Genomic DNA, 56,713 nt, shown 5'->3' with positions numbered 1-56,713 from the left:
ACAAGGGAGGAGGAATGGCGACGAGCCATCTGTGCAGGCGAACCCTTCTCTCCTCCCACCATCTACCACCAGCGTAGCCGCAGTGGTTCTCAACCTTCTGGCCCTTTAATACAGTTCCTCATGTTGTGACCCGACCATAAAATTATTTTCGTTGCTACTTCATCACTGTAATGTTGCTGCTGTTATGAATCGTCATGTAAATATCTGATATGCAGGACGGTCTTAGGCTAACCCTGTGAAAGGGTCATTCGACCGCCAAAGGGGTCGAGACCCACAGGTTGAGAACCGCTGGTAGAGCTTTCTGCTCTGGCCCCTTTCGGGGCGTGGTCCTCTCCTGAGGGTCCCTGGACCTGAGATGAGTAAGCTCCGCTGTGGACCTGTCCCCTGTCCCCATAGTCCTGAGACCCAAACGGGACGGGGGCGGGGGAGGAGGGGAGAGGGGGACAGAGGGGTTGCTGCCTGCAGTGCGCAATCGCTCCCTTCCCGGGTGCGCTCCATGCTGCCGGGTCCCAGCGCAAACCCGGGTCCCTCTCGAGTTCACGCCGCGGGGTGCGTGCCCCTCCGTCCTCTGCCCCCGAGGGGTTCGCGCCGGCCATTGGGATTCGCAACTCACTCGCAAACCACACGACAAGCCGGCGCGGCCCGCGGGGAAGGCCCGGAGCGCACCCGCCCGCAGCCGCTGCACCAGGATCCGGGGGGAACGCCGGTGGGACCCTCGCCGCGGGAACGGGCGGTGACAGCTACTTCCGGTCCGGTCGGGGCACTTCTTCCAGGGAAACCGGAATGGCCAGCTTCCCGCCCGGAGGCCACCGGCGGCGGGGCGGGCCCGCAGGTGCGGCTGGTGGGCGGCGGCCGCCCCGCCCTGAGCGCTGCCTGCCGGCGGTCACGGACGCAGCCGGCCGTGGGCGGGGCCTGAGCGCGGGGCGGGCCCACTTCCGGGGCGGGGCGCCGCGCATGCGTAGTCGGCGGCCTGGCTCCCTGGACCGGCCTGGGAAGGCGGAAGCGCGGAAGGCGGGCTTCCGGCTGCGGGTGGCGGTGCCATGGAGGGGCGCGCGGCGGCGGGAGGCGGCCAGAACGGGCTCCGGGAGCGGCGAGGGCCGGGCGACGCGGCGCCGCCGCAGCAGAACCACCAGGGGCGGCCTCCGGCGGCGGCGGAGCGGCAGCCCCGGCACTCGTACTGGCTGGACCTCTGGCTGTTCGTGCTGGTGGACCTGGTGCTGTTCCTGGTCGTGTACCTGTGGCCGTGGTGAGCGCGGGGAAAGGGGGGCGGGCGCCTGGGCCGCGTGTCTGTGGGATGTTCTGCCAGGAAGCCGCGGGGTGCGCGCCCTCGCCCCGAAGGCACGGAGGTGACTTCGCCCCTCGGAGCTCGCGGCATTCGCGCGGGGACCCGAGCGGCCGGAGGGCCGAGCTTCCTGCAGGCGGGGTGTCTGCGTGGCCCCCAGGCCCCGCACTGCCCGGCAGCCGGACCCGGAGCCCGCCGCGCCGGGGTCTCGGGCCCCAGGGCTGCCTTTTCGGCAATGTCAGCTTTCCATCCGGGACCCGCCGGACCCCTCTGCACACACCCCCATCCCGGACACCCGTGGGCAGTTCACGGAGCTCGGTGGGTTCCGCCTGCAAGCCCATTTTCCCAGCCGCGCCCTCGGAAGACAGTCCAGGCAGCGGGGAGGGAAGGAAGGGGAAGGAGAGGGGAGGGGAGGGAAGGGGAGGGACGCAGGGCTGAAACGGGGATGGGGGGTGAGGGGGCAGGTGGAGCGGAGGAGAAGGGAGAGGAGGAGGCGCCTATGGGAGAAAGGATCCACCTATATGGGAGAAGGGACCCACCTATATGGGAGAAGGGACCCACCTATATGGGAGAAGGGATCATCCACCTATGGGAGAAGGGATCCACCTATATGGGAGAAGGGATCCACCTATATGGGAGAAGGGATCATCCACCTATGGGAGAAGGGACCCACCTATATGGGAGAAGGGACCCACCTATATGGGAGAAGGGATCATCCACCTATGGGAGAAGGGATCCACCTATATGGGAGAAGGGATCCACCTATGGGAGAAGGGATCCACCTATATGGGAGAAGGGATCCACCTATATGGGAGAAAGGATCCACCTATGGGAGAAAGGATCCACTAATATGGGAGAAGGGATCCACCTATGGGAGAAGGGACCCACCTATATGGGAGAAGGGATCATCCACCTATGGGAGAAGGGATCCACCTATGGGAGAAAGGATCCACCTATATGGGAGAAGGGACCCACCTATATGGGAGAAGGGACCCACCTATATGGGAGAAGGGATCATCCACCTATATGGGAGAAGGGATCATCCACCTATGGGAGAAGGGATCCACCTATGGGAGAAGGGATCATCCACCTATGGGAGAAGGGATCATCCACCTATGGGAGAAGGGATCCACCTATGGGAGAAGGGATCCACCTATGGGAAGGGATCCACCTATGGGAGAAGGGATCCACCTATGGGAGAAGGGACCCACCTATGGGAGAAGAGATCCACCTATGGGGGAAGGGATCCACCTATGGGAGAAGGGATCCACCTATGGGAAGGGATCCACCTATGGGAGAAGGGATCCACCTATGGGAGAAGGGATCCACCTATGGGAAGGGATCCACCTATGGGAGAAGGGATCCACCTATGGGAGAAGGGATCCACCTATGGGAGAAGGGACCCACCTATGGGAAGGGATCCACCTATGGGAGAAGGGATCCACCTATGGGAAGGGATCCACCTATGGGAGAAGGGACCCACCTATGGGAAGGGATCCACCTATGGGAAGGGATCCACCTATATGGGAGAAGGGACCCAAGGCTCCTGGACTTCGGAGTTCTCTATGCACGGTGAGTTCACGGCCCTAGGTCCTCACGCTGGCAAGTGAGAGCTCTTGATGGCAGTTGACCGAGTTTTGGCAAAGATTTGAGCCTAAGTTCGTAGCTGAGGCCCCTCTGTCTCCGGTTTCTGGGCTCTGGCAGGTGGGCAGGGACAAGGGCAAGTGGGGGGACGGGAGACTTGGGTGTTTCTATAAGATCCTCTGTGGGGCCATTTGTACAGGGGACGTTTCCTCTCTCCTGCACCTCCCCCTTTTGGGTAGAGATGTACCTCAAGTATAGTCATTTTCTTTTTTTTAAGGACCTGAATTTTCAGCTCTGGATAGAAACAGAAGCCTTTGATCAATGGTTCGGGCTATTTTCTGCTCTTGTCAATGTCGTTCACCTGGAATAGGCAAGTCCCCGAGACAGTCAGTTTCACAAGTGGGCACAAAGTACTATGGGAAGAGAAAGGAAACGCTGTTGATGAGTACTCGGTTTTTACAGATGGATTGCCCGCTATCTACATCCAGAAGTTGACTCCTGGACTGAATTCTGAACACGACTTACAGCTTCTTGAACAAAGACAGGATTGTGCAACAGGAGAACTTCAGACTCTTAAGGGGCCTTCTTTCCTTTTCCACATTCCTTACTCTTTGGGGGACTAGATTAAATGGGTAGTGACCTCACCCATTCATAGCTGAGTCCTTAAAACTGGACTCTTTGATTCCTGTTTCAAAACTGTCTTCAAATAGCTGATGGCTTTATAGGAGCTGAATTAAAATATTTGTACAGAATGGTTTAGTGTACCCATTAAGAACTACAGCAGTGACTTTCCCTTAACGTTTCAAGGGTTGACCAGGGTTTAGTATGATGCAATGTTATATATGGTGAATTATTAAGGTGAAGTATCTAAAATTAAATTCCTAGAAAGCAAGGGGAGAATTTTAGAAAAGGAATTAAAAGCTACACAGAGAGTGCAGGTCTACAAGTTATTGGCTGTAAGAATCCAGCTTAAGTTCTAGATGCAATGGGCCTCTGTTTGGCTGCCAGGTTGACATGACTTTAGAGAAAGTACATAATATCCAGTGGAAGGCTAGCAGCAGCTCCTCCTGCCCAGTGCTCCCCTTCTTCTTTAAGCTCCTGAACTCCCAAGAGGACAGCGTGTTTCAATCCTATTATTTATTATTGTGGTTACATTAAGAATGGTGGCCAAAACACGTTTGTTTTTATAATTACTGTAACTTAACTATTCAGCAAAATCAGCATATTTATTCACTCAACAAATATTTGAGCACTTGTATCGGCCGGGTACAGCAGCGAACAAAACGGAAATCACTGCCTTCGTGGGGCTCAGCACCTTAGTTTTTCTCTGAATAAACAAGAATTTACATCCTAGGAGTGCGCAGCTGGCATCTGAGGAGCAGGGCCGCACTCAGTAGCTACGATACACCCTTCAGACGTACAGGACAGACACTCCTTTACATACAATGTTCGGAACAGCCTCTTGTCGAAATGGGGGACATTGGATGGATGTGAATCGCCTACGTATTTTGGGAAGACGCCCCTTCTTTCAAATCAGGGCAAGGATCTGGTGAATGCTGCGTCCTCTGCCTTTCAGAATGGCACTTGGGTTACAGTGGAATCTGGGACTGATTTGGGAGGGCTTTATCTGTCAACTACAAGGTTAACAATGACGCCTCCAGGGTACCGTTGATCTCTGTGAAGAAAACCTTTCGGGCAAAGGTGGGAGCATCTAGAGCAGTGATGGCGAACCTATGAACTCATTTTTTTGGTTGATTTTTCTTTGTTAAATGGCATTTAAATATATAATATAAATATCAAAAATATAAGTCTTTGTTTTACTATGGTTGCAAATATCAAAAAAATTTCTATGTGTGACACAGCACCAGAGTTAAGTTAGGGTTTTTCAAAATGCTGACACGCCGAGCTCAAAATGTTTGCCGTCACTGATCTAGAGAAACACAGAACTGGGATTTCCTTCCGTTTCCAAACATTGTATGAACTGTTTCTGTGCTGCTGGCTGGTAATTTTGCCCAATAAATGTTTATTGTGCAGCTAACTTGGTCTGATGTGCACTCGAGGTTGTGACAGGATGACAGTTCTCATGTAGCTTACTCACTGCTGAGTCACACACGGGCTTGCACTGCGCACTACCTTTCCCAGCCTAAATCAGCCCACACACAGCGATGGCACATGCTGAGCATTTCTGCACGGGTGACACGGAGACTCTGAGCTGGGCCTGGCTGTGACGCCACCCGGAAGTGGTGGCAGGTGAGGCGGAACCTGTCCTCCAGGTGCTGAGTAAGAGATGGCACTACCACTGAGCTGCGGCCTCAAGCAGTGACGGCTCACGTGCCCACAGTGACGGCTTCTAAGCCTCCACCCTGGTAAATGGGACACCAAGGACGTTGGCACACTTGCTATGGCGAGAACAAAGACACCAAAAGAACAGCGATATGACTTTGGTAAATTTCACAAGCTTAGAAGTAAAACGGCTGTTTTCACAGCCATTTGAAATGAACTGGCTGATTAGCAGCCGTGCGGAAGGCTGTTAGCCTGAAAGTGTTAGAAAGTGAAGTGCTGCCCGTTCCCACCCCTCACTGCACGGACTCACTCGGAGCCCACAGGGTGTTGAGGGCCAGGAGGCATCCAATGTGGATAATGCTCCAGGACAAGGGTCATGAAGCTGGCCAGTGGCCCACGGCTGGCCACTCACCGCCTCTTTCTAAGGCCCGTGAGCTGAGAGCGTGGCGGGAGAGAAGGGGTTATTTCCTGACATGTAAGAATTGTGTGGCATCTCAGGTGTCCACGTCCACACTTCCCTGGCACACGCCTGCTTCCCCGGCCCTGGCGGAGCTGAGCCGTGAGCTGCGGACCCGTGTCCACAGGCCTTGAGTGCCGCCTGGCCCCTCACCGAGTCCGCCCGCTCCTGTGGGGGCTGCTCAGGCTTCACTGCCGTTTCCCTCAGGAGCCTCCTGTGACAACACTTGGTGGTCAGTGACATGCCAAGTCCCCCTGAACTTGAAATTGACGTGTTTCACATAAAGTATATAATCCACGTGGGGGGAGAAGAAGCCACAGTTCATGAATGCAAAGAAAGGTCCAACCACATCAACTTAAAGATCCGTTTATCTAAAAAAAAAAAAAAAAATTTGAACTGGAAAAACTCATTTCACATGAAAATAGAACATTTGGAAGACAAGTATTTTGAACATTACAATTGGTTGCACTATTTCAAAATTATAGTTTATAAGCAGAAAACACCTATAAAAATAAATAGGCACCCTAAAAATAAAGATTTTAGATGTGGATTATTAGTTACTAAATAAGCACTCAAACTGCATGTGGAGTGTCGGCTCACATGAGGACGAACGGTCACTTCCAGCCTGTTCAAGCTGTTACATGATTCGGGATGTTTTGGCCGGACAGCACTCTGACAGGAGTCCAAGGGGGCATTCCTGGTTTGAACTCAACTGTGAGTGTAAATTAAAATCTGTGAGATGGCCGTTAAATATCAGAAATCAGTTTAGCTATTTCAAATAATACATCTCAACTGAACATCTTGACCAGTAGAATAAAAACCTACACAAAAGGTTTTTGAAAGCTATTAAAAATACATGAAGCTCATTTTCTAGTATGTTACAATGTTATAAAAGCAATGTTTATATACACTGACATTTCAAAGTTTACAAAGTTTACAATATTTACAAATGCTCCATACTCAAAGTCATGTTAAAAATACGCTTTCTTAGAAGATAAAATGTAATTTAGTTGATATTCAAGTATTTCTAAATGAAGAGAAGGTAACAATCACTATTGTAGTTAGAAAAGGCTATTAAAAAGCCTTCTTGGTGGAAGACAACTCTAAGATTTGATAACTGGGTAAAGTTAGATTTTTGTCAGCAATTACTTTCTATTTGTCTAGAAGTATTTTAAATCATTTACATTTTGGACTATTTTAATTTATGGAATTGGTCAAAGTATTAAATTTAGTAATCAGTTTATAAATGATCAAGTTCTACCTATAAACTTTACCCATTGGCAAAGGCAAGAAAAGCTTTCAGTGTGTCCTTCTTCATTCGCGGGAGTGGACAATGTGAAACTCAGTTGAGCCACAATTAGGTTCCTCAGTTAGTACAGATTGACAACTAATAAAGTCGTAAGACAAAGTAACTCACACACTTGTGAGTTCATTGTAATAATGGGAGATTCCTTTATTTTATTTAAAAATAGAGCCCACTCCATGAGTGTAGTTAGGGTAAAACGACATTTCATTCAAATTAAACCCTCTAAATCAAAGGCAACAATTTTATCTGGAAACCCAGAAGGATTTTCAGATACAAGAATCAGAAAATCAACAAAATGGGTTGCCAACCTGCAGACAGAAGAGGTGAAGCAGGGAAAAGCCAAGTGGTCACTGAGGTTCCCAGGAGGCACTAGGTCACCTCCCAACACTGGTCACTAGCAGCCCACAGTGACCACACCAAAATAAAGGCCATTCACATTTCATACAAACGTTTAAAAAAGTAACAAGATAAATAAATATACTAAAGCTAAGTATTTTATTATTTTTAGCTTGCCTGGCTGAAGTATTGTTTATTGATACAACAGTCAAAGGCCAAAATGATGTTAACTAAGCATTCTGAATATGAAAGTTCTAGGAGCAAAATAAGTTTCTCCTGTTTTGACCTTGAGTATTGAATTTATAATTTTCTTTATTGCCCAGCAGTGTGGCTCAGTGGTTGAGCGCCGACCTATGAACCAGGAGGTCATGGTTCGATTCCCAGTCAGGGCACAGGCCTGGGTTGCGGGCTCGATCCCCAGTGTGGGGCGTGCAGGAGGCAGCTGATCAATGATTCTCTCTCATCATGATGTTTGTATTTCTATTTACCTCTCTCTTCCTCTCTGAAATCAATAAAAAATATAATATTTTAAAAATGTCTTTATCATTAAGGCTTTTCCCCCAAATGCTATCAATTTCACGGTTTGGTATTGTCTAAGAAGTCGGAACCCACGGGCTGGCCAAGTGTCCTTTGGCCCTACGAGAAAGTGCCTGTTCAGAAAGCCCAGCCGGCTTTGCCTACCGCTACACATCCCCTGGCACGTTTCAGTGAGCACAGGGTAGCCATCTCCACACACGAGTTCTGGGTACTCTCACAGTCGGGGTTCTACCAACCACAAAATAAAGGGACAGACTCCATTTTTATTCAACCACAGCATACAATAAGTGACTTTCTGCACGCCCCTATTTTTCGAGGCAAGCCAAGACTCAACGGGATTTCTAAAATACCCAGTAAGTTGATTGTGTCGAGGTAAAAGTACACAGAGGAAGCTAAAGCGACGAATGACAAACACTACGGTTTTCATTTCATTGCTCACTAGGTTCGGTCCGTCCACTCCTTCCTGCTGTGATGGCCTCTGAGTGGGAGCTGCGGGGTCCTGGTTCATCTATCACAGTGGACACTGGGTTTGTGTCTTTGCTCAGGAGGGCAGCTTGCCCCGAGGCTGTCCAGCAGCGTAGGTCCCAGGCCTCCTGCGCCCAGAGGGGCCGGGTTCTCGCTCCCGCAGCCGGAGCGCTCGGGGAGGCAGAGCTTGGGCCTCTGGTGGTACTTTAGCCTGTACGTGTCGGTCATGCAGCTGTCGACGGAGAAGTAGGTGGTGAGGCAGATGGTCTCCCCAGGACAGGCCGGACTCCAGTCTGCTGGTTGGCATGAGGCAGCCACACCTGCCCCCAGGCCCGCCTGGGCACCGCTGGCTGAGCTGGCCGGGGGGTTCCGGGCGGCGCCCATGCGCTCTCTTGCATGGACCGTCTGCTTGAGCCTTTCGTCCCGGGAAGGGGCGCTCACTGCTGAGCCCGGTTCTGCTGTCCCCGTGCTGAGCGGCGGGGGACCAGCCGAGTGAGAGCTGGGCGCCTCTGGGAGCCTGGCCGCGGGTGCAAGGCCGTTTTTCCCTGGCTGTGGCACACGGGTCACAGCATACCTTTTTGGTGGCAAAGGGGGTGGTGGATTCTGGCAAATGAGTTTTGGCACCTGACCACCGTTGGCTCTGCGAGAGGACGGAGCCCCACGCCCCCTGGGTGGGGAGGTCTCCAGGGAGCACGGGTCCGTGGCCGTGCACTGCCGGGCGAGGGGGGCAGCGCCGGGCGGGAGCCCCGCAGCTCTCCCCGGCACCGAGGCTGGTGCGAAGTCATCGCTGTTCGTTCTCATTCCAGAAGCAGGACTAGCATCGGTGTGAGAGACCGCACCTGTCCCCTCGGAGCTGCCTCCATCTGGCCGTGCGGGAAACTGGCACTTGCTGGCATGTTCAGGCTTCTGCTCCCCCGACAGGGTGAGCTCACCAGCTGGGAGGCCCCGGAGGACGTGTGGCCCCGACGCAGGGAGCAGCTTCCCGCTGGGGTCGCGTCCACGGGACCTGGAGTAGAAAAGCAAAGCGAAGCTGCAGGCCCACATGCGAGCAGGCAGCGCGGGGGAACTGTCCGGTCACCTCCCCTCCCAGCAGCACGTTAGGCGGCTTTTGTGACATCACAGAAACGGAAGGGATCTGAAGCATTAACGTCTTACACTCTGACTCTCAACCATACAGGAGTGCTTACCAGAAACACCGGCCAAGTTTCTAAGCGTTAGAAGTGTGATTTAAAAAATGAAATCAAGTTTCTAAGCATTAGAAGTGTGATTTCAAAAGCTGTGAATTTCAGACTTAAGGAAGATATTCCCAGCAAACTCTTTAATCCCCTAAGACACTTCCCAACCAACACTGCAGAGTTTACAGTAATGGAGGTACTTTAATCTTGACACGTAAGGATAGGAGACTAATTTAAAATAATCTAGTTAACCAAGATTACATCTATTTAGGTAGTGATTAACCTCTAAGGTGAAGATAAAAGGTAGCACATTGCAGACAGTTTTGCTCACCTGGTCATTTCTATCGTGGGCATTACAGAAGGATGGAGAGCTGAGGCTTTGCTAGGTAGACAAGAGCTACGGTCAGGTCTCAGCTCCAATACTTCGGACAAATTGCTTCATCTAAGTCCCGAATTTTCTCTTTTGCAAAATACCATCTACTTTGTAAGGATCTACGAGGACTGAAGCAATTGTGTTGTGCCTGTGGCCCTCTCTCCTTAGGTCTACATCCTTCTAACTGCCCCCCAATAAGACGGGTATCAGCATGCCGCAGGCCACGGCTGCGGGTAGTAACGGGCACTGTGCCTCTCTGTAAGTGAAGCGTTCCTCTAATACACCCACTTATGAAAAAGACATTAATATTCCCAACTGTCCCTCCTTACCTTTTCATTACAGGGTTTTTTATTTGTGGATGTGATTCTGGGTCATGAGACTTAAAGCCTACTTCCAAGTTCTTGAATTCTTTTCTGCAGCCTGAGGAGGGACAAAAGTGGGAGCATTTAAAATCTTCCAGTTAACAAACAAAACAAATTCCTCGACTCAGCTCAAATAGCACCTCTTTTCTGGCCCTTTCTACAGAATGAGTGGCTCTTCCCTCAGTCTGTCACCTGAAAGTGTCAGCAATGCCAGAAAAATGCTCTTCCCACGGGTTGGGCTGGACCAGGGCCTGTGTCCCGGGTGCCTGTGTCCCGGGTGCCTGTGTCCCGGGTGCCTGTGTCCCAAGTGCCTGTGTCCCGGGTGCCTGTGTCCCAGGTGCCTGTGTCCCGGGTGCCTGTGTCCCAAGTACCTGTGTCCCGGGTATATGAGTCCCAGGTGCCTGTGTCCCAGGTGCCTGTGTGCCAGGTGCCTGTGTCCCGGGTGCCTGTGTCCCGGGTGCCTGTGTCCCAAGTACCTGTGTCCCGGGTGTATGAGTCCCAGGTGCCTGTGTCCCGGGTGCCTGTGTCCCAGGTGCCTGTGTGCCGGGTGCCTGTGTCCCAGGTGCCTGTGTCCTGGGTGTACGAGTCCCACTGCTGAGGAGGTACGGGACCCTCGCTTGAGGACGGAGGGCTCGGTGGGAGCCTAGAGTCACGGCTGACCGGGTGGTGACCAAGCCAGCCCCTCAGCCCTGACAATGGCGCTTCCTCAGTAACGAGACCACAGAAATGATTCACCTGCCTCACAGGAGTAGGAGCCCCACTGGGTCACAGCGCACACCACGTTACACCCCCCCACTGCCACTAATAACCCTAACCCTAACCACACCCCACTGCCACTGATGAACCCTAACCTTAACCGCCCAAGTGGGTTGTGAGAAGTGGATAATAATTATTTACTCTTACAACTGAACACCATTTTTACTGGAAAAGATGACAAGTGTGGGTATCAGACTTGGTTATTTGGCAGAAATTTTCTTGAACATTAAAGAAGTGAATACTTGACTTCAAGAAAACCAACTGGCAGTGTTTACTGCCAGTGATGGAATTCAAGCTTTTAGATCAAAGTAAGACTATCGAAAAACTTACTACCTACCTCTGTGAATTTTTTAGCTTCCCAATTATTATAGACTTTCTGCTAAAGTCTGTAGGGATATTAACAAATAGGGTTTAAAAAAAGATATATAAAGATAGTATCAAAATAAGACCCGAAGCAGGGAGGCATGAAACAGATGAACATACCTCGATGTGGGGCTGGGGGGACAAGAAGAGATAAACCAAAGAACTTATATACTTATATGCAGAGCCATGGGCACGGGCCATAGGGTGGGGAAGACCTGGGGGGCGGGGGGTAAGGCCTGGGAGGAGGGGGGAAGAAGGGGGATGGGGTGGGAGACATCTATAATACTATCAACAATAAAACATATATATTAAAAGAATTAAAAATGAACTCTTCTTTAAAAAAAAAAAAAGATCAAGGACTGGAAGACTTACATAATTTAGCAAACCAGTATTTCCCAAATAAAGATGCGTGGATGTTATAAAACCATGCGTGAGTCTGGTTATTTAAAGTATTTAAAATGTTTGGTTTAATGCTTAGTACAGCCAATATTGATAGATATAACTATACAAAGGTCTTGAGGTCCTCAATGTTTTTTAATGATATGCGGTTAAAAGGTTTGAACCACTGCTCTCGATTAAAAAAATAGCTGCTTCCTAAAACCCCTATCTCAGCTGTACTGTGAGACGCTCCCCTTCTCACCCCGAGGGGCAGGTGACCCAGCAATGTGCCAGCTGGCAGGTGGCAGCAGCCACACCTGGCTCCCCACGCCCGGAGCCCTCGTGCGCATGTGCCTAAGTACAAGGTCACCCCACAGCATCTCCATCTGGCGAAGCTGGGCCACTGGTTTGAACATTGAGTCCCACGATGCACTTTCATGGGCTGATGCCCACAGAAGATAACCAAGTATATGGCATCAGCTTGCATTTTCAATTAGCTGCCTACACTCTGTGCAGCTCTAGTGTCTGTGTCCTCCTTGTTTTAGTGACCTTCTCACCATGTTCAGTTATCTCAATTTCCTCTCGTTCTCATGCACACCAAATTAAAGGTCAAAGAAAATGAAGCAAAGGCATTAAAACAGAACTTATTTTTTAAACAATAATATGGAACTCTATCATAGATGCCCTTTTATCCCTAAGATGACCATCAGGGTATATTCTTAAAAACTACCCTGTCCCTCAGAATTCAAGTGGAATCTATAGTTGATCAAAACATCTAAATATTACCCTACCAAAAAAACCTGTATTTGACTTTGATCAGGTTCTGGAGGTGAAACCTTGAAGCAACTCCCAAGAAAGAACTGTATAACATACATGGGAATTTAACACCCAAGTGTGATGGTGCTCACAGGTAAGGACACCTCCCAGTACAACCTTCCCTTAGGGAATGCGGGGGCCGCAGGGCTGGCGTTCACTTGCTAAAGACTGAGGCTCACTTCCACCAGACCAGTAAGCCCTTTATCTGTTACCGTTTCCCCAGAGGCATCTCAGAATCCAGCACACAGAAGACATTCCCTGGAAACCTACAGAACGAACACGCAGCCACACGGGAAACTCTGTTTTCCTTCCTTAGGTCAGCCCCACCCTGTGCACCGTGTTCCCCTCCTGGATCCGGGCCAGGGAAGTGGACTCTGAGACGGTCTCCGCCCGAGCGCCACTCTAGTGCCGCCTAAATCAAAGGCAGTGGAGGACCCCAGTCTTGGTGGCACGGAAGCGGGGCACACTGCCTGGGGCTCAAAAACTAAGCCCCCTCCCCCCCACAGTTACTGTATGGTTAAATAAAGTGTCAAAAAGAACCTGGCTAATTTTTCAATCTTTAAAGCCTAAAACATTTGTAACTTAAAATTACATGATAATTTTCCACCCATTTTGATTTTAACTTCAGAATATTTATTTTACTTTTTAACTTACTCATAATTTCAAGTCTAATAGACTCACACACACAAGAAAACAATAAATCTTCAAGAACTCTTGCCTTTGTTCAAGTGTCCACACCCCGGCAGCAGGGGGCAGCAGAGGCTCTGTGAGTGTGTGGAATTTCAGTCACTATGGCAAGCATTCAACCAAGTGGTCTGACTTCAGAATTCCACTGCCTTAAAAATAGATGCGCTATTTTTCTCTCCTGCTGACATAGACATCCATGTGTCTTTACGGGAATTTTGGCTCCAGGTTCTTTGCAAATCTAAAATAGACCGATTTTAACACTTGGCACAAATGATGCCATAATGTCAGGGCAGAGAGCTTTAGTTAATAATGCTAATTTTGATACTGTATACCAAAAACCCAAAGCCCAACAGTCAAGAATATATACTTCATCTGAAAAGATGGCCTCAGTTTGAAACAGACGTTAAGTAGCCAGAAAACCAAACTGCCCTCTCTCTGTCTGAATAAAGAGAAACACTGCCGTACAAAGCCTAAACGTTCAAGAGCAGTCATATAATTAATGATCTGGCCTGAATTATAAGATGTGCAAATAGGATCTGAACACTTTAGGGAACGCACATCACTTCCCCTGGATGACTATTTCTGGCTAAGCTCACCCGCAGGGTGAGGGGCTGCTTTAACAACCCTCCCAAGTAACTAAGTGTTGGGAGGACACAACAGAAAAAGGCAGGAGTCGGAAGCTTTTCTCACTGGAATTACAATTCAAACAAAAAGCAAATCATGCTATTTTGCGACAAACTCAATACCGAACGCTTCCAGTTTTAAAACGACATCACCGTTTGGTGGTGCTGTGTGCCAGTCACTGCCCGCTGCAGCCGGACACTCAGAACATCAATGTGCGCCACAGGAACAAGTCAACTGGCAAAGGCCCTCTTCTCTAGACACACTTTATAATGTTACTAGGGCCCGGTGAATGGAAATTCGTGCACTGGGGGGGGGGGTCCCCTCAGCCCAGCCTGCCCCCTCACAGTCCAGGAGCCCTCAGGGGAGGCAACTAGGCCGATCAGGGGAAGGTGCCGCCCCCATCACCCTGCCGCTGCTGCCACTGCCGGCTGCCACCACTGCCTGCCCTTGGCCCTCGCAGCCGCAATGGCTTTGTTTGAAGGACATTCGGCTATCTGGTCTAATTAGCATATTATGCTTTTTTATTATAGACTGTTTTAAATGAATACACTCTGCAGTTTGGGGGAGGAAACCTTAGAGAAAGTAAACAGGCACATGTACAAACTTCTAATAAAATTGTTTTCATTTACTGATTCTGGGACTTAACACTATTCAGCGTAGTCTATTTCACTCAACAGACTTTTTTGTAGTAAGAAATTCAGGGAACTAATGGATATTTTGAGCACAGGCTAATTTGTCATTCCCAGGATCCAGATTCTCAGCTTGAACTAAGGCTGACTTCTACCCTCAACTGAGACTGAGCCAAGAATTGCTAACTCCGAAGCTGGCACACGTTTTCTGAAAAACCTAATAGTCCCTTTGAGACTTGTTGTGTGTCATCTGCAATATCTGAACACACAGGATTTCAGCAGACACCCTCGGCTCCTGGAGGAAGATAGCACTGGGCGTGAGCTCCTTCCACACCCCACTGAGCACAGCACAGGGATGGAGGCCCCGCCCTCATCTCCTGCCCAGGCCTGCCTCTCCTGGTTCCCTTCAGCTCTCCCTCCAGACACCATGCTGGCTGTCCTGGCCCCACCCTGCTCCCGCCCTCCTCCTAGGGCATCCTTATTCCTGACTCCTGACACGAATGCCAAGCTAAGCTCTGGCCTTCATTTTCCTCCTCCAGGTGCTGCTGGGCTAATCCCAGCCAAGGTTGGACAGATGTGGTAAAGCCACGTCCCTGTTATTTACTTTAAATTCTACTGGGAAACCTTTTTATTTGAAAACTAGAGGCCTGGTACACGTGGGATCCCTTGGCCTGGCCTGTGGAGATTGGGCTGAAACCGGCTCTGCGATATCCCCCGAGGAGTCCTGGATTGCAAGAGGGCACAGGCCAGGCCGAGGGACCCCACCAGTGCATGATCGGGGCTGGGGAGGGACCGCGGGAGGGCTCCAGGGTATGTCCAGCCTGTCTCGCCCAGTCCCGATTGGCCAGACTCCAGCAGCAAGCTAACCTACCAGTCGGAGCGTCTGCCCCCTGGTGGTCAGTGCACGTCATAGCTACCAGTGGAACGGGTGAACGGTTGCTTGGGCTTTTATATATAGATCACTTCAGGAAGTTCAGAAAAGCTGGAAGATTAAGCCTAGTACTAGGAATCCCTGTGCCCTTCCCAGATTCCCTCCAGTGAACACCCGCTGTGGTCTGACACACGAGTGAGGCACCAAGAACAGAGCCTACTTCCCAACGACTCACTTGGATGCGGCTTCGTGTCTTACGCCCTCCGGCCTGATGGCTCTCCTGCATCACTGAGGACCACTGAGAAGCGGACATCTAGCCCTGACGCTGCTCACTCTGTGACCCCAATCCCTCAGGAAGCTCCCTGGGGTCCCTGGGATGAACCCCTGCTGTGTTTCCTCAGCCTTCCCAGCTACTCCTCACACTTTCCCAACGTGGCTCCTTCTCTCAGTCCTGGCTCACCTTTCTCACCCAGCAAACCCCACTCATATGTGGAATCGAATGAACAGAATAAACTGATGAAGAAAACAGATCCTTCCTCTCTTTTTCTATCGCTTTCTTCGTCTCCAGTTCTCGAGTGCTACAGCTCACATCCATGCCATTCAGCTCCCATACATGCTGACGAGTCCAGTTCAGAGACAGAAAGCAAGGTGGCTGCTGGGAGGAGCTGGGAGGGAGGGATGGGGGCAGAGCTTCAGTGTGAGAAGATGAGTGGAGATGGGAGAGGTGTGGGCTGCATAACAATGTGAGTGGACTTTATGCCACTGAGCTGCCACTTAAAAGTGGTTACTAGAATGGCCAAGGTCATGCGTATTTTACCACCATAAGAATTGTTTCAGCCCTGGCTGGTGTGGCTCAGTGGAGAGAGCGTTGGCCTGTGGGCTGAAGGCTCCCGGGTTCAATTCCAGTCAAGGGCACATCCCTGGGTTGTGGGCTCGATCCCCAGTAGGGGGCGTGTAGGAGGCAGCCAATCAATGATTCTCTCTCACCATTGACATTTCTCTCTCCCTCTCCCTTCCTCTCTGAAATCAATAAAAATATATTTAAAAACACTGTTCTAAGTGGGCTACATGCCCACTCTCTCGTGTTCAATGGGAAACCAGTGTCCACTCTCACGCTCTCACGGCAATTCGCTCCTGACCGCAGGCCCCACGGCCTGTGCGATATGCTCTCGGGAGGCCAGTGCCATTCTGTCAAGACCCTGAGCTGGGGTCATTGTTCAAGCTCCCCACCTCGGCTGTGGCCTCTGGCCAGCCCTTTGCTGCTTCCTGTAATGCTCGCTTACCAGACGTGATCAGATTTGTTAAACAGGCGAGACATTTACAAGGGAAAGGAAGGCTATTTCCTCAATATCAGTGTTTCCTTCTGATATTATACCCTTTGATGGAAACGAAATAAGTTAGCGCTTAGCCATATTCAAGTCTGCCACCTGAACAATGGTCTCCACAGGCCTTCAGGAGGATAAATACTGAAAACAAACTTTAACGTTTGTTTTTTATGGCTACTCTTTATTTTGAAAAATTAAATTCCTTCTAATCCTCTGAATTTTACCATTTCTACCGTTGGCCCCTGCAACCTCAATAGTAGTTGCTCATGGTTCCCCCAAGCCTCCCAGACACAGGGGCCCCTCGACAGCACTGCAAGTTCTGTACATCCCCCCTCCCCCCAACACCCTTGGCTTCTGGGCTGCTACCGGCTGCTGGCAATGCACTGGAGTGGACTGTGCCTCAGGCACCAGAGCGACCGCACCACAGGCACCGGAGAGACCGCACCACAGGCACCGGAGAGACCGCACCACAGGCACCGGAGAGACCGCACCACAGGCACCGGAGAGACCGCACCACAGGCACCGGAGCGACCGCACCAGTGCCCACTGTTTCCGACTGAGCTTGTCCCACAGCTGCTGACAGTTTCTTTGTCCTTGACCCTGTGGTGGACACCGGGTGTTGTGCCTGACATGGCCCTTCCCCTCTGCAATCAGGCCTGTGGCGGAGGCCTGCCTGGCCAGTGAGATGAGCGTGGCGTGCCAATCCACTCCTGGGCGAAGCTTTGGGAACTAACACGTGATTCTCCGTGCGGGGCACCCCCACCTCCATACAGCCGTGGTCAGAGAAGCATCAGTGCCGATGGGGTCCCGTCGCTGGGCCCCTGTGATCACCTGGGTCAGTCAGCAGGCTGACCGTCCTGCACACAGACATGAACAAGAAACAGCGCTATGACCCGGGGACCTGAGGTCCTCACCGCTGTCCAGCGAGGACAGAGCCGCCCTGAGTGACACTCCCTTCCCGTCCCTGCAAAGGCTCCCAGCACGGGCTCCGCTCACCTCCAAATCATTGCTCATCACTTCTCCTGACAGGACTGCTTTAGCGTCATCACTCTGATGCGCACAATTACAATCTATTTAAATGAAAAGTTACCTTCCAGGTGGTTTTCACTCTGCTGGGAGGCACAGTTCACACGTTCTGTATTTCGGCTGCTTGTCTTACTCTGGTCACTAAAAAACAGAACAGAACAAAACACACACGGGACACGTCAGCTACCATGAGTTACCATTTCAGTTTACTCTGAGACAGAAAGAAAACAACACTCGTTAAGCGATTGCGAACGCCACGTGCGGTTCTAGGTGTTAACGCACACGATTTCACTTGCCTCTCACCACGGCACTCACAGCACTTCTCACCCGCAGCTTACAGCAGATTGAGGCAAGGAAGTGAAGTTAATCTGCCCAATAAGTAAAACCCAAGCTTACGAAGCCCCGACCTCTACAACCCTAAGCTACTCACCCCCAGGAGCTGAAATCCCCTGCCTGACAAGTCCCCGGCTATTAATGGGACACAAGCAGCTGATTTCTGCACATCTGGCGTTTCAGTAATGAAGGTGGTGCAGCACCATCTAATATCAAAGCACAATGTTCTGGATGCACTAAGAGCATAAAGTCGAGAGGCTGACCCAGGGAGCCAGCCGCTGAGCAGGCTGGGGGCAGGGTTCCCGGGCTCCCGAGTGCAACGGACCAGGACAGCAACCCCACACGCTCAGAATCGCTGAGCACAAACCCAGTGGGGTGGCTGCACTCTTCCACATCTGCTGAAGGAAACTGTGTCTCCACGGGGGGGCTGTGAGCATAAAATACCCCCGTGTCCGAGGTACAAATGCCAGAGGCGGGAGAACAGGCATGAACCAGATGCAAGAATTAAACAACTGGCTTCATGGCCGCGCAGCAACCCACTCAGAGCTGCGCTTTGCACCTGTAGCACCTTCCAACAGCTTTCAATGCGACCATGAGAATGCATTTCTATAACTTCCGTTTCCTACACAGCCGTGTGTTTTGGAATCTGGAAGTAACCACTGAAAATAAGAACCTGAAACATCGAACGACCCGCAGTGTCCCAGTGTCGTTCCTTTGAGCTCGAGCTCCTTCCATCACACTGAACAGACCCTGGACTTTGAAAATCACTTCAAATGATTGAGGAGGCGCCTGGGGAGGGGCGCTCCCTCCCATGACTGCACTACCTGGGGGGCTCCGAGGTCCCAGCGCCGTCCACACCCGGCGAGTCCATGCTGGCGGAACCGCTGCTGACGTGGTCGCTGCTCTCGAGGTCGGACTCAGTCCTCTGCCCCTGCCCGGCGTCGCCAGGGACGCCCGTCTCAGTGAGGCCTTTCCCCGGGCCATCGGGGGAACGCCTGCTGCCCAGCTCCTGCCCCGCTTCATCCTCGTAGATGGTCATCAAGCACTTCTGCTTCGGCGGCCCCTGGGGCCAGCTGCTGGGGCTCTGGTCCCTGCATCTGGGCGTGTGACTGGCGCTCGGCCTGTGCCGTGGACTGTGCTGCCGTTTCTCACTCTCGCTGAGGACACTGTCGACATTCAGGGTCTCTCTCATGGGCTTCCAGCCTCGGCTCCCGCTCCTGCTGTGGCGGCTGCTGCCTTTACCCCGAGAGTCCAGGCTGCTGTCTGTCTCGTACCCAGGGCCGCTGTCGCCCTGCACCGCCGGACCAGGAGCCTGGGGCCTCCCCGCACGCGGGGCCTGCGCAGACGCCCGGCTCTGGGTGGGTGGGTCCTGGCCACACGGCCCCCGCCCCTGACCGGGGGACGCGGGGCGACTGCCGTATTGTCGGAAGCCGTTTGGGGCAGGCGGCGATCCGGGCTTGACGCGTGGAAGGTCTTCATCCAGCGCATCTTTAAAACAAATAAGGAGACACACGACCACTCTCAGGGCCGCCTCAGCCACAGCCACTTGGAGAAGATGTCTAAGCAGGAGGAGTAAGCGGCGATTCCACCATCCAGGGCTCGAGTCCTGTGCTAACTGAGGCGTTTGTAAATTAAACGGCTACATACTGACTTTAAAATAACTCTAAAGAGATCACAAGATAATTAGTTTTTTAAAAAACAGTATTCCACCTCATTTATGGTTCGTGAAAATCAAAAAAGAAAATGTCCTACCTCTTACGCTAGCAGAGTGTCGAAAGTCTGTGAGATCAATCGCTGCGGAGGGGGAAGACAGACGCCCAGTCGCTGTGGTGGGACCGTGGACGGGTCCCCGTTAGGAGGGCAACTGAGCCACAGCGACCAAGTCCAAAACAGACCCCCTCACCCAGCGATTCCTGGCAAGGATCCTGCTGTGGCTGTACACACAGGCACACAAAGGCCAATCTCTCACCCTTTCTACAGGCCGCGTCTCAGTGACACCTGGCTGTGCACAGGGAAAGTGCTGAGGCTCGTGGTGAATGGAACAACGATGGGGACCGAGGGGTGGTCGGGGCACCAGGAAAGCGAGCTCCTGTCACTTTTTCTATAATCCTCCTCACTGAGTGCACCACGAGTGGGCTGCAATCAATTTTAATTAAAAATTAAATAAATTGTCCAGCCAGTGTGGCTCATCACCAGGAGGTCACGGTTTGGTTCCCAGTCAAGGCATATGCCTGGGTTGTGGGCTCAATCCCCTGTAGGGAGGGTGTAGGAGGCAACCGATCAATGCTTTTCTCTCATCATTGATGTTTCCCTCTCCCTCCCTCTCCCTCTCCCTCCCTCCCTCCCTCTCTCCCTCTCTCCCTCCCTCTCCCTCCCTCCCTCCCTCTCTCCCTCTCCCTCTTCCTCTCTGAAATCAATAAAAATATATTTTAAAAAATTTTAAAGAAATTAACTTTTATTCATTTAACTTTGAATTAAAAGCTAAAACAGCAAAGTATTGCAGACTAGAATTAAACAAGAACGAGGAAAATTTACATCTACAGGTTCAACAGGTGTATTAGAGAAATCATATTAAGATATATGACATATAAACAGATACATATATTTAAAACTAGAGGCCTGGTGCACGAAATTTGTGCACTCGAGGGGTGGGGAAGTGGTCCCTCAGTCTGGCCTGCACCCTCTCACAATCTGGGAGCCCTCAGGGGATGTCCAATCAGTAGGACATCCTTAACATTGCCGCAGAGGCAGGAGAGGCTCCTGCCACCGCTGCTGCGCTCGCCAGCTGTGAACCTGGCCTCTGGCTGAGCAGCACTCCCCTTGTGGGAGCGCACTGACCACCAGGGGGCAGCTCCTGCATTGAGTGTCTGCCCCCTGGTGGTCAGTGTGTGTAATAGCGACCAGTCGTTCTGCCTTTCGGTCAATTTGCATATTACCCTTTCATTATATAGGATAGGATGGTTAAACCGTATTCAAGCTATAAAATGTAGTGTTCCGATAAGGTTTTAGGGCCCCTTACCAATGCGCGCTGCCCACCCGTGGCTCACCTCGGTGCCGACCTGCATCCCTCCTGTGCGAGCACAGGAGGCGCCTCTGCTCCAGTGCCTTCAGGGCACACTCCCTGGAGAGGCCCTTCATCTTCTCGCGGGCGTCGCTGGGTCCCGGCTTAGCTGTAGGGGAAATCAGTCGTCCAGTCAGGAAGCACATCATTTTCTAACTGCTCACTACGCACACAAACTGCACTGTATGAAACATTTAAGACGCTCTGTGTTAAAAACAAAACACACATTAAAGTAAGAGTAAACTCATTTTTATGTTTAACTAAATCAAGTTAGTGCGATGTCTCCTGGCAATGGAGATGCGTGTTACCTTTAAAACTTGTTGTCAAGCATCTAAAGTGAGTGTGCAGGAGAAGGAGCTTCTACTGAAATGTAAGACCTAAAGGCTGGTGCTGGGCGCCACGTGTCCTAACTCACTTCCATCTCGAGATGAGCACAAGTACAGCTCCATCTGGGATCAGGAAGCAGAAGTAACGAACCTGCCAAGTTCACATCACTCACAATGTAGATACAGATAGCGCCAAGCTGTCTGATGCCAACGTATGTGTTCACACACACACAGTTCCTGGGCTTAAACTAGGCATGTTTAGAAAAACAAATAATGGCTTAATCTAAAGTATCAACAATACATCAGAGGGAAACGGTATGTTTCCATTTAGAATTTTAAAAAGCACTTAGTGTACTTCTTTGTTGATGGTAACTGTTAATTCTGAATCTTACCTTCCTTGATTATGGGTTACCTTTTTGGTTAAACATTACTTCACTAATATATTAAAAAGTTGCCTGGCTGGTGTGGCCAGTGGTTGAGCGTCAACCCATGAACCAGGAGGTCATGGTTCGATTCCCATGGGCTTAATCCCCAGTAGGGGGCATGCAGGAAGCAGCTGATGGCTAATTCTCTCTCCCTCTCCCTTCCTCTCTTTGAAATCAATTTTAAAAACAAAACAAAAATAGAGTGTAGGCCTGTGGACTGATGGGTCCCAGGTTTGATTCTTGTCAAGAGCACATAACTCGGTTGAAGGCCCCTGAATCCCCAGCCCTAGTTGGGGCTCGTGTGGGAAGCAACCAATCAATGTGTCTTTCTCACATCAATGTTTCCCTCTCTCTGTCTCTCCCCCTCCCTTCCACTCTCTCTTGAAAAAATATCCTCAGGTGAGGATTAACAACAAAAATTTTTTTAAAAAGTTGCTTACAAAGCATCCTGAACAGCCACCCAAGTAGAGTCAGGGTGTCTCTGAGCAGTGCTGCACACCGCACTGAGGTCTCACTCTGGACCTGTCACTGAACTCGGGTTGTGAAAATTAAAGTTGTGGGATAACAATAACAGGAGAGCTGAATAACAACGAGGATAAGAACAAACTCGACTGTAGCTTTGAACTGCCACTGCAGTCACTAATTGTAAATTTAATTCTGGCATGTGAGCCGAATGGTTAACTGTGTTTTTCCTCTCAAGTTGGCAATGGCCATCCTGAAGGAGAGGCCACAGTTTTGGTAACAGTCCAGACTGCCCTCAGCCTGCGAGGGCTGGGAGCCGTGGAGAAACTCGGGCCCTGGTCGGGTCCAACTGTCCCGATGAGGCCACACATCTCAGACGCGCATCAATGGAAAGGCAGTTTTTCTGCTGCTTGTTACTGTCGCCTGGTCCCTGCCAGGAGTGAGTCCGGAAGTGAAGCCGGGCCAGCGTGTCTCCTCAGGGACTGTGAAGACGGCAATCGAAACACATACCTGCTCCTCGGCCACCGCTCGCCGGGATGTGGCTCCGACTGAAGGATGAAATGTCATCTGTTTGAAATTTCTGATTTTCTCTCTGTTTGTCCTGATCACCAAATCCATTCTCTTTGGAATTATCTGACTTATAAATCGAGGGCCTTTCAGATCCTTAAAAAGACAAGCACAAATGCATCATCCCTTTCCTCCTCCTACCAGAAGAGATGTCTGAGTCATCCTTTCAGATGCTTTTAATACTGTAGACAATTACTAAAACTCAGAGGACTGACATCTTCCAAGGATTTCTAAGTGCCGTGAATGCACACAGACTCCCTCGCTGCTCTGGGCATTCCCGGTGGCTACCTCACCTTCAATCCCAATGCCTCTGCTAGAAGGAGCTCGCAGCGGGCAGCCCCTCTGTGCCTGTGTGACCACTGTCCTGGGTGGCTCCCAGGGGGGCCTGTGAGGCCACTGGTCAGGAAAGATGATAAAGATTAACTCAATGTATTAGAATCTTCCTGAACTCCATCTGAAACTAAATTTTTAAATTATCCTCAACCTTCATTTTATATTCAGTACTAGAGGCCCGCTGCACAAAATTTTTGCGCTGGGGGAGTCCCCTCAGCCCGGCCTGCACCCTCTCACAGTCCGGGAGTCCTCAGGGGCCTCAGCCGTCACACATCCTTAGCACTCCCGCCACCACCCGCTGCTGTGCTCGCCAGCCATGAGCCTGCCTTCTAGTTGAGCGGCACTCCCCCTGTGGGAGCACACTGACCACCAGAGGGCAGCTCCTACCAGTCATTCCACCATCCGGTCTATTTGCATATTAGCCTTTTATTACATAGGATATTAGTATTCCTAGTATGACTGTTAGAAAGAAAAACACTAAACTAAAAGGCAAAGAATTACCCATATTTTCCACCCCGGGTCTCTGATGTGGCCAGCTGACGACCTGCCTGAGTGCGTCTTCGGTGGAAACCGCCGTGCCGTCGGGGTTGGCGTAAAACAGCAGCAGGGGCTGGAAGTGGCACCGGAGGCACTTGGAGACCACGTCCTTCCATCTCGTTCCCACCTTTACAAAACCACAGGGAGCAAAACCAAGCCTGTCAGCAACCTGTTACCCAAAAAGGCAGGGGCTGAAATAATTTGCATATTAAAGATGTTTAACGACATTCAGATGCTAACCAGCCGTTCAACTGTGCGCTGTATTATATGATTAACTTTATTTAATAAGTCTAATTAAAAATCTTTAAACATTAAAAAGTTGATGGGCAAAATTATACACTCTCTATCAAGATTTGGATTAGCGAATTTTAGAAAGCTTTTCTCACACATATGGTCAACTGCCTTTTGGCAACGATTAAAGGGAGTTTAATGGGGAAATATAAAAGTTGATACCACAAATGATGCTACAGCGATGGGAGGAAAAAGAAAAGAAGACACAACTACACCTGAAGCCCAATGATGAACTCAGGAGTCACGTAAAATCTCGAGTTTACAGAAGAAAATGAGAGAAAACATTAACCTCAGGGAAAGTAAAAATGTCTTACCAGGACATCAAACAAACCAAAGAAAAAGTATAAAATTGGATTCCATGAAATGAATGAAAAACACCATTAACAAAATGGAAAAAATAAAACAAAAACCCCACCTATATCTAATAAAGGAGGGCTGTGCCGGATACAGAACTCCTACAGCTCAGTAAGAAGAAAATAATCCAATTTGAAAAATGGGCAAATTATCTGAAGTGACATGTCACTAAAGAGACATAGGCATGGCCAGTAAGCACAGGAAGAGTTGTTCAAAACAGTATTGTAAATCAAAGGAAAGTGAACGAAAACCACAATGAGGCAACATTAGGGTCCCTGGAAGGCTAACATAAGAGACTCCCGGCAGGGGGCGCTACGAGGGAGGGCTGCTGGGAGGAGGGAGATGCGCAGTGTCTGTGGACAGCCATTGTCAGTTCACATACAGCCGACTGCACACTTAACAGACCACCCAGACGTCCCACCTGGTGCTGGGAGCAACGGAAAAACGTGTTCACACCAAGGCTCTTCCTACCTTCACAGGACCACCGTTCCATACAGCCGCAGGATGGAACACCGCACTGTGAATCCTAAAAGGCATGTGCTTGGCGAAGCAAGCCAGCCTCAGAGGGCTGTGTGCGGGGAAGGCCATCCCAGGATGCTGGAGAGGGAGCAGAACTATCTACAGAGCATCCGGGATTCCTGGGCGGCGTGGGAGGGGCCGACAGGAACGTGACACCATGAGGGGGGTGGGGTATGCTTTGTGCTATATGGTGTGGAGGTTACACAGATGTGTGTACACTTGCCAAACACTTCCATGGGTACATTTTAACTTTTGTAAATTACCTATATATATAAAAAGCCAGCGACCAGAACACTGTAATGACCGGAACGACCGATTGCTATGACGCCCACTGAAGCCAGTGAACTGGCCGATCGGGGGGTGGGGCCAGCGGACAACTTCCTGTGGCCCCTCCCCACAGCTGGCTGCCCCCGATTGCCCCACCAACCCCGATTAGGGGCGGGGACAGCTGGCCAACCGCCTATGGTACCTCCCCCTTGTCAGCCCCACCCCCTTGGGTCCCCACAACCCCAATCAGTCCACAACTCCTCCCCTAGCCAGCTCCACCCGCTACCAGCCCCCCACATTGATCAGGGGCAGGGCTGGCAGCCAACCTCCCGCAGCCCCTCCCCCAATCCACCCCCCCTACACACCAATTGGGGGAGGGTCAGCTGGCCCACAGCCCCGCCCCATGGCCAGCCAGCCCAGCCCTGATTGGGCCCCGATTGGGGCCAGGCTGGCTGGACCCCGCCTGTGCACGAATTCGTGCACTGGGCCTCTAGTACCTCTATAACGTTGATTTAAAAACAAAACCAAACAAACAGGAACCAATGTGTTCTAGAATGTTGGCTTCTGCAGGGAAGGGAGGGCTGTAAAAAAGTCTGAAGAATTCTTCAAGCTACACGCTTAGCTGCTGACCCTCCTCGCCTGGGACGCTGACATACTCGAGGAACTAGATTAACTTGAAAGCAAAACAAATATAAACTCACAGGTGACTGCACACCCATGTCCTCCTTTGAGCTTTGACAATTTAAAGGATGTGGGTGCCAAGCAGGACGGCCAAAAGGTCTACTCCTGGGCGCAGGTGAAGCCTCTTAATAAGCTGCTATAGCAAAGCCCGAAGAAATCCGAGCAAAAGCTGCTTTTGGAACATAAGCACCAGAATTTCCCGTTGGCTTTACTGAGCATAATCACATGAACTACAACCTCCCAGGCACACTGCAAGCCCACGCGTTCTGACGAGTGTGCACAGGCATGCAGCCTCACTCCTCGCTCCCTCTGCAGGGCCTTCCGTCACTGTTTCCTCCTGAAGGGAATTCTGTGTCAGTGGAATCCGTATTTGGCCGTGCGTCTCGCTTCTGTCATCAGCACAATGGTTTAGGATGTCCTACACGTGTCAGCTCATTTCTGTCTGATGGGCATCCAGCTCCACTGTGTGCTTGGACCATGACGTGGTTATCTGCTCACCTGCTATGGACATTGGGGGTCCCAGTGGGGTTACAGGAATAAAACCCCCACGGACACTTAAGGGCAGGCTGTGTATGGACACGTCCTCGGGGAGAGGCGCTGCTGGCTGCATGGTAAGATTACGTGTGCAAGAAGCTGACACACCTCTCTAAGGTGGCTGCTCCATGCGGCACTGCCACGCGCCGGCTTCAGGACCTGGGTACTTGACGCCCTCCATGCTCCCGGTGAGGTCGGCACTGCCACACACCTGTGTCAGGGACCTGGCTGCTTGACGCCCTCCATGCTCCTGGTGAGGTCGGCACTGCCACACACCTGTGTCAGGGACCTGGCTCCTTGCTGCCCTCCACGCTCTCAGTGAGGTCGGCACTGCCATGTGCCTGCGTCAGGGATCTGGCTGCTTGACGCCCTCCACGCTCTCAGTGAGGTTGGCACTGCCACATGCCTGCGTCAGGGATCTGGCTGCTTGACGCCCTCCACGCTCTCAGTGAGGTTGGCACTGCCACATGCCTGCATCAGGGATCTGGCTGCTTGACGCCCTCCACGCTCTCAGTGAGGTCGGCACTGCCATGTGCCTGCGTCAGGGATCTGGCTGCTTGACGCCCTCCACGCTCTCAGTGAGGTTGGCACTGCCATGTGCCTGCATCAGGGATCTGGCTGCTTGACGCCCTCCACGCTCTCAGTGAGGTTGGCACTGCCACATGCCTGCATCAGGGACCTGGCTGCTTGACGCCCTCCACGCTCTCAGTGAGGTTGGCACTGCCACATGCCTGCATCAGGGACCTGGCTGCTTGACGCCCTCCACACTCCCGGTGAGGTCGGCACTGCCACATGCCTGCATCAGGGACCTGGCTGCTTGACGCCCTCCACGCTCTCGGTGAGGTTGGCACTACCATGTGCCTGCATCAGGGACCTGGCTGCTTGCTGCCCTCCACGCTCTCGGTGAGGTTGGCACTACCATGTGCCTGCATCAGGGATCTGGCTGCTTGACGCCCTCCAGGCTCCCGGTGAGGTCGGCACTGCCATGTGCCTGCATCAGGGACCTGGCTGCTTGACGCCCTCCACACTCCTGGTGAGGTCGGCACTGCCACATGCCTGTGTCAGGGATCTGGCTGCTTGACGCCCTCCAGGCTCCCGGTGAGGTCGGGCTTTGGAATTTATCCTCCGAACAGCTGAGTCTGAACCTCACTGTGAACTGAGTGTGTTTCTTTGTGCCCAATCAGGCCGAGTATCAGTGTAAGGGCTGTTCACCTGTCTCCTCTGGTGAACTGTCCAAAGCTTTTGTGTATCAGACAGAAGGATGGTGCATATGGATCCCTAGTAGCTACACTAACATTTATTTGTCGCCTTTTTATTATTCTAGATATGGAGTCAGCTTCAAAACAAACCTGATTTCAAAAACTAATAAAAGGATTCCAAGAACTGTCATTAAAATCATTTATTATTTTATATAAGCATTTACATCTAATAATTATTCTATATAATTACTAGAGGCCTGGTGCATGAATTCGTGCATGGGTGGGGTCCCTTGGCCGGGAGGTGGGGAGGGACAGCGGGAGGTTGGCCAGCCATGGGAGATTGGCTGTAGGAGTGCACTGACCCCCAGGATACAGCTCCTGCATTGAGCGCCTACCCCCTGGTGGTCAGTACGTGTCATAGCGACCGGTTGTTCGGTCACTTAGGCTTTTATAAATATAGATACATTCATTTTATCACTGTCACTATTACATTAATATTAGAGGCCCTAGCACAAAATTTGTGCAAGAGTAGGCCTTCCTTCCCCCAGCTGCCGGCACCAGCTTTCCTCCAGCTGCCAGCAGGCACCCGGGACCCGGGCTTCCCTCGCAGCCCGGGCTTTGTCCAGAAGGTTGTCCAGAAGGCTATCTGGTCTAATTAGCATATTATGCTTTTATTATTATAGGTCATTATTACATCATTTATTCCTAAAGAGCATAAACCACAGTAAGCATCCCAGTTCACGGAAGTGTCACCTACCTCTTTCACATTTGCGTCATCGAAAAACACCCACTTGGAACTCTTGGTGTGAAATGTGAAGGCACAGTAGTGCCGGCTGGTGTAGCAGATCAGACCGACGAGGTGAAGTTCACTGTTTTTGGCATTTTCATCAGTAACCCTATAAAAAAGCTGTTTGGAAAATTAGTAATTTAGGACTGTATCCTTAAAAGTGAAGAGCAGTGATGTGCTATCATGTATCTTACTCCCCATAAACAGCATCTGCCGGGCGTGCTGTCCACCCAGCGCTGCCCGGTGTGAAGACACCGCGGCCCTGCTCGCTCCCCCAGTTACACTTCCATCACCCATCAGGAGCAGTACAGGAAGTCACTGACTTTAGCTCAGTAATACGGTGTCTCCAACAGAACTGACACGTTACATCTACAGACTCAAAATATGAAATAAATCACCCATTTTCTGATAGTTCCTGATTGAATCACATATTTGAACACACATTAAACTTGTCCCTTAAAAGATAATTTTCTAAAAGTTTCACTGTAACATCAACCAATTCAAAATAGTTAACTAAGATGGTAAAAGCATATAAGCCAGCAGTTCATATTTACACTATGACCACATCACCATCACTCTAGAGCAGTGGTTCTCAACCTTCCTAATGCCATGACCCTTTAATACAGTTCCTCATGTTGTGGTGACCCCCAACCATAACATTATTTTCGTTGCTACTTCATAACTGTAATTTTGCTACTGTTATGAATCGTCATATAAATATCTGATATGCAGGATGTATTTTCATTGCTACAAATTGAACATAATTAAAGCATAGTGATTAATCACAAAAACAATATGTAATTATATATGTGTTTTCCGACGGTCTTAGGTGACCCCTGTGAAAGGGTCGTTCGACCCCCAAAGGGGTCGCGACCCACAGGTTGAGAACCGCTGGTCTGGAGTGACAAGAGCCGCAGCAGGAGACAGTGAGAAGCGAAAGCCCCTCCCGGCCTGGGCTCTGAGGAAGTCCAGTTAGCCTGACTGGGGCAGCTCCAGAGAGTTCCACTGAACCTCCTTCCCTGAGAAAGAACACTTAGTTCTGAAAACCGGCCGCTGCATGTGTGTCTGAGAGAAGGAAGAAGGAAAGGCAAAACTAAAAGGGGGAAGGAAAGGCGGAGATACCCCGGGGAGAGAGAGGTGCGTGGCCAGGCTCCGAACCACGTCGCTGGTCAGGTCCGAGTGCTCGGAGTCCCAGACCAGGCCGATGGTGACGATCTCCGGGCAGTTCATCAGGACGCGGCGGATCTTTATTTTCTGGCCACAGTTACTCTAAAGAAAAACACAAAAGGCAAGTTCAGGAATTACTGAAACAGACATACCACAGGTGGCGCCTTATATAGTTTGCATGATGCAGTCACACTCTTAACATGCATTGCAAATTTATTCTTTAGCATATTAAAATAAACTTCTCCCAAGCTATTTCTCTTAATTATTGACTAAACAGGAAGTTTATTTTACATCAAAGTGCTTTTCTTCAGTATTTTTGTAAATATGTTAAAACAAGAATTCAGTCTAAAAAAATCCAAAATATAACCCCTGAAATGATTAATAATAGTACATCAGAAAAGAATACCATTTGTAAAGTTCAAAGAAAAAAAAAAGAAATTGTGTCTTTAGTGAAAAGATAGATTTCTGAACTTAAAAAAAAATTTACATATGCTACCTTAAATCCTTCCAATTTTGAGTGTTTAAAGAACTAGTACTGAGATAAACAGCTCTCATGGTATAGTTGCCTAAAATAACATTGCAAAAACAAATTCTTAAAAGTAATTCCATAGACAATTAAATGACATAGTAACTTCTGAATGTCTCCTTTAAGTGCACACACAGAAACCACTGAGAGCCCCAAACTGTGCTTACAGGACACTTGCGATAGTCATCCGTGGTATTCACTGCTTGCAACAACTCCGCAAACATTTCGGGCCTCACACGCTCATGTCTGTCCGTCATTCTTCCAACTTCATTGCTACAAAAGAAAGCGGCAGTCCCAAATCTGGCCTATGTATGAAATTACGTATGAAAAATACTAAGTTATCAATATATGCAGGATCACTTTTTCTGTCTTAAAACATGATTTTATATAAAAAATTAACCATAAATTTCCATAAAGTGAAAACCATGAAATTTGGCAGGTACGTGATAAAAAATCAGGTCAAGAATGGAAAAGCACAAAAAATACAGCACGGTTTGGAACTACACGAACGAGGCGAGATGCTCTCTTCTAAAGGTAGCTGTGAGTCAAGTATCTGTTTTACATTATGACTTGGATTACGACAGCAGTTACTGAGGGTGTGAGTACAGACTCGGACCTAACAGGCTGCGGGCAGGCTCCCTCTCAGGCCCAAGGCTCCAGGGGCAGTTCCTTACAGCTGAGAGCAGGCTGCCGCTGGGAAGGCCAGCCAGAGCCACGTGGGTGGCCGCACCTCCCACTCCCCTCGGGCACGCTCGCCATGTCATCACGGCCGCAGGTGCCTGCCACTTTCTATTCAGCCTCCCCTGGAGTCACCTTTTACATACACGCATCAAGTGTCTTTAGGCAAGTATTTAAGCATTTCCAAGAGACTGCAATGTGGCTCAAGTACCCTTCCTCTCCATTCCAGACACCCTGGCTCTATTTAATGTGAGTGTCCCAGGGCAGGACATACTGACAGGTCAGTGGTAAACAGCACACAATACTCAGCCACAGCTAAAGCACCCTCCTTCTCACGCACCTCACCGTGCACAGAGAGCCCGAATGCTGACAGTGCATCAGAACCGGCTGTGGGGGGCGTGGACAGCCAAATACTGAATCGGAAATGAAACCCACCTGGCTTTCCATCTTAACTGGTCTATGTATCAGATCAACCTTATTAAACCTGTTTCCTCATCAACGAAAGAGTGTTGTTGTCAAGATTAAAGTGACAATTTATGGAAAGCCTGGAACACAGTAAGCATTCAATACGTGATCCTCAATCCTCAATGCCCACAAAGGAGACTATCAGAATTCAGTCTGGGCTCTTGCAACCTGGGGCGCGGGCCAGGGCGCACGGACGGAGCGCTAGTTTGTACGGCCTCCGCGACTGCTCAGGGACACGTGCGCACAGGAGCTGCCAAGCGAAGGCTTACCGCCCTCCCTCTGTGCGGCTCTCCTGTTCAAACCACCCTACGCTTCATGCAAAGAGAACAAACCAGCTGCAAATGACTCAAGTTCAGGGAATGTTTCTCTAAACCGACGTCCCCCCAACTCTGTACAGGCAAGCAAGATGCTAAACACACGCAAGTAACCCAGCTGCTATTGCCCAACAGCGTTTAGGAACGGCTGTGCTGCACCCAGAGAAGGAGGCCTAACGGGGCGGGTAGACCAGGAGCGCCACCTCACTGCAGGAGACGCTGCGGCCTGAGTAACCAGCGACGGATCTGAGGTCAGCGACCCCCTTTGGCTTCTGCACTAAAACACCTGCAGCATCTGTGACCTTAGTCAGTGTTTGCACACACACAGCACATAGCATTCTCTCCTCTGCCTGCTGGGAGTGTTCAAGGGATGGTGGTTGTGTGAAGTCTGGGGATACTTCTGGGTCCCTAACTAGTACTGCTTCCTGGGCACGCAGAGCGGAGCAGGCGGGCAAGCCAGGCAAATTCCTATCCCAGGTGATGGTGAGGCCTTCCGGCCGCAGACCTATCGAGGATTGTGTTCACTGTTTCCTTTCTTTCCTGCTTACCCCGCTTCCATCACCACGGGGGCACACGCGGGGCTCACAGGGGACACGGCCACTACAAAGGTCACACCTGCCGAAGTCAGGGAGTCAGTCATGTGCAGCTCCCTCACCACTTGCTTGTCGTTTTTTAAAAATATAATTTTGTTGATTTTTAGAGAGAGAGAGGAAGGAGTAGAGAGAGAAACATCTATGTGAAAGCAGATCAGCGATCCGCTGCCTCCTGCACGCCCACCATGGGGAATCGAGCCCACACGTGTGCCCTGCCCAGGAATCGAACCAGCACCCTCTCAGGGCATGGGACAACACCCAACCACTGAGCCACACGGCCAGGCTGCTGGTCATTTCCAGCCCTCCTGCGCAGTTCCAAAGACTTGCTCTAGATGTGAACAGGCATGCATCTGACTCACGTTTTGCACATTTCACTAAGTGGTGGGTGCATCTGGCTAACTCAGAAACACCCGACTGAGACAGACACCACTGAGTACCTCCGATGGCCGCAGCCCGAGTCCCAGACAGAGAGCAGATACTCACGGGTGCGGTGGGCTTACAAAGTAAATGCTCGCTGGGCCGCGCTGTGCTAGTAAAGCTTTGGTGAAGGTGCTTTCCGGTTCTTACCACAGGGCTGTCGTCGAAATGTACTGCACGAATTCTGTGAAAGGCAGAGGGTCTGATGAGGCCCCACAGCTACAACACACGCACTGCGGCAGAAACAGACGCTTAATGCACGGCTCGTGGAACACAAACAGCATCTAAGGAGCGAGGTCGGAGCCTCACCTGCTCGTACAGCGTCATGGCGAACTTCTGGTGCGCGACGCAGCACTTGGAGGTGCACATGTCTGCGTCCCCGCTGGGCACGATGTGGAAGTGGATCCTCTCCAAGATATTTTCCTGGTTCAAAAGCAGAAGACACGTGAGTGGTGAATCTGGCAGAGACACTTCCCTTTATAACCTCACGGACTTAAGCCTTTACGGTTTCCCAGGCTGGACTAGGACTGCCCTACTTATTGCCAGCTTTCCTGCTAATGACACCTCGAATGCTGGTCAACTGTTCACCACCTGTGGCGTCAGCTTAAGACAATCAAATAAAAAGAAACATTCATTTCATAAATTTAACGAAAAAAACAATGTATGGTTTTAATAAAGATTTTAAAAATCAAGTTATGGTAGCTGACATCTAGGACTTAATACCAGAGAACAGTTTCCTGTTAATTAAGAAACACAATCCTACGTGGCTCACGTGGACAGTCCACGTAACTCACGTCCACGGGATGGTCCATGCAATGATAACACCTGCAACTCACCACGCAGGGGTGTGCTCCCCATAGGCTCATGGGACAGCTCAGGTCTAACATCACCAAGGCATTTACTTCAACAAATCACCCTCTTTTCTCAAAGCGTGAATAATGGATCCCTTCAACCACCTTGAAAACAGTTATCAAGCCTGGACTGCTAGGTCTCCATGAGCTGTCGTATCATGTGTTAGTACTTGTCAGTGAAGTGAACTATAGATCTCAGTACTGTGCCCAGTGTTTAGAGCATGGACCGATGATGAAGGTGAGAACCGTAAAAGCCCATGTCATGCTGTGTGTGCTGTTCTGGGCGTTTAGTCAACGTGGCACGTGTGCTGAGCAGCCCTCCAGGCAAGGAGCTGAGAAGATGCGCTCTAAAGACAACAACAGAAACCCAGGGCACTACGGGGGCGGTGACCCTGCCATGTCCAGCAGGCCCGACTGAGGCCGCACCTGGACAACTGAATACATCAGACGCTGTGAGTATTTCGGGGCCCTGAGCAAAGGCTGCGAAAGGGGACTGTGACCACTCACTAGCAGGGACAGTCCAGGGGACGCAGAGCGAGGGCCTGCAGTTCAACTGAAGGGCCTTACGTGTCAGGAGAGAGTCTAGACTCGAGTCACAGAAGTATCAGGAGAGCAAGCATTAGACAGAAGAAAATGGTATTAACCAGGGCCATTAAAAAAAAGACTGTAAGGCCCTCGCTGGTGTGGCTCAGTGGATAGAGCGTCAGCCTGCAGATGGAAGGGTCCCGGGATCATTTCTAGCCAAGGGCACATGCCCGGGTTGTGGGCTTGATCTCCAGTAGGGGGCATGCAGGAGGCAGCCGATCAATGATTCTCTCTCATCTGATGTTTCTATCTCTCTCTCCCTCTCCCTTCCTCTCTGAAATCAATAAAAATATATTTTTAAATAATCAGACTGTAAGGGGCCAGACTGAAAGGCCACTGGAGCCTGTGGCAGGAGGGAGGGATAGGAAAACGTGAGAAAGGAGAACCCTACAAGGGCCCTGGGGGGGGGGGGGGGGGAGTTGCTGACTGAATACAAGGAAGGAAGCAACAGCTGTGTCTCACGTACAGGCAGCATCTCTCACTGACACACCGAGGAAGGTGCAGAGGGTCCGTGACGCACACTGGACGCTCTGCTCATCCACGCGCGACAGTCCCAGGGCCTCCCCCTGCCAGGGGGTGCGTGCCAGCCCTGCTGCCCTGAGTCACTGCCCACTAGACGGGCTCCCCGGCTGTGCGCACCTGCAGGCCCAGGGGGAGGGGCGCCGGCTGAAGTGATATCTTCAATTGAATGAACCTTTTTGCTCCAACAAATACCTTTTGAAATACCCTAGTCCCGTGGTCACAAGCCACATGCGGCTCTTTGGCCCCTTGAGTGTGGCCACAAAGTTTCAATCGCACTGCATGTGCGCGCCCCCAGGTGGTATTTTGTGGAAGAGCCGCAGTTTGCTGACCACTGCCCTAGTCCCCTAACACTCAGTAAAACTTGGAGCATCACCAAGGGCAAAACCAGAGGTGCACGGAGCCGCGACTGAGCTGCAAGGGCTCTGACGCTCCGCGCTGTGACCGTGTCACTGTGTGCAAGCCGGCAGTTAGGGGGCAGGAGGCACCCAGTCCTTACAAAGCACTCGGCCGCGTCGTCCATGAGGCCCAGCTGGAACCGCTGCTCGTCCCGGAAGCTCTCGGCCAGGGCGCGCCGCACGTTGTCCGACGGGAGGGCCTTTTCCCGGCTGTGTTGAAACTGAGCAAACATGGTCTGCGAACCACAAGCACAGGTGTGAGCGCAATGCCAACAACTGCAAACACGTCCATATCTCACTCCGACATGGTGACACCAACGCTACCCGCGGAAACCAGAGCGCCGCATGCAGGAGAACCGGGCAGGCTGCTCGGGCCGGCCTGGATTCTCCCGGCTGCGTGTGCCTGAGTGAGGCCCGAGTTACACTGCTCCCCGCTGATTCTGAAGTTCTGAATCAAAAGAGTACCATAGGAATTAAAATTATGTTAACCAAGAACAAACATCTAATCACACGAAAAACAGCAGGAACTCAGTAGTGTTAACCCGGACGGCATGGCTCAGTGGTTGAGCGTCGACCTATGAACCAGGAGCTCACAGTTCGGTTCCCAGTAAGGGCACATGCCCGGGTTGCAGACTTGATCCCCGGTGTGGCGTGTGCAGGAGGCAGTTGATGCATGATTCTCTCTCATCACTGCTATTTCTCGCTCTCTCCCTCTCCCTTCCTCTCTCTAAAATCGATTTTTTAAAAAAGTGTTGATAAAATCTTAGATTCCAGGACAGGATTTCAATGACATAAATGAGTTGCTTAATCTATTGAGTGGTTCTCAATCTTCCTAATGCTGAGACCCTTTAATACAGTTCCTCATGTTGTGGTGACCGCCAACCATAAAATTATTTTCGTTGCTACTTCATAACTGTAATTTTGCTACTGTTATGAATCATCATGTAAATATCTGATATGCAGGATGTATTTTCAGGGGTCGCGACCCACAGGTTGAGAACCGCTGATTCTATATGGACTCCCTGCTTCTGCCTTGTATCTCTTTTCTTTATTCTCATTCCTACAGCCAAGTCCAGTCCAAACACAGCATCCAGTTAAAACAGATGGCATTATCCTCTATGCCAGGGACCCCAACTCCTGGCATCACACACGGGAAAAGCCGAGGTCCTCACAGAGGCCGGGAAGGCCCTCCGTGCCCCGCCTCCTGTGCGTTACGTATCACTCCATGGTGAACCCCCCGCTGTTACTGACAGTCGGCCTCGCTTAGGGCACAAATCTGAACTTGGGGACAGCTCAACCCTGCTCTGGAGGAGGCTTGTGGCACAGCCTGGCACTAGGAATGGACTCATCGAGTCCCTCACTGACGCCAGGCAGCTGCTGGTGCTGCCCACTGGTGGGCTGTGGTGCCAGCCTGGCTTCCTCCCTGGACCACAGCCCTCTGAGGATAACCACTTGCCAGACAGAGCCGGGTGGAGCCTTGGCACCTTCTCCAGGCTCCTGGCCTCAGGCCTGCAGCATCCGCAGCCACATCCTATGTCCTGGATGGAGGTGCAGGCAGCCCACATTCAGGGACCAGACACGGTTATAGGAGGGGCACAGAGGACTCCACAGGCAGGCTGTGATCACTGCTCCCCACACCCGAGCTCCCGGGCACCCCAGGCTGTGATCACTGCTCCCCACACCTGAGCTCACAGGCACCCCAGGCTGTGATCACTGCTCCCCACCTGAGTTCCCGGGCCCCCCAGGCTGTGATCACTGCTCCCCACCCAAGCTCCCCGGCACCCCAGGCTGTGATCACTGCTCCCCACCCGAGCTCCCAGGTACCCCAGGCTGTGATCACTGCTCCCCACCCAAGCTCCCCGGCACCCCAGGCTGTGATCACTGCTCCCCACCTGAGCTCCCAGGTACCCCAGGCTGTGATCACTGCTCCCCACCCGAGCTCCCCGGCACCCCAGGCTGTGATCACTGCTCTCCACACCCAAGCTCACAGAGCACCCCAGGCTGTGATCACTGCTCCCCACACCCAAGCTCACAGGGCACCCCAGGCTGTGATCACTGCTCCCCACCTGAGCTCCCGGGCACCCCAGGCTGTGATCACTGCTCCCCACCTGAGCTCCCGGGCACCTCAGGCTGTGATCACTGCTCCCCACCCGAGCTCCCGGGCACCCCAGGCTGTGATCACTGCTCCCCACCTGAGCTCCTGGGCACCCCAGGCTGTGATCACTGCTCCCCACCTGAGCTCCCTGGGCACCCCAGGCTGTGATCACTGCTCCCCACCTGAGCTCCCTGGGCACCCCAGGCTGTGATCACTGCTCCCCACACCCGAGCTCACAGGGCACCACAGGCTGTGATCACTGCTCCCCACCTGAGCTCCCGGGCACCCCAGGCTGTGATCACTGCTCCCCACACCCGAGCTCACAGGGCACCACAGGCTGTGATCACTGCTCCCCACCTGAGCTCCCGGGCACCCCAGGCTGTGATCACTGCTCCCCACCTGAGCTCCCGGGCACCCCAGGCTGTGATCACTGCTCCCCACCTGAGCTCCCTGGGCACCTGCGCCCACACAGTGGCTGCAGCCAGGTCTCCAGGACCTTGTCATGCTCACGGCTCCTCAGGGCCCTGCCCGCCTGAATGTCCAGTCCACTGTCACCTTTCAGGTCATAATTTAAATGCCGCTCTCCCAGCGAGGCTTCCTGCTGCTCGACTCTATCCCCTTCCTGGTCCCCTGCTCTCATTTGCAGTTACTATCATCTGTATGCCTCCCCTCCCTAGAATAGAATAGACGCTCCATGAAAGCAGGGCTGTATCATTCTGTTCACTGCTGTTTCCCTGGCTTCCAGAATTTAGGAGTTCAAAAAACATTTTAAAACTAAGTTTCAAGCCGAAACCAGTTTGGCTCAGTCAATAGAGCGTCGGCCTGCGGACTGAAGGGTCCCGGGTTCAATTTAGTCAAGGGCATGTACCTGGGTTGTGGGCACATTCCCAGTGGGAGATGTGCAGGAGGCAGCTGATCGAGGTTTCTCTCTCATCGATGTTTCTGACTCTCTATCTCTCTCCTTTCCTCTCTGTAAAAAATCAATAAAATATATATTTAAAAAAAAAACTAAGTTTCAAAATAATGTAAAATGGGCATGTAAAACTCACAGCCCATGGGCCACACACAGCCCACAATGAATATTTTTGCGGCCCAGCCAATATAACAGTATGTAAGAAACGTTTCAATTAAAATTTCATGACTTAATTTTTACAATATGCCGTTATACATAATTATTAATAACGAACAACATTTGCTAATGACTAATTACTATAATCTTGTTGCATTCATTTCCCTTACACACCTTACGCACAGGTGCACCATTTCTCTCCACTAATCATAGCAGCGAATACTTTCGCAGCCAATGGCCATGGCATTAGTCTTGGACTGACTTGCTTGGTGTGCAAAACAGGAAATATTTCACTTTCGGAGAACAAAAAAATAGGTTTATTTGCGTTACGCTTACTAATTTGTGCAGTTATTCAGTGTCTGGTAAGCGAATGTTCAAGGAAAATATTAGTTTTTATTAAAATGTTCTGTTATTTGATGTTAACGATGACTCATTTATTTCAGCCCTTTGTAGTCAGCATGTCTCTATCGAAATAAACCTGTTTCCATGAAAATTGAAGCTTTTGTTTTTTTTGGCCCACATCAACTTAAACCTTGCTTATTTGGCCCATGGTAGCCTGTAAGTTTGACATGCTTGAAGTAAAAGGTAATGTTCCCAACAATTTCATACCATGTAGAATATTAACTTAACTGTCCTTGTATAGAAGTGAAAAATGAAAACATAAACCCAAATAAACCATACCTTAAGAATTCATCCTCAGAATTATAAATCACTTGACAATGAACTTTAATTACAAGTGAGCTATCAAATATGGCAAATAAAGCAAATAAACTGTCAAGTAAAAGTAAACACTTGGAGAGACAACCACGTCAGCCGTCGGAGCTCTGAAAGGTACCTTCAGCGCACAGAAGATGCAGGCCTCGCCCTGGCAGACGTGCCCCGTCAGGGCCCGCAGGCTCCTCCGGAATATGTCCAGCTGCCACAGCACCTGCAGCGAGGGCGGGAGAGACGGTGAGACTCGGCGAGAAGAGGCGGAAATGTCCTAGAAACTGCAGACCAGACAGCCTTTAACCTCCTGCACAACAGCAGACCCCCCCCCCACCCCCCAAGACAGCACCAGCAGGAGCCGGGGAGGCCTCCCGGCGCCCAGGGAGCCTGAGCAGCGCGGGCAGGCGGCGGAGGCCTCCGGTCAGGGCTCCATGAGCAGGACACACGGTACTGCGGGGACTTGGCAGACACGACGGAGGAAGTGATTGTAATACTTGGAACAAAGTGAAATTCAGAGGAAACACAACTGGACTTGAGACCAGGGCGCAGCAAACGGGTCAGCGCGGGTGAGCGAGAAGCCTGGGCGAGAGCAGCGGCCGCCTCTCCCCCACACTGAGGGGAGGGCGCCTGGCTGGGGACGGGGTGCAGCCGGTAGGAAGAGCAGTTAGAAATAACCCCAATACTTTGGCTACAACTATCCAGTCATCATTTGCTACTAAAAGACAGAGAAGGGGGGGGGGGGGCGGCTGTACTTGTTTAAATAAATCAGTCCAGAACTTAAAGTCAGTCTGAGAAACCTGACATCGCTAAGGTGGGGACACCTTGGCTGCCGCGCCCTCACAGGCTCTTGGTAAGGGCCAAGCACTCAGCTATAGCCTTTAAAGTGGCGGGCAGAGCTGGCAGGCGAGTGCCAACTGCCCTGCTGCTGTCACTCCCGCCACAGCCGCCAGTGTGTGGTCGGTGCAGCCTCCACAGGAGGGACAGGAAAACCTGAAGACATAATGGTCAGAGTTTCCCGATTTGGTTAAAATTATAAACCAGTTCTCAGCAAACCCAATTCAAGACACACGAAGAGGACGATGCGGAAGTACCACACGACCACCGGGCCGCCCAGGGACAGAGAGGACAGGACGCAGGCAGAGGGACAGGTAAGACAACAGCGTCTCATCAGAAACGTGAGCCAAAGAGAGGGAGTGAGAGCTGCACAGAACTGAAGAGAAGGCGGCAACTCAGACGCCTTTAGTGGTGAAAGCGTCTTTCACCAACAAAACGAGGTTGAGTTTTCCCCAGACACACAAGAACTCCAGAACTCATGGCCGACAGCCTGGGCCACGGGAAACGCTGAGAGGTGCCAGCAGACGCCACGCGGGGCTGCACGCAGGATGCCAGCACCAGCGAGGGCAGCAGCGTAGGACGTGCAGAGCCTCTTCATGGGAAGGTCACAGATGCTCATTTAAAAAGTGCATCGTATCGGGACACTTCTCCATTTCCTTTCCCTTGTGCGCATCCTTGCTCAGATGTCTGAGCAGTCCTGATGGGCTCATTTAACTAAGGGGCTAACTAACCAGTACCTGTCTTTCTATTCTGAGCTGTCAGGAGGGAAAAGTAGCAATGGAAAATATGTGAAAAGTGGTTTATTTTCAATAAATTCTTCTAAGGTACATTCTGAGGTCAACAGAGTAACAGCCCAACCTTCTAAATCCTCTTTGGTACTGGTCGGAAGGACACAAGATCCTACAAAAGCTGGGACTGGGGAACAGAAACCATACCACACGTAAGGACATTTATCTAAGACAGAAAAGCGGACTAACACATACTTGTTAATTACAAGCACTGCAACAAGGATGGAAGCAAAATGGACCAACCTCCAATTTAACAAAAACAGTGGAGTCCCAATCATGAATCCACCCAGAGGTGGGCTACGGCACAGTGGGGGTGAGGAAGTTGGAACTGAGATTAAAACCCCAGCTCGTTTCAACACAGATGGCTTGTTTCCTTTTATGCTGTCTGTGGGGATTCTACTGGATTTCCTTTTAAAAAGTATGTGGATGTGTGTGTAGGGGGCACAGGAGGAAATTAGCTGATTCAAAAACTATTTTATGTATTTGAGAAACATATTCTTAATTTACTAAGTAGTGACTATAAGTCAAAAGATATCTTTATATCGTAGTAATATCTGATCCTGCTGAAAAAAATAATTCCTTTTGTTATAATAACCGAAGTGCCTAGCCCACATATTGCTGCCACCATTAAGTGATACAAGGTCATTGCAGTCACTAACTCTATTCTTGACGTACAGTGGAAGCAACAGGAGAGAGGCCTCTCCTGCGTGGCCTGCGCCTGGAGCGGGCCTACCTGCACGGCGCTGTTGAGGAAGCAGCTGTTCTGGCCCGGCGCGTTGAGCAGGCCCTTGGTGGGCGCCAGCGACAGCAGGCTCCCCGGCTGGTAGGCCTTCCCCAGGCCGCCGCCCGGCTTCCGCAGGAACTTCACCCACGCCATGTTCACGCGGCTCTGTGGGCGTGGAAGCTGAGCGTGGGATGCTCGTGGGAGACGGTGCTGCAACGGGTGCTATCCTGACGTGTCCACTGGGATGCGCTGCAGTCTCCGACAATTCCCTGAGCGTCCGCGTCCATCGCTTTCCTGCGGCCGCAAACTGGGAGGACTTTGTCCACTGAAACAGGGCGCATGAACATGAAGTTCTGAAAAAGAAAAAGGAAGGCTATTTTGTACAAGGCCTGAAGGTTTTTATGTGTTACATTTAAAAGAGATTTGTATAGCTTAAGATGAAAAAGGTATTTTCTTAAACTGCTAAAAATAACGTTGATGAACAAATTTTCTTTAAAGTTCAAGCCATTGTCTTGATGGTTTGAAAACGATGTAACACTGGCATCTGACATGGTTCCTTTGGTTGTTCATTTTCCTTACGGCCTTTTAGTAAGAAAGAAGCCTCTCTCTCTCCCAGGTGAACTTATCAAAGTGACTGACTCCATACTGCACATCCACGTGACCGCAAAGCAACTCTACCACAGAGAAAAACACTGCTTACATAAAGGTAAAGGCTAATCAAGAAAGCCCCTAATTTACTATTTGAACACAGTGAATACATATTTGAAATGTTGAATTTATAATCATAAAAGATTAAAACTAATGTTCTAAAATATGAAAATTAAAACACAGTTTACCATTAAAAATTGTTTAAATATCAATGTGACATCAAACCCGAAAGAAAACAGACTGATGGTTGCCTGTGGGAGGGGAGAGGGGCCATGTGCGAAAAGGTGAAGGGATTAAGAGGTACAAACTTCCAGGTCTAAAATAAGTCCCGGAGGTAACGCATAGCACAGGCAATCTACTCAATAACATGGTAGTAATCCATTCAGTGCAAGATGGTCACCAGACTTAACATGATCACTCGTAAAAGAGAGAAATGTCGGATTACTGTGTTGTACACCTGAAACTAATATAATATGTGTCAATTATAATCAAAAAGATAAAACAGTTTTGCACATTGACAATAAGTGAGAGAGATAATTTGGTCCCACTTGTTAAGGGGATAAAATTTGCACAATATCCAGCATAAAGCATTTTTGTAGGTGTTACTATGCGACATCATTTTAAAACTAATGAAACTAGTAGAAAACAAGAATTTTCAGCTCTTAATGTGAATCAAAGAGCTTACACTTTCCAAAAACTGTGTATTCAAGCAGTGGAATATTATTCAGCCATGGAAAGGGATGAAGGACTTACGGCTGGACATGGAGGACACTGAAAACATTGTGCTGAGTGAAAGAAGCCAGTCGCCACAGACCACACGGCACGTGATTCCATTCACTCAAAATGTCCAGAACCCAGACATCCATCTGACAGCGTGTTAGTGGCTGCTCAGAAAGGGAAGCGAGGGCTGTGGCGGTGGGCCAAGGAGTGACAGCTGAAGGGTACAGTGGTCCTTTCTGAAGTGATGATAATGTCCTACAATTGTGATGTACTAAAATCCACTTTAAATGAACGAATTGTATGGTATATAAATTATCCCATGTAATAAAAGGCTAATACAGTGGGGCCTTGACTTACGAGTTTAATTCGTTCTGAGACCGAACTCGTTAAGGAGCTCATTAACTCAAATTACTCTGTCAACTCAATGCAAAAAATCGGCCGAGAGACAGCTGGTATCTCAAAAAACTCGTTAGCTGGGACACTCATAAGTCAAGGCCCCACTGTATGCAAATCAACCGAACATGGACTGACCGGTCGCTATGACGCACACTGACCACCAGGGGGCAGAGGCTCAACGTAGGAGCTGCCCCCTGGTGGTCAGTGCACTCCCACAGGGGGAGTGCCGCTTGGCCAGAAGCTGAGCTCACTGCCGGTAAGCGCAGTGGTGGTGACGGGAGCCTCTTCCGCCTCCGAGGCAGCACTAAGGATCAGCGAGCCCTGCTTCTGGCTGAGCGGGAGTGGGCCTAACGCGGCAGTCAGACATCCCCTGAGGGGTCCTGGACTGCAAGAGGGCACAGGCTGGGCTGAGAGACCCCCCCACCCACCAGGGGACGAATGTCGTGCACCGGGACTCTAGTATTTCAATAAAAGCCACTTTTTACAGAAAGAAAAAACCACACAGCAGGCTAGCGTTAGCTCTCCTTGGAAAAGCCTGCTTTTGAGGGTTTGGCTCTGGGAGCTTAGGATTCGATTCGGGAGGATTCCCAGCCCGGTGGCTGCTAAGGTGGTCTCTGCACCTGAACTAGCAGCAGCGTGGCTTCTCCAGACCCCTGCTTCCTCCCACAAGCCTGGCACTCGGCTCTGTCCTAGGTGGAGGTGCCTGTGTGCCACTACGGAACGCTCCCGCCTCTGATGAGGACATTTTCTGTGCCATCGCAATGCCTCGTTGGAGGAGTGAGTGTGTCCCGAGTGACTCCACTGGGAGAAAACTACTGGGAGCTGGTGCCTGGTTCCCACCAGACCTCCTCCGCCCATGACCCTTCTCCGTCTGCAGACTCTGCTTTAGGTCCCTTCTCGGGAACACAGCGTGGTAATGAGTCAACAATACGCTGAGCGCTCCGACTCCCACACAGGCACTGAAAGGAGGGCCAGGGGTCTAGGGACCCCGACGCAGAGGGCTACACAGTCAGTAAGAGCTACCTTGTTCCCGTCAGGCTGGCAAAACTTAAAGCAAGACTGCAAGAGGGGGTAAACGGACATATATTGTTGACTAATAAAAAAATGTAACTATACTATATACCCTGTGGCTATAGTGTACTATCTGCCTGGCAACAACTAATCCTATCTAATAAAAGAGAAACATGGTAATTAGCCATGCTGCTGCTACCCTTCCCATTGGCTAATCAGGGAGATATGCAAATTAACTGCCAACCAAGATGGCGGCCGGCAGCCAGGCAGCTGACGCGAACAGGGAGGCTCGCATGCTTCAGTGACAGAGGAAGCCAAGCTTCCCGCCTGCCTTGCTGGCCTCTGAGCTGCAACTCTAAGAAACATTGTAACAAATATAGAAGCTAAACCAAACCCCAGAAACCTGCTTTAGTCAGCCAGGCTTCAGCCAGCCGGACCGCAACATTGTTTCAAATACAGAAGGTAAACAAAAGCCAGAAACCTGCTTTCAGCAGCGGAGGCCTCATAGCTGGAGCAGAGCCTCAGAGCTAAAGCTGGCCCAGAATAAAAAAGAAAAAAGAAAAAAGAAAAAAGGGAGTGGTTGGGAGCTTCAGTCACCCGCCAGCCTGAAAACGGCCCTCAGCCCCTCAGCCAGACTGGCCAGACACCCCAGTGGGGACCCCCACCCTGATCCAGGACACCCTTCAGGGCAAACCAGCCGGGCCCACCCATGCACCAGGCCTCTATTCTATATAGTAAAAGGGTAATATGCCTCCCAGCACCGGGATCAGTGGAGCCGTGAGGCCTCCCGGCACCGGGATCAGCCTGACAGGGGACAGCGACCAAACCCCCTGATCGCCCTGAGGCTCTGTGTGTGACAGGGGGCGGGGCCACAACCTCCCTATCTGCCCTGCTCTGTTCATGACAGGGGAAGGCGCCCCAACCCCTGATCAGCCCTGCTCTGTACCTGATAGGGGGGAGCTCCCCAACCCCCTGATCGCCCTGGGGCTCTGTGTGTGACAGGGTGCAGCGCCCCAACCCCCTGATCGGCCCTGCTCTGTGCCTGATAGGGGGGAGCTCCCCAACCCCCTGATCGCCCTGCGGCTCTGTGTGTGACAGGGTGCAGCGCCCCAACCCCCCGATTGGCCCTGCTCTGTGGGTGATAGAGGGCGGCGCCCCAACCCCCCCCCCCCATGGGCCCTGCTCTGTGTGTGATGGGGTAGAGCCATAACCTCTCCATCGGCCCTGCCATGAGTGTGACAGTGGCAGCGCCCCAACCCCCTGATCGGCCCTGCTCTGTGGATGATAGAAGACAGCGCCCCAACCCCCTGATCCGCCCTGCTTTGTGTGTGACAGGGGGCGGTGCCCCAACTCCCCTATCAGCCCTACTCTGTGAGTGACGGGGGGAGCTCCTCAACCCCCTGATGGGCCCTGCTCTGTGCGTGACAGGGGGGAGCTCCCCAACCCTCTGATGGGCCCTGCTCTGTGCATGACAGGGGGGAGCTCCTCAACCCCCTGATGGGCCCTGCTCTGTGCGTGACAGGGGGGAGCTCCTCAACCCCCTGATGGGCCCTGCTCTGTGCATGACAGGGGGCAATGCCCCAACCCCCGATCGGCCCTGCTCTGAGCCCGACCAGGGGCTGCACCTAGGGATTGGGCCTGCCCTCTGCCACCCGGGAGCAGGCCTAAGCCAGCAGGTCATTATCTCCTGAGGGGTCCCAGCCTGCAAGAGGGCACAGGCCGGGTTGGGGGACCCCCTCTCCCCCCGAGTGCACAAATTTTTGTGCACTGGGCCTCTAGTAAAATATAAAACAAGGCCCAGATGGTGTGGCTCAGTGGTGGAGCATCAACCTATAAACCAGGAGGTCACGGTTCAATTCCTGATCAGGGCACATGCCCGGGTTGTGGGCTCAATCCCCAATGTGAGGTGTGCAGGAGGCAGCTGATCAGTGATTCTCTGGCATCATTGATGTTTCTATCTCTCTCTCCCTTCCTCTCTGAAATCAATAAAAAAATATATAAATATATACACATATTTATATATATATATACACACATATATATAAAACAAGCACACTTCAATATTTAATAAAAAACAATATTGACAATATATGCTCCAAACATAAAAGTACTTCATTGAGATATATTAGGTAGGTGTAGTGACTAAGGAAAGAAACAAAATCAACATCCATAAATAGGGACTTAATATAACTGTTTTTAGTGACAAGGGAAAAATGAAGAAATGTAACATGATCCCACTTTGATAATATGTGGGGAAGTATATATGCTTTCTATGAGCCTCTGAGCAGGGAGCAGTGTGTGTGCATCTGAGATGGGGGTGGACAGCCGAGCTAGAGGATAAACATGGAAAACACGTGCATGAAGAAAAACTGTAGCATGTATATTCATCACATGTATGCATCACATGAGTTAGGAGTGTATGCATACGAAAATATACAATTAAAACAAAAACAATACATGTGGAAAAATTATAGTAAGGAAGATATTAATTGAAGAATAGACGCCCTTTGATATACAAAACTGTTGTCACTATATATGGAGGAATTGGAGAAGACTGTTAGAAAATTTCTAAAACAAAAATAAAAAATAAGAGTACGTAAGAATAAGGAAATACTCTACCAACAACAAAAACAGGGAACTTTAAGTAACTTTCACCGTCCTGCACTTTTTGCTCTGTCTTTGTGATAACAGGACTGTGCTGTGACCTCCCCCACATGCTCATTTCCACAAGTGACTTGAGACAAGCCTGCATGTGCACCTTGAATATGGGACATGAGCACTAAGGACAACCTCTGAGACACGGCTCCAAAGAGAGGGGGCCGCACGGGCACCCCGCGCATGGCTCTGCGGACGCAGCCCCAGCCTGGGCCCCGGCCTGGCCTCCCCTCTCCCCCTTCTCAGCTCTGACTTCACCCTCAATTGCTCAGAACCAACATCTTGGCATCGCCTCTTACTCCTCTTTCTTACTGAGTGAAAACGGGAAATCAAGTGACACCTCCATCACCACGCCCTCTGCAATCAGTGTTCCCACCTAAGACCAAGGCACGAAGGGTCCAGGACAAGTCCCCGTGCGGCAAGCGGAGTCGGGGCCAGGACTAGGCTGACGGAGGTGGTGCTCTCAGGCTGCAGACAGGACCCAGCAGGAGGGCACCCCTCAAGGATCACATGGCCTGCTCACCTGGAAACGGGCGGGGCCCGCGGAGAGGGCAAGAGTGGGTCACGCAGGCCGAGCAGCTGAGAAGCCGGAGTGTAAAGTGTCTGGCTGGTCCCTGATGGGCCCTGACAAGCAGGGGATCCACGCTCTGACTCAGGATCCCCAGCTGTTTACTCCACCCGAGAGGCTCCAGCAACACAGCACAGCTCTCAACCACGGAATCATTAAAGGCACCGCAGCTGCTGCCGTCACAATCTCTATGAAAGGCTCACAGAGGTCTTGTAAGACTCATAAACCATGGGTAAGAGACCTAATGAATACCCAAAACATAGCAGGCATTCAGCAAATGCAAGCGTTATAATGACAGCAGCAACACGGTCTCTGATGTCATTTTTAACAACATAAACAAACATCTGAGTAAAGGAAAAGCTGTACTACATGGTATTTTATATCCCACATTGCCATCTTTCTCCATTTCCTGAAGCTGCTGTGTCACTCTTGACCATGGCCTTTATCCAGATTTAGGGGGGTCAGATGAACTGTATAATAAAGTATCAATTTCTAAATTTTAAAATTTGTTGATAAGTCATTCTTAGTAGAAAAGAAGCAATTTCATTTATAGAGCTGTATATTACTCTATGAAAACTTAACATGCAAAAAATTCTAATTTACAAAAAACCAGGAATGTTTCATTTCAAGTGGAATCACCACCACATTGTTTCAAACTTTCATTTGCAAACTGGACTGGAGAAGGAGAACTGAATTACAACAGAAGGCAACGCATCAGAAATACCCGGGCAGCTACTCAAATCATCATGTAAGCAACGGGGAAGATTTAATTTAGAAAAATTCAACCTATGTGGTCCTCTCATCTGCAGCAGTGGATGCCTGAAACCATGGATGGTACCAAACCCTACACACACACACACACACACACACACACACACACACACATATACATACATATACATATATATATACACACATATACTGTGTTTTTTCCTATACACACATACCTAGGCTAAAATTTTATTTATAAATTGGGCACAGTAAGAGACAACTAATAAAATAGAAAAACTATATGCTCAGCTGGTGTTGCTCAGTGGTTGAGCATTGACCCATGAACCAGGAGTTCAATTCCCAGTCAGGGCACAGGCCTGGGTTGGGGCTTCGATCCTCAGAGGGGGGCAGTAAAAGGCAGCTGATCAATGATTCTCTCACATCATTGATGTTTCTATCTCTCTCTCTCCCCCTCGCCCTTCCTTTCTGAAATCAATAAAAATGTATTTTTTATTTTAAATCTATTGTTGAGAGTATTACAGAAGTCCCTCTTTTTCCCCCCATCAGCCCCTTATGCCCAGTTCCGGCCCTGCCCCAGGCCATCACCACCCTATTGCATGTGTCCTTAGGTAATGCATGTATGCATATAAGGTCTTTAGTTAATCTTTTCCCACCTCTCCTCCCCATCCACCCACCTTCCCTCTGATATTCATCATTCTGTTCCATGTTTCTATGCCTCTGATTCTATTTTATTCTTCAGTTTATTTTGCTCATTAGATTTCTTATTCATTTATTTTGATTTTTAGATTCAATTGTTGATAGATATGTATTTATTGCCATTTTATTGTTCATATTTTGTCCTCCTCTTCCTCCTCTTCTTAAAGAATACCCTTCAACATTTCACGTAGTACTGGTGTGGTGGTGGTGAACTCCTTTAGCTTTTTCTTGTCTGTGAAGCTCTTTATCTGACCTTCAATTCTACATGATAGCTTTGCTGGGTAGAGTAATCTCGGTGGCAGGTCCTTGCTATTCATCACTTTGAGTATGTCTTGCCACTCCCTTCTGGCCTGCAAAGTTTCTGTTGAGACATCAGCTGACACTCATATGGGCACTCCCTTGTAGGTAACTAACTGCTTTTCTCTTGCTGCTTTTAAGATTCTATCTTTAACCCTGGGCATTTTAATAATGACTAGGGGCCCAGTGCACGAATCCATGCACCCTGAAAGGAACTGTGGGCTGCGAGGCTGTGGTAGGCAAAAGGGCGGGTCTCGGCCCATCCTCCACGCCCCCGCCCAGCCCCTCCGGCCGAGGCCCCCAGTCCCCTGTCTGCCGGCAGCCCCACTCCTGCCGTTACTGCTCCCACGTGCTGACAGTGCGGAGCAATTGGGGCTGGCGCCGTCACTGAGTGCCAGCGGCGCTGCTGCCCCGATTGCCCCTCAGGAGCAGGGGGAGGTAGAGATGCACTCAGGGGCGATTGGGGTCAGCAGCCGCCGCTTGCACCCACAGATGGCGCAGAGTGATCGGGACCGGTTCCGGGTGCTGGCAGCAGGTGCGAGCGGTGACTGCCGGTCCTGATCATCCCTCAGGAGCAGGAGGAGGTGGAGAGCCCTGAGGGGCTGTCAGGGCCGGCAGCTGCTGCTCGTACCTGCTGACGGTGCTGCGCGATGGGGGCCAGGGCCAGGCGCCAGCAGTGGGTGCGAGCGGCGGCTCCAGCACTGGCAGCAGGTGCAAACAGGGCTGGCACCCACAGCAGGTACGAACACCGGGCAGGACCTCGGTGCACGGGAGCAAAGAATTTTCATTAACCACCAGAGGCTTGCCCCGATGACAGCAACCGGTGCCCTGCCTTGGTTTGGCACCCCACCTTGGTCTGGCGCCCCCGCTCACCTGCTCCACGCTCCACCATCCCGCCGCAGCCGACGTAATAGCGACCAGTTGTTCAGTTGTTCTGCCATTCAATCTATTTACATATTAGCCTTTTATTATATAGGATATGTCTGGTGTGGGCCTCTTTGGGTTTCTCTTGTTTGGGACTCTGCTTCTTGGACTTATAAGTCTATTTCTTTCACCAGCTAGGGGAAGTTTTCTGTCATTATTTCTTCAAATAGGTTTTCAATATCTTGCTCTCTCCCTTCTCCTTCTTGCACCCCCATGATGCGAATGCTGGTACACTCAAAGTTGTCCCAGAGACTCCTTACACTATCTTCATATTTTTGGATTCCTTTTCTTTTTACTCTTCTCCTTGGGTGTTTTTTACTTCCTCACATTCCAAATCTTTGATTTGATTCTCAGAATCCTCTACTCTACTGCTGAATCCCTGTAAATTGTTCTTTATTTGTTAGTGTATGCTTCATTTCTGACTTTTTTTTTAATGTCTTTGACATTCTCACTAAAATACCTGAAAGTCTCACTAAGTCCCTTGAAGATCTCATTAAGAACCTTGAATAACCTTATAACCATGATTTTGAACTCTGTATCCAGTAGTTTACTTGCTTCCATTTCTTTCATTTGTGACATGTTTCTTTGTCTCTGCATTTTGGCTGCTTCCCTGTGTTTGTTTCCATGTATTAGATAGAGCTGTATGTCTCCTAGAATTGGTAGGTGTCCTGTAGGGCCCAGTGGCTCAGTCTCCCCAGTCACCTGAGCTGGGCACTCTAGGTGCGCCTGTGTGGGCTGTGTGCAGTCTTGTTGTAGCTAAGCCTTGACTGGCATCACTGGGAGGAATTGGTGTCACTGGGAGGGATTGGCCCCCAGGCTAATTCGCTGTGAGAACCAGCTGCATCTACAGTGGAAGAGCTGCTGTCCTATAGAGCAGGACTTGCTCACTGAATCTGCTCCTTGAGTGTGTCGCTTGTGAATGCGCAGAATTGTAATCTGGTATGGTCTGAAGCTGCTCACTGGGTGCACTGGCTCTGGGGCCTCTTGGGAGGTGCAAAGTCAGCCACTGCCTGGGGCCACCCAGCAGGAGCTACAGAGAGATCTGCAGATGGCTGCTACTTGTGTTGGGCTAGGACAGGGGTGGGCAAACTTTTTGACTCAAGGGCCACAATGGGTTCTTAAACTGGACCGGAGGGCCGGAACAAAAGCATGGATGGAGTGTTTGTGTGAACTAATAAAATTCAAAGTAAACATCATTACATAAAAGGGTACGGTCTTTTTTCTTTTTTAGTTTTATTCATTTCAAACGGGCCGTAGTTTGCCCAGGGCTGGGCTAGGAACTGCCCAGGCAGGGCCCAGCTGTGAGGCAAGACAGGCTGGTGCTAGTGCTGGGTCGTTAGCCTTTTACTGATAGGTCTGGGGCATGCTGACTCCAGCTGCTGCTTGTTTAAGAGATTTTAGCAAAGTCTGAAACCTGAGCCAGGACTGGCCATTCTGTGGAAAAGCAGCTGCAAACAGCTTGGGTGGGACTGCAAATTGGATGGAGCAGGGGTCTTAGGGAATCATAAGAATGGAGCGAACAGTATGGGCCATGCTGATGGAAACTCAGATATGGCTACCAGTCAGCTCTGTGATGCGGGATGTCCCAGCACAGGAACAATGACCCCTGCAAGCACACCTCTGGGAGAAAGCCTCCCAGCATTCTTGCTGCAATGCCAGACAGTCCAGTTCAGTGGTTCTCAACCTTGGCTGCACATTAGAATCACCTGGGAATCTTTTTAAAATCCTGATTTCTGGGCCTCATTTTCCAGAAATTCTGCTTCTTTGTTACTAATGTTGTGGCCCCACCCCATAACAAAGAAATAGAATTTCTAGAAAATGAGGCCCAGAAATCAGGTTGAGAACGACTGGTCCAGTTCCTTCCCATATGTCCCTGGATTCCCCCAAAGCCTCCACCTGGCTCTGGAGCTCAGAGGAATTGGGACCATGTAAGTTCATTCACCGGCCCTTTAGGAGGAGCACCTGGGTCTCCAGCAGCCTCCCTGTCACTCAGCTACAATCCCTGCTGCTTTTACAGCCTGAAGTTACAGGGACTTCTCTTCCCAGCTCTGGGACCCTGGGCTGGGGCCTGGTGTGCTGCTGGGATCCCCTGCTTCTCACGGGAGGCCATGGAGATACCACCTTCCGATTAAAGAACCACCATCCATGGGTGTTGGACCAGCCTGTTCCATGCCTCTGCCCCTCCTACCAGCTTCAATGCACATTCTTCTTTACTTCTCTAGTTGTAAGACTTCCATTCAGTCAGATTTCAGGTGGTTCTGAATGATGGTTGTTCTCTATTTTAGTTGTAATTGTGATGTGGCTGTGGGAGGCGATGAGTACCACTGTTTACCTACACCACCACCTTGGGTTCTGTCAATGAAAAATATATAATTTTTTTAAAATAGAAAAACTATATACTATTCTGTAAATGTGTCTCACCCCTCTCCAGCAAAGCAGCACAAATTCTTTTCCTCCTTCACAATTTCACAGATAGAAGAGTCCCTACCGCAGACCTTGGCAGCCTCAGCAGCAGTTTCCTTTCTTTCTTTACTAAGTTGTGAAAATTCACCTTCCACTTAAAGGAAGCACTTTCTGACTTCTCTTTGGCACGTCTGAATCACCACCATGGCTTTGGGGGCCATTACTAAGTAAAATGATGGCTACGTGAACACAAGCACTGTGTTCTGAGACAGTGGATGTGATACCCCCGACAGCTTGACTGATGGGCAGGGGCATTCTCAGAGCGGAGATACTGAGCAAGAGGCCGAGTCACCTGGGGGCAGCAATGGACAGTACGGGATGTCGTCACGCTTACTCACTATGGTGCACGATTCAAACTCATGAACTGTTTATTGCTGGAATTTCCGTTTAATATTTCAACCTGCGGTTGAGTGCAGGTACCTAGAACGGGGAGAGCCAAATCACAGATAAGGGGACCACTGTCCGTAAAACTTTTCAGAAAAATAACCACAAACATCCCTACTGACCACTTAAATTCATAAATAACAGGAAGTCCAGCTGCCATAAAAAATGAGAGCGACCAAATGTTACCTTGACATTGGGGTCGCCTTGTCTCAGTGCTGAGAACGCTCCCCGTGCCCGCACTCCCGTCCCGTGGGGCCCATCCTGCTCTCCTGACGTTTCAGATGAGAGTACCTGCATCATCTTCAGATGCCCTTCGTTATCTGTCTCCCCTGTAGGATGCAGTATAAATCCTCAACAAAAGAGTGTATGAAGTGCAGTGAGTGGTGCCTAATGCAAGGATGAGGTACTCTACTGTCCTCTGCTGGATCAGAACACACTTCTAGGCACAGTGTGGTCACGGGGAGTTGAAAAGGGAGCGGCATCTCGTGAAGGCAAGAGTATGAGAAAAAAGACTATTTTATCGTCAGAAACTCGGTGCAGTGGGGGGAGGGCTGGCAAGAACCAGAGACGAGGCTTGGAAAAGGAAGAACGCGTATATCTGACCATTTTCACACTGTCCTACTGGTTTTTGAATCCCTAGTGCCTAGCATACAACTTATCGGTCAATAAATGTTCACTGAACAAATTTGCTACCTTGGCAACGCACAAAAGGTAAATAAAAAAGTTCCAAATCCCAAAGGAAAAGTATTTCTTCAAACTGCTTTCTGCAGGTCAATATTTGCAAAATAGAAGGCTAATGTAATGATTTCCAAGAAGTTAAATTAAAAATACCATGACAACGCAGGTAACTGATTTTGTTCATCGAAACGGCTAAGATATTCAAATATGGTTTATGTTGCATAACATTTTATTTTCTCATAAGTTACAAATATGAACGTAAGGTAAAACTAAAATTGTTCACCCGGATGCAGTGGTTTCCAGCGTTGGTGTGTCACAGCCACCTTTTGTAGCTCATGGAGCTTATGGACGCCTCAGAATAATGTTTGTTAATTATGTTAAAATTCAGCTCTAACCACAGGCTCTGGTTCTAAGCATGAACGGAACCCAGTTTAGGAACTCCTGATAGAAGATACAGGTTAACCTGGAAAAGCAAACAACAGATACTTTTTGCCTAAATATTCTAAATATGTAGTCTTCCTAGTATTAAAAAAATTCATAACTTGCCAGATTAGGGTTTTACATAAAGTTATTTAAAGCTTATGGAATCTTTGAAGATTTTCTCTGTGGTAGTAGTATACAGGTTGCATCCACTTCTTGCTCTTATTATGCGAACATACTGCAACGCAAAATCTAAAGTCATTACAGCGATACAAAATTAATAATATACTAACGCCACATTTGTATCATCACTAATTTCTAGCTAGCTCTCCACAGGTGACATAAATGAGCACAGTCCTCCTTTCATCCAAGAGCCCGTGAGCAACATGAGGCTAAACTGACAATCTTTTGGGCCCAGGCATTCCAAGCAGCTCTGCATCAGAATACTGCCAGCTGCAATGAGAAGCTACCTCCGCAGGCTCTCTGAGGTCTATAATTGAGAAACACCTTATAGTTAGAGCTGTCAAGTAAGAAGACGTGCTGGGTAGCTCAGTAAGACAGCGTCTCTGTAAGACAGCTTCATTTACCACTTTGCAGATTTCCAGCGTATTTTCAGACAATTGGAGGGTAAAGCAATGTCCCCTGTGGAATGGTAGGCCAGTGAATTCCAAACAGCTCCCGCAGGCAAAATGCCTCCGACTGTGACTTGTCAATGTGGATTTCACCTTAAAATAGATCAGCTTTTCATAATTTAACTCTCTGTCCTGCTGAAACAAACTTCTAAGCCATATAATTCCAAAATTTATTTCCTGATACTTCAGTTTACAATATTTACTTGACACTAAATAATATAAAAGACCTTGAGTCACAGAACACACTAAATTAGGCGTTTTGTGATTTTCTTTGCTTTTTAAGGAAAAAAAGTACACTAGGTGGAAAAGGTGCCCCTGCCCCATTGAAATAGCTATCTTTTTAGAACCTACTTTTTGTAACGTCTAGAGAAATGATATTAATGGATTGCCTATTACTATCAAGTTCCATGAACAACTTACCATCTACCAAAATTTATAAAAACTTTTTCAAAAATTAATAGGGAAAAAGAAATGTGTATTCTTGGGCACTTATTTTTTATACACTGTCGGAAAGAATACACATCACCACCAGTGAGTTTAATTTGTGAACAAATTTCAATAAATCACTTTCATGATTTAGGTCCAGTCATCACGAGCCTGGTCGCGCTGTCCAAACAGCTAATTTCAAAATCCTTTAAAACGTAAAACAAAAACAAAAAAAACCCTTGTTTTTTTCAGGCCATACTTAACTCCTACCTACAGTGAGTTAGTCCATTTGGAATTCTTATGACAATGGCAGATAAATCACATACTGCTTTTGCAAAAATAAGTTTTGTTTGTTTAATTTCTCTTCAACAGTTCACAGGATCTTGCCCTAGCCTAGCCCATATCGTGGAACTTAAAAAAAGAACGGGAAAATAAAACTAACCAGTTAAGTATCCATTTAGCCAAAAGTTCACTTTGTGTCGGCACTGGCGACTCCTTTTCAATCCTGAGAACCAGCCGTGCTTTTCCTTCCAGAGCCCAGAACCACAAGCGAATCAGACCCCCTCAGCACAAAGCACTTCCTAAGTTTACTGTCGAACATCCCTCAAAAAACAGCCTTGAAAATGCCCTGCGGAAAACCTCCCCTCCCCTCCCCTCCCCTCCCCCCGCACACAAACTGGTTTTTCCCAGATAAAGCAACATTTGGCAAATGGCTGGGTGACACGTTAAGCCTCGCGGTGCACTTTGCAAGCCTCGATCAGACCTCGCGCTGATGCAGAAAACTCTGCAGCGGGCAGCAAACCCCGAGGCGCTCAGACGGCAGCTCCGGGACCCTCCCGGCACCTGCGCAGGTGCCTCCTGGACGTGCAAAAGGCGCTGGTAGACGTCCCATAGGTGACCGTTCAGAAGCTAAACATTAACTTTGGAAGTGACTCCTGCCCCCCCAGCAACCAGCAGCCCAGGGGCTCTGGCGGGTCCGGTCACCTGTGGTCTCCACGGAGGGGCACCCGGCCGCGCGGACCCCTTTACGGGCAGCGGCCGGGGCAGCGGCGCGCGCCCGCGTCCAGCGCCCCGAGCGCCCCCGCGGGACCCGGGTCCTCCCGGGCCACCCGCCCGCCAATGCAGCAGCGCCGCCGCCGCCGCCGCCACCCGCGCAGCGTGGGCCCTCGGGCCCGGCCAGGAGCCCGCGTGGGCCCCGGGAGTGGGTGGCGGGCGGACAGGGTCGCGGGGCTGGAGCCTGGTGTCCCAGTGGGGCCCGCGGGGTCGCAGGTCGCTGGGTCTCCATCCAGGGGCACGTTCCCGAGACTTACCTGCGCTCGGCCCTTCCTCTCCCACGGGGCGCCCTCCTCTCCCTCGCGCCAGCACCGGGCAGACACGCCGGCCCGCGCCGCCGCCGCCGCCACCGCCACCGCCGCGCGCGTGGAACTGGAGCACCGGCGGCCGGACTCCGCCGCCCAGAGCGCGACCCTGCGCACGGAGCATGCGCACACGCAGGCACCCTGGGCCTGGCCGGGCCGTGACACCTGCGATCAACAGGTCCCGGCAGCCCCGCCCCTCGGCGCCGCGCGCTGGCCCCGCCCCCTCGCGCGGGCCCCGCCCCCACGCTCACCAGCCGGCCCCGCCCCTCCCCGAGTTCCTGGGTCGGACCTGCGGGGCGGTATTCCCGCGGGGGTTCGCTGGGGCGCGAGATCCCGCGAGAGCCGAGGCTGGGCTGGAGCATCTTCCAAAGGCGGGAGCCGGGCGCCGCCCTGGGTCTGGCTGCCGGCCCAGGTGGGTGCAGGTACGGCTGGCGGCGCCGGCGAGGGAGGGGCGCGCCCTCGCCTGCAGGTCGCTCTTCCGGTGCCCGCGGGGAGTGTCCTGAGCCCGGGAGGCGAGTCCCCAGCCCGGGGCTTCGGGTCGGGGTGTGGCCTGGGAGCGGTGTGTCTCCCCGGCACCGGCCCCCGTGCAGGGACGCGCTCCCCTGCAGCTGTCGGGGGGCGGGCCGTGTGCAGGTGTGCATCCCCGGCGGCGGTTCGTGGCTG

General features: G+C 50.7%; 1 protein-coding gene and 1 long non-coding RNA gene across 4 annotated transcripts; one reads left to right on the top strand and one right to left on the bottom strand.

The window, feature by feature from the left end:
* The first annotated feature begins 1,155 nt into the window (after positions 1–1,155).
* LOC139011324 (uncharacterized) lies at positions 1,156–4,904 on the top strand. The gene is made up of 2 exons (XR_011471594.1): positions 1,156–1,246; positions 3,329–4,904. It is a non-coding gene; the product is annotated as an uncharacterized lncRNA (long non-coding RNA).
* Positions 4,905–5,956: 1,052 nt separating this feature from the next.
* On the bottom strand, positions 5,957–56,178 carry USP53 (ubiquitin specific peptidase 53). Of its 3 annotated transcripts, XM_070416900.1 has the most exons (17): positions 56,003–56,178; positions 41,052–41,395; positions 38,824–38,916; positions 34,926–35,060; positions 32,781–32,894; positions 32,622–32,704; positions 30,172–30,277; positions 29,434–29,580; positions 28,282–28,431; positions 23,644–23,806; positions 22,753–22,905; positions 21,016–21,138; positions 18,793–19,456; positions 17,700–17,776; positions 10,128–10,218; positions 9,757–9,807; positions 5,957–9,256 (listed from the first exon to the last, which is right to left on the bottom strand). In XM_070416900.1, the coding sequence occupies exons 2-17, from the start codon at positions 41,193–41,195 to the stop codon at positions 8,290–8,292; spliced, it is 3,261 nt and encodes a 1,086-aa protein (XP_070273001.1). In that variant the 5' UTR covers positions 41,196–41,395; positions 56,003–56,178; the 3' UTR covers positions 5,957–8,289. The 3 variants fall into 3 exon arrangements, with proteins under 3 accessions (XP_070273001.1, XP_070273002.1, XP_070273003.1); XM_070416901.1 differs by lacking the exon at positions 9,757–9,807 and having other exon boundaries at positions 56,003–56,177; XM_070416902.1 differs by lacking the exons at positions 32,781–32,894; positions 34,926–35,060; positions 38,824–38,916; positions 41,052–41,395; positions 56,003–56,178 and having other exon boundaries at positions 32,538–32,626.
* Between the last annotated feature and the right edge of the window lie 535 nt (positions 56,179–56,713).

The sequence above is a fragment of the Myotis yumanensis genome, unplaced genomic scaffold, assembly GCF_028538775.1.
Source record: "Myotis yumanensis isolate MYYU_CA2020_CCGP unplaced genomic scaffold, mMyoYum1.0.hap1 SCAF_5, whole genome shotgun sequence".
Taxonomy (NCBI): domain Eukaryota; kingdom Metazoa; phylum Chordata; class Mammalia; order Chiroptera; family Vespertilionidae; genus Myotis; species Myotis yumanensis.
Note: the sequence above shows the minus strand (reverse complement) of the source record. Positions and strands in the feature narration are given on the sequence as shown.

What these genes read in the sequence shown, in the direction of transcription:
- USP53 (XM_070416900.1), bottom strand. Translation starts at nt 41,195, where the DNA reads ATGGCGTGGGTGAAGTTCCTGCGGAAGCCGGGCGGCGGCCTGGGGAAG. An exon ending in GCATCTTCTGTGCGCTGAAG is followed by an intron (nt 35,061 to 38,823) that starts GTACCTTTCAGA and finishes TGTGGTTCGCAG; the next exon opens with ACCATGTTTGCTCAGTTTCA. An exon ending in GAGTGAAAACCACCTGGAAG is followed by an intron (nt 10,219 to 17,699) that starts GTAACTTTTCAT and finishes GTCCCTCCTCAG; the next exon opens with GCTGCAGAAAAGAATTCAAG.